General features: G+C 36.0%; 1 protein-coding gene across 1 annotated transcript; it reads left to right on the top strand.

Moving 5' to 3' along the window:
- Positions 1-24,579: 24,579 nt before the first annotated feature.
- Positions 24,580-69,900, top strand: IGF1 (insulin like growth factor 1; the record flags this gene model as incomplete). The annotated part of the gene is made up of 4 exons (XM_083860701.1): positions 24,580-24,699; positions 28,901-29,057; positions 63,376-63,557; positions 69,841-69,900. The coding sequence occupies exons 1-4, from the start codon at positions 24,637-24,639 to the stop codon at positions 69,898-69,900; spliced, it is 462 nt and encodes a 153-aa protein (XP_083716827.1). The 5' UTR covers positions 24,580-24,636.
- Between the last annotated feature and the right edge of the window lie 2,189 nt (positions 69,901-72,089).

Below are 72,089 nucleotides of genomic sequence, written 5' to 3'. Positions count from 1 at the left end.
ACAAATTGTATGAAACTTCATATATTAAATGGAAGAACTATACTGTTAACAGAACTTCTCTCTTTTTTTCATAACTTCTTTACTTTTCTGAACACCATAATCAAAGACTGATTAATCTATTCCAGCACTCACTGAATCCATTAATCACCCAGACTGCTTAATTCACTGTCCAAGATAGTCTTTGGAATACAGTGTACAAGTGTTTTTCACTTAGGGGAACACTTTCTGGTGGAATAACATCACTGACAATCTAACCATGTTAGTGATTAAGTGATTCAGGGTTATATCATCTAGCTGCTTGTCAGCCCTCCATATTTCACAATTAAGTGCAAATTCTGAATTTCTAGCCCGCATGAATTAGGCACATTCTATGCAAACTTCTCCAAAAGTTTGTGTATTCTTAAAAATTCTAAATAACAAGAAAAAATTGCCAATGGAAAACTACTCAAAGACATCTGTTCTCCCATCGATTTATTCAACAATCTCCTGTTAGTATGTACACCAAAGGGAAAATAGACTCTGCAAAATGCAAGAAAAATGTGTTTCACTAACTAAATAAATTCCTTTATATATTGTGGCAAGACAAATAAATAAACCCAGGGATTTACACACAGCAACCTTGGCTGACATTTCAGAGAGCTGGAGCCTTTAGCAATATTTTTTGCTTAACTCCATCCTAACAAAGCCCTATCTCTTCCCCCAAAACCTCATTTCTCAATTCTCTCCTGCTCTGCTCTTTCAGGCTCACTTCCCAATTTCTTTCTCTTTTTCCTTCCAAGGTGTGATTGCTCTCTTTGCTCCCCAAAGTCTCCTTCTTGATTGTTTTTCTTTGCTTTAATGAGTCCAAGGCTTTGCTCTACTCCAGAAATTGCGTTTACCCTTTTTGTTCCCAAGCACATCTGTCTCCTCCCAGCTTTCTCTCCTGTTCTGACCTTCCTGTGCTTCAAGACTTTTTTTGCCAAGTTTATTTCCCCTCTGTCTCTCTAGCCTCTTTTTACTTTTCTCTTTTTTTTTTCTACTGTTAGTGCACTAAAACCATGCCACTATTTCTTCTTTTATTTTCCCTTTAGCAGTGACAAACTAAAACTTGAGAATTCAGATTAGTAAGAGTAATAAAATAGCAGTCATTGTCCTATTGTTTCAGCCTAATATGTAGAGCAAAGAGAGAGGCTTTTAACAACTGATCCAATCTGGACATGGCTAAAAACAATAGCAACTTTCAATACTCATCTGTGATATTTTATGCATATGGAAATGCCATTTGGTATTAAACTTACATTTTCCAATCCAATAATGAAATAGTCAATGCTGAATGTAGAAATACCTCTTTAAACAATTCAGATTTGATAATGTAGTATTATTTACATGCCAATTCTTGAAAGTCTCTTGTCCTAGAGGTTTGCTATTTCTTTCATGTATACTCTGGCATATGATAAAAATTTAAATTTCTACTGACTCTAAAATGAACAGCATTTCTGTCTTGTCCTTCATTGATGGACATTACTAGAAAGATTTTACTGTTAAGATTTTACTATTTTGATCAGAATCAACATTTTATAGGCTATTTGCAGATTACTTTAAATTTTGCTTTCCATCTAAGAAAGAAATTAATTTGTACCAGAGGAGAGGGGATCCTTCCCTGTTCTCAATGCACTAATTAACATTTATCTAGTAGTTTCACTGGAGACAGGACTAGAATATAGGCCAACACAACAGATATTTCATATTTAAATTCATTACTTGGTGCTCTATGCTACATTCCTTAGCCAAGAAAAACTCCTACTGACTTCCTGTATCAGGTCCATCTTTATTGTTTAGCAGAATGACAGAACCAGAGTGGGACCATCTATTACTACTGGCAAAAAACATTTGAATTCATCTTCCTCTTATTCATGGGATGACTCATTTTCTGTCGTATACACTTCATTTTTGATTTATGAAAGACTTACATTTTAACATCCTTTCTGAAACTCAGTTATTTAATCTATTTTTGTCATTCTATTAATTTGCTTATTCAAACCATTTTGCATTAATAATCAGTCTCCATTCTTCTTCATTATTTAGTATTATTTGGTATAATGGAGTGTGTGCCAACTACGACTTTTGGATAAAGCTTCTGGATGTACTGCTGAAAGTCGAAAATATAAAACCTCAGACAGAAAATAAAAGCAAGGTATTTGTAGAAGTACTGTCTAATTTTGAGCATTGTAATTGTGACTTGAGCCAAATTAGTAATAATAGTATGCTTTACCCAGCTATTTATCTCCATACAAGAAAAAAGGGTTATCCCAAATAAGTTAATACTGAGAACTAGAAATGTACCTCTACTCAATTTCTGAAATACCCTGTAAGGTATTTCACAGGGCGTGGGAGGTGTTACTTTAGCAGAAATCTTATTTATTTTATTAAGAGACAAAATATTCTCAATTTTATTAATAAGTCAATTTCTGTGGTCTACTTTTTCTGTAGGAATATAGTCTCATGAAAAGTGAAGAATATTCAACTGTTTGAGACTTCAGCTTTGCATGTCCCATATATGGTTTCCTGTAAACAACTGAATGCCAAGACAACTGTCAAAATTTTCTCACGGGCTCTATAGAAGTGGAAACAAAATGGGCTTCTTTCAAATAACTGCCCTGGCCATACTTCTTGGCTACCTGTGTACACAACCAATTTGTCACAACCTCAGGAAAAAGGTCAAGGTTAAATTCTTGTGCACTCTGGCCCACAAAACAACATTTTTGCTTAATCAGAGAGATTTTCTGACTGTTTTGGTCATGCAAGTCATGACATGTTAGACTTCATAGTTTCTGAAGAGTGCCATGGAAAGGGTAGCTCTTGAAAGTAATTTCAGGGAATGATAGAATCATTGGAACTGGAAGCAACCTCTGGATATTGTGTATCAAACCTCTAAAAACATCAGCTGTTCTCCCCTCACACACCACCCTTTTGGTTTGAGTAGGGGCAACTAAAGATCCTTGTTTGGTACTCTGTCCATGAGGTGGGGTTTGAATGTCTGCAAGAACAGAGACTCTGCCATCTCTGTGTAACTTTGTCCAGCCTTTGAACACTCTCACACTGAAAACCTTTATCTTATGTTTTACCTAAATACATTGTGTTTCAGTTTGTTTCCATTGCTTCCTATCTTTTAATAGGGTATCAGTAGGAAGAATCCTACTTCACTCTTGCTCCTTCTCCCCCTTTTCCACTTTGAAAATATCCCTCTAAGGCTTCTCTAGGTTTAACAATTCTAATTCTCTGTCTCTCATTCACATGTCAGATGCTCCAATCCCTAAATAATCTTCATGTCCTTTACTGGCATGTACAACAGTATATGCCAGATTATAGGGCAGTTGTATATAGGGGAGTTCAGGACTGGAGTGGAAAACAGGAAAGGGACACTTCCCACCATCCTCTGGAAATTATTTGGCTAATATAGCCCAGAACTTGACAGGCCTTCTTTGCCACAAGGTCACAGTCTTAGCCCACAGTCCATTTGCCCACCAGACTCCTCAGGGCACAAAGTTCTTTTCTGGAATGCTGATTTCCAGCTGGTTGGTCTCCTGCCTATGTTGCTGAATGCAGTTATTCCTTTGTTCTGGTTCTGGCCAAGACAAGGTTGTATTTTCCAGTAGCCAGGAGGGGGAATGGCCTGGCCAGTGGTTATTCCAAACCACCCCAGGTGGGGAAGGGAATCTCTTCTGGGGAGAAGGGGCTCCTTCCAGGGGAGTAAAGCATGGCAGAGGGAGTTGTGTGGTAGGCCTGTTAGAGCCAGAGAGAGCAGTGGGGGAGTGTGGCAGCAGGAGCCATCTGGTGTTGCTGCAATGAGCAATAATGTTTTCTTTTCTTCTACCCTCTGTCATTAGCATTGTTGCTGTTACTATTTGTTTACTAATTTCATTGATGCTTCCAGTAAATTGTTCTTACCTCAGCCCGTGATTTTTACCTTTTGTGCCTACCATTCTCCTCTAAAGCCCCTTGCAAGGAGCAAATGAGAGGTAGAGTGCTTTCAGTGGGAAGAATTAAGTTGGAGAACACCATTTCTAAACCACGAAGCATCAAAGGTACAGGACTTTACATTTCTCTTTGTTAGAACTCATGAGATTTCTGTTGACTCATTTCTCCAGCCTGTAAAAGTCTCTCTAAAAGGCAGCACAACAATCTAGTGTGCTAATCATTCTTATTTTGCATCATCCACAAACTTGCTCTGTGCGCACTCTGCACCTTTATCCAGATCATAAGTGAAGATGTTAAACAGTTTTAGCTCCAGTATCCCAGTCTTGGAGAACTTGTCCTCCAGTACAACTTCATACTGCTTCCCTTTGATCCCAGCAGTTCAGCCAGTCTGCAATCCACCTCACTGTGTTCTCCAAACTTCGCCAGTTTGTCTATGCAGATATTATAGGAGTGCTGAAAGCCTTATAAAAGTCAAGATAAACAATACCAGGTACTTTGTTTTCATCCTTTTTGAAAACAGGAGTGTTCTTGCTGTCTGCCAGTCCTTGAGAATTTTACCCAAGTGCCATGACTTTTCAAAGATTGTTTTAGAGCAGCCTTGCAATGACATTAGATGTCTACCTCAGTACTCTTAAATGACTTTTTCCTCAGCAGTGTTACATCACACTTAGAAAACACTATCAAAGCATTCCTGTAGCTAATTTATATGTATATGTGGAAAACAAACCTTGAATTTTGTGACAGCTGTGTTTTCTGATTTATGTTGCACGGGTAAAGAATTTAAATCTACTTCCGATTCTTGCACTAGCTACTCTTTGCAAAACCAGTAATTGCTTATTCTCTCTATTCTTCCCAAGATGATAAAAGCATCACCTGAGTTTAAATAAATCATGAAACAAAAGCAGAATAAAGTTTATTTCACTGAATAGGTGTCATTTATCTTAAACTGTCCATGGGGGGAAACTATTAGCTATGTAAACAGTCAGTGAGAAGAGAGCTACTTGGCTGCCACAGGTTTAAGAAGGAAAGGAAAATATTGAATATCATGTCAGCAGACTCTCTCTTCTCCTACAAAAGAGTATACTTGGAAGGAATAGCTACTCAAATCTGTGATGCTTATTATAGTATTGCTGGCCATTATTGAAGATTTCTGTTTAACATCAGAAAGATACACTCGTATCCTCTTTTTACACAAACACATATGAATTAGCTGCCTAATTTAGTACCTAATCCTTCATCATTAGCTTAATACATACATCTCAAAGGTATATGTTCTGAAACAGTAATATCTTCAGCATAACTGATTTCCAATTCTTGTTTCTTTAGTCCACATCACTGTTTCACATACCTGTATATGCATTCATTTTCTGGCTGCTTTGGCAACTGGAGTTCAAAAACTATTAACCACTCTGGTCACACCAAAGAAATTATCCAGTGATACAGTCTTTTAGGGAAATATATGTTATTTTCCCTGTTTTAATTCTGTTATTGAAGTAATCCAACGCATTGTCCCACCATTAAGAAAATGGGCCTACATTTGTTAATCATTACTTCTGCATATAAATCAGCTTGCTCTATAAGTTTTACCAAGCATACTTTTTTTAGAATATCTCAGATAGCTCTCAATAAAGACTCAGACACACCATCAAATTGCTAGACCAATTATTGTACAACACACGATCTTTGTTTGCCAGTTCACTTTGCCAGAAACAATGGGAAATTATTGTGACTTAGATCAGTCCACATGAAAACAACTAAAACTGATACTCATTTCTGCTCATGCTAGAGGTTAAGAAAACCCACTTAGATTTGCAATATTTCAGCTGACAGAAGACAACATGTTAACACACCATAACTTGATTTGAAATCCAGGTTGATAGCATACTACTGACTACAGTGGACCTTCAGCTGTGCACTGGACATACAGGTCTTACATGTCTGTTTGAAAGCCCTGCTTATTTTCATGTCTTCTGGAATATTTTCTGGAGAAGAAGATTTCATCCAAAGTCTTAAGCTGAAAGCCAGTAACTAAACTAGTAACCTGGAGTGACTTCTGAAACACAGAAGAGTAAGATTGACAATATTAATCATATATAGAGACACACATATATGATTAGACATGTACTGATGCCATTAGGATTTTGCCTTTTTTCTTTGCTGTGTTCTCTATGTTCTTCACACATATATTTGTAATTCTGTCACCCATTGTATTAGTAGCTAGTTTTCCCAGTACTTTTCCATGGCCTTTCCCTAAGCAGAGAGACAAAACAAATTCCAGAGCTCCAAGCCCCAAGAGGTAGAAGGCCCCTCTGCTATCTTGGTTCTTCCTGGGAATCAAGGCTGAAAAAAACTCTTCAAGATACATTCTCATGGACAAAATTTCTAGTGCTGGAAAGGGGCTCCAGAGAAGGGGCTTGACCTGGGGTAAATTTGCATCACTACTTGTCCTCCTAATTGGTGCTTTTTATCAATTATGCTAATTTCCTAAAACCTATTAATGTGTACTCATCCCTGTAGGGGTAGGCTTTTGTGGACATCTTTCCATAACTGCCCCTGAAGATCTTCATTAAAGATCCTCTTTTAATATTATCTCCTTGCTAAAATTATCTCAAGTTTCATTTCCAGGTTGGGCAGAAAGACAACAGTACAGTAGCTATTTATTTATTAGAGCTTCCCAAAACATTTGCTGTCTTTCTCCCAGTCCCTTTTTCTCCATCTATTCAATGCAAGTCTTTATGTCAACAAATTTTGACTTGACAGTGGGTTAATGGTTGGACTCAATGATCTTAAAGATCTTTTCCAACCTAAAAGATTCTATGGTTGTTGAATTTTATTATCTCTGGGGTCTTTCTGCATAAGAGTATGTGTAAAGAGCTCCCCCACAGTGAAACATATTCCATGCATGATCAAGGTGTTACTAGCGCAATGTAAGCTAACCAAACACATATAATATATTGAAATGTTTGAAAGTGAGAAATTATTAGAAGTTTCAAGATCACTGTTTCCAGTTCAATTAATTTTGAATATTATTTTACTAATTTGAGGCGATTCTAAAGTATTAGAGCTCTTAACTTCTGTTTGGCTAGAATTTCATGCAGTGGTACGTTAAACCTTTTCAATGATCTCAGGATTAGCCTTAGCTTTCAAAGCTCATACAAAGGAAAGTTCTATAGTCCTTTCATCTAACATGTTATTTTCTTTAGGATTATGAGATAATGCATCTGGAACAACATTCATCCATCCAGGTTTGTGGTTTAGCTGAAAGTCAGTCCAAATTCCTGTAATCACTAGTGACATCTGGCTAAACACGCACTTGGGTCAAGTTTAGACGTCAGCCACTATAAAGGGCTATGGTTAAGATAGCATGCTCAACTTGACACCTCCCAAACAGTGGAATACATTCTCAGTCCACACCAACATAACAAGTTAATGTTACATCTTTTTTTTTTTTTTTTTTCTCATAACTCAACATTTTCTTTCAACAGCCTTCATGATTTTTTTTGTCTAAAGATTTTCTGGTGTTTGTATGGTGCTTCCTACAAGAACTTAGGCTTAAAAATGCTCAAAACCTACACATGGTGCACCTGATGGCTCCTAGTGTCAATCAAATTATAAACCAGAATTTCAGAGTGTTAACCAGTAGGTACAAAGACAAGAAGCAAGTTACAAAATCTGAACAGGAAATTTGTGAAATGGGAAAAAAATTAACTAGTCTGAAGGTAGAACACTCAACAGAAAGTCTGTAATTCAAAATCAACCAAAAAGACAGCTGTACTTTAATCAAGTTGTAACAAAAGTAAGGATCTACTTATCTTCTTGCACCAGGCATTTCAGATGAGACTTGGTGACGGGACTTAGCTTATTTGATTCTCATTACCTATTTTTTGCATGAATGCTTACTGACCTTCTCTCACAATTATTTTCCTTGGCTTTGAATGAGAGACTGAATTTCATCTCATAGTTCCTCCAGAGCCTGAAACTGGTCAGTCTTGCTTACATTTTTCAGAAAGAAAAATTACTCTTTCTGGATCAACAACACTGATAAATCCCTTTCTGAATCTTACATCACTGTAGAACTGACAATTCCAGTCCTCTCAGCTATTTAGAAATATTGAATATAACACTGTTCTATTGAGTAAAGGCCATGAGAAAAGTAAAGTAGATTACTGTATCTATCCAAAATAGATATCTGTCCACAATGTTAGACTTCCAGTCTATTCATGTTATATGGCAGAAGATACATCCATGGCATTCAATGATTGGACAACCCTCATAGAAAAAAAAAAAAAAAAAAAAAAGACAGAGAGAAAAAGAGAAAAAAAAGGTTTCATTAGAAGCAAAGCTCTTCTTAAGAAAAGTCTATAGTATATTTAGTATATTCATTCCATCTGAAGTTCATTGTCCCAAATCCTCAGTATGGTAGAGTTAGTAAATAGCAGTGAAAATAAGAATTAATGCTAAAGGATGCAGACAATCCAAGAAAGTGCACATTAATAAAAGTGAAGAATAGCATATAACACAGGGGAAACACAGAACTTGTGGTGCACTGGAAAATATATAGGAGAAAAAATTATAGGGCAAGAGAAAAAAGTGTCACAAACCCACTCTAGGAAGAGTAGAAAAGAAAATTAGATACATATATTATTTTGGTTTTGGTGGGGGGTGGAGAGGGTAACATCTGATTCGGCTTGACTTTGGACAACTCCTAAGCCATTTCTCCACTTTCCTGCTTCTAAAACTCTGTTTTTCTTTTGAACATGTATATTTTTTATTCTTTGTATGCTCTCTACTGCTACTACTATTTTTTAAGGTGGCCCCTCTCTGTTATTGTATTTATGGCTTCACCCTACTCCTCCCAAGAACACTTTTTTAACTGCCTCCTTTTCTTTTTGGCTCCAAACTGAAAGTAACACCTACACTGTTGATGGCTTGGTCACGGTGTCATAATTACCCCCAGATGTTTGTCCAGGAGGTTTTCTTTCTGGAATTATAATTTGTTTGTACATTTTTCTATTAGTCACATGTGGAAAAGCCTGTAATCTGAAGTAACTGCATTGTAATTAATGTATTAACCACATCATCTTCTGTTTACATATAATTTCCACTTAGCAATCTTTTACTTTCTCAAAGAAAAGCCTCAAGTTCAACACATTTTTTCATTAAGCATTTCCTAAAGGTTTTTCTGGGATTTGGTCCAGCACCCATTTATAACAGCTTTCAGTATATTAATATTTGGTAATACTACAAATAGAGTTTCACAGGGAATAAAGACTGCTCAGGCAGTGTCATTGAGAATCACAACATTTTTTTTCCCTCCTAAACTGCTGCTCAAGTTCCTTGTATTGCTGGATGCAAACCAAACAGGTTTGTGAATGAAGCATTTCCAGAATTTTATCTAATAGTCTTCGGAGTGATCCAGTCCACCATAGGGGATAAATGTATACAGTGATATGGGGTAGAATACTTTAAACAGAAACGATACAGAAATACATAACTTGGGTGAGTTAAAACTCTTCCCAGTAAAGTCGGTATTTACACAGAGTTAAATATCAACTATCCAACATTAAGGCTATGAACACATTCTTTAGTTCAAATTCTCTATCTTTTCTTGTCAGTGTGATTAAAGGCTCAGATTCACTGTAACTGATGTCTAAGGAACTTTAATTTTCCTTTGATAAACTGACAAAAAATAATTTCTTTAATCTTAATCCGAAGGGCACAACATTACAATGTGAGTTTCACCAAAACATGTGAAAATCTGTTCTTATCTCCAGAGCCCTTTACTAGAAGCTGCTACAACACTCTGCCAGATACAGGAGCACAGGCAGTGGATTAGTCTGGAGCAATTAGCTGTCAACACTTGCTAGTTGTTTTTATGGTGGGAGAGAGGTATATGTATAACTTCCCATGAAGGTCACGTAAAGTAATAATTGGTTCAGAATCAATCTAGGTGGAACAGAGAGAATATTACAATAAGTAGGAGAGCTGAAAGCCCTGCACATTAAAGATGTGTTCACCTAACTGGTGTTGGGAGAGTGTGAGAGAGTGGGGGAAGTGTTTGAATTTTGGATTTTACTATTGCACTGTTTTCCTCTAAGTCCTATTACAATTGTCTGGACAGACACACAGATAGTCTTAAAATATTTTGTGTAGAGTAGGGCTATACTGCTGCAACCATTATAACTGAATTACAGGATCTGAAGTCTAATCAGCAGTGGAAAAATGGAGTTTACAGTGTGCAAGTGCTATAATGTAGAATCACCTTTTTACCCCTGTTCTCTTTCTTCTCCATAAATGCGTGCATACTCCTGAAATGTTCATACCCACATTTTCTGTGGATAGTACATGGTACATGCAAAGTTTATATGTATTTTAATTTGTTGCCTCTTAAATTTTGTGCATTGCTCCATTTAAGAAGAAATGTAACATGACAGAATTTGGGCTCAAAGGAATTCATCATGTCTGCAACCATCACTGGAATGAAATGTCTCTTTCTCCTATCCCTTGTTCCCATTTTCATTCAAATTGGATGGAAGGAACACTCCCAGGAGATTCAGCTTGTCAGCTATATTACTGGTAAAAATCTGTTTGGAAACCAGATTCCTCCACATGAAAATGTGTGTGTTAATTAGCCCCTTTTGTGTCAGCCTGTTTCTGAGCCAAGTCTGAAGAGTCATTCAAGGGCACCGAATGTCTGTTCTGAAGAGAGACTTACACGACTGAGAGTGTCATGACCACTTGAAAAACTTTCTTCAAGGATGAGAACTTTTCTATTGGCAACGTGCTATCAGGAACATCTAGTCCAGCACCATCAAGGATTTTTCTGTTTATTTTAAAAACATGCAGACACTACAAATCCCTTTGGTTGTAGCGATACAGGGAATTGAGTGCAGAAGAAAAAATGCTCAGAAGATTGATCTAATGAACGAAATGCAATTTATCATTAATAAATGCCTGGATTTAAGTGCCACAAGTTTACCTATCCACTCCTGCTCCATCTGCAGTGATTTTAAGGACAGACCAAAGCCAAGAAATACAGCTATGACTTATGAATTTCAGTCACTATTAAGAAAACTGGAAAGGATAAACTGAGGGGTGTTGGTCAACCTATTACCAGCAGAAAGAGTAAAGTACAAGTGTATCTGCATGACATGTGCCCATTTTTATTAAAAGTCTGTGCTTATATACATTGTCTTTTTGGCTTCTGTGGAAAATAAGAAGAAATGTGTTCCAAACCCTCCTGACTTCACTGGCTGATAAATGGTCCCAGTCCTCCAGACTGAACTGGAGTGAAGAAGGCAAAACGAACCAATTTCCTAACAAATCCAGCAAGTTTCTTCATTCCTTCCCCCACAATGAGTCCATGTACTCACTTTATCTTTCCCACAACTCTTGTCTCAAAGAAGCTCAAGGGTTATTTTTTCTCATAACCACCCTAAAATGCATTTCTGAGAGGACACTACTTCCTTCCATTCTTAGCAATTTCAGAGGCTGCCAGAGGCTGCCCCTCTTCCCAGAAGTCACTCAAAGTCAACAAGAAGTTTACCCTCTAACTGTTTTGATGTTGGCCTGCCTTCCAGCAATTCTCAGTTGGCACATAGTCTCCTGCAGACTATAATCAGCTTGGCACATGTTAAAACACCCATGCCAGGGCTATGGCCAGAACGAGTCAAGTCAACTGCTGTGTTGCAGTTACAGTTTGCCTTGTTACAGTTTCAGCAACACACTCAAGACCAGACTCTCTGACTGCCCACATTGTCTAGCACTTCACATCTCCTTTATGTGAAACTGAGAGCACTGCAGTTTTAATGTCAAGAAATAAACCTTAAGAGAATTTTCCTCCAGCATGCTCTGAATTCCTTACACAGCTTAGATGATCTGTATTCCTGCCAGCCTATCCCAGTATTTCAAAACATCACGCCTAACACAGCACAGCCCATCCTGCCCCCATATCATATCAGACTCCTTAACCCCTGCAGCTCTATGTAAGATAGGTCCTTTCCAAAACCCTGCTGAATGGACCAAACTCACTGCAGGCATTTTTTCCCTTTGGAGAAAAGGTGTGATCATGATACCTGGGACAAGCAAGAGGAAGTAGAGTACATAATTTCCTGGGAGGCGAAATTCAGTGAATCAGAAATCCAGGTCTACAGTTACAAGGATGCAGTTAAAGGCAGTGGAACATCTCTTATGTCTACATGACCACTGCTCCCGATGCAGGGCATTCTGTTCACAGTCATATACAGAAAATGTGATAACAGATATTTTTTAATGAACACTCAGTGGAGAATTCAACAGCCTAACACAGAAGGTTGTAGCACTCACTCTTTGCCCATTGTTCTTTCACAAACACATACAACTGTTAGAGGACGATTTTTTTTCTTAAATACTTTGGAAAAAACAATCTTGTTGTTGCATGACTGGTATTTCAATTTTCTGGTTTTCCCTGAACTGCAAAATTTGCTAACAGTATAAAAACATCAAAATAAGGCTCCCCATCAAGGGCATAAACATCCTTATAGAACATGTTATAGTGCTTCTAAAAAAAGTCCGTGCTTAATCTGTGATAAATACATGTAGCCTTTTTATATAGATTCTGTCTGTATTGCCAAAAATAATTTTATGCCTTTTGGGGAAGAGCGTTTATATTTAACAAATGAGAAAAAAAAAAGGCTTGTCTTTCAGATTTTACTATATTTTCCAACTCTTTTCTCCATATAAGGCTAATAAAATAATCTTAAATTGTAAAGCAAAAGAGGAATTGCAAAATAGAAGTGACTTTAACACTTGACCAAAAAAAAAAAAAAAAAGTTTTGCTGTTTACAAAGAGACTATTACTTTGGCCTAATGCCCAATATATGTTGATACAGATGGTATATTTCCCTTACCTTGCAAGAGCAGTATCCACCAAGGTCAAGGTCTTCCCTGTATTCATATAAATAGTGACAATCTATACTCTCCCCACAGGCATTTTGAAGAGCTCTATAGTCCTGAGTGATCCTTATAGCACTCTCCACACTGCCAGTCCACCTGCTTCACAGGGAATGCCTTTGTTCTTTGACTAAATTATAGGAAATCCCAGCAAATGTGGCACCTAAATTAGCTAAATTTAGCAAAATTCCATGTAGCTAAATTCTTTGTAGTCACCTCATTGGGTAGGACCAGGGATACTGACGAAGATGGCCCAGAATGACTAGTGCCAGGGAAGAACACTGCTTTCCTTCTGGGCAGCAGGTTCAGCTCCTTCCTTGGAGCCTCCTGCTTCCTTCCTGTCTCCTCTTCAATGCCATGACCAGTAACACACAGCCACAGAAGGGCCAATGGCAATGTTGAAGGGTAGCAATGAGAAGGTTCATTTATAAAAAGCAGCGTGATGGGTGACAGAGTGTTTATGGCATAGAGCAAAGAAAGGAGGAAGTATCCTTACAAGAGGTGACTGCATGCCTAGGACATTCTGTGAGCATGAATGGCACTGCTGAAAGTCATGTGGTCGTCTCATGTGGTCACCTTATGCAGTCACACATTCATGTGATCTTGTATGTGTCCTATGCCTGAGATATCTAAATTGTGGAGATCCTCTGGAGCAATACAGAGAAGTACATAACTGTAGGAATCTAGAACCCATAATAAACTTCCTTCCTTTCTTTGTGCAAGAGAGTTTCTGGGCCATCATACCTATTCCTATTTTTATACAGGAATGAAACATCATAGAAGAAGGTATTTCTTGCAGTCTACTGTAATGACTAAGGATATTTTCCAGCTACTACTGCAGCACAGAGTTACATGCATAATGTTTTCCCACCTCCAAAGTTCCAGATTCTTTTCTTTCCTGAAGATATATTCTTTAAGATAAATGTTTATTTAACATTAGTAACAAGCCTGAAAATGTCTATTTATTATAAGTCTACTAAAATGTACCCTTCTTATTGATGAGGCATTAAATGTCAAGTTATCTTGGATGACCCTTTGAAATGTAAGCAACTAATAAATAAATGTTTCTTTTTTTGTTAATTTAGGTCACTTAATAGTACAGTTCATCAAAAGTCAGTCATATAATGGTATGCTTGAATCTGTGTGTGGTTTGCTTTCTTTATTCTCTTTTGATACTTCCAGTATTAGCTTAATTTCAGAGTTCCTACAAATTTACTGTAAAAGATCTGTTTGACAATGAGAGAAGAAGTTGCCAGCCATGCCAATTACAGTGATTTGTGGTGTGGGACTTCAGGCCACTGGGAACTGAAGATCCATGCCAGAAAAAAAAAAAAAAAAAAAAAAAAAAAAAAAAAAAAAAAAAAAAAGCTTTTCAAGCTATGGTTCAGTAGTATGTTATCTAAAGAAAGAGATTAGGTTCACATTAGGACTTTTCTGACTACCTGATACTAAGCAGGGATATAGAAGAATTTTTTTTTTTTTTTTTTTTTTTTTTTTTGCCTAGAAAAGTAACATCTGGAACAAATAGAGTCTTTAACTGATTATCATTAACACAATTGTGTTGTGTTCTCAAAAAGCTATTAAAAAGTGTTAACATGGTTACATCATGAACTTCAGCTGGTTCTTATAATACACAATCAACTCAAGCCAGATGTGTACACATATGCATATTTAAAATACTGTATTGTTAAGACAAGATTCTGAGAACATTTTCATTAATATTAGGATTACTTACCAGTTCCAGCAGTTGTTTTGAGGACAGATTTCACAACTCATAACAATGAACGGTATTTAAGCTCACATATAAACATGTTTACAAATCTGTAGGTAGTAAGGAAGCCAGCAACCACTTTGAATGAAGAGAAAATACTATGTTTCTTTTTGTCAAACCATTCTATCTCACCTGTTATTCGAATAATGCCTTTTAAAAAGAGGCATACATGATAAAAAATAAAATACAGACGTCATTAGATTTGATTACATCAGAATGTTAAAAATATCTTCCTGTATAAAACCCAAATGGAACATGACAGCTCTTTTTTCACTATGCACAGCTTGATGTACCAGTGAAAGACAGGAAGGAAAATAAAAAACAGCCATCTGCAACTACAAGGATAGTATGGAGGACCTAGTACCTGTCATTAGCACCTGCTTTTGGCATCAGCATATGCCTTCACACCTTTATGGAGAATAAAATTGTTGGTTAAGCCATTTGTTTTTAAGAGACAAACCTCCTTAACAGAGCTTCCCAGCTGTATGATGAGAGCACTTTGATTAATTTGTCACATATAGTAGTGAGATAGCCAAAGGCCATGTGCTTGCTGACCTATGAAAGCATTCCATGTGTTTGGAATGAAGATTGCTCTAGACTTCTCAGCTCACCTAAGAGCCAACAAAACCCAGTAGTAGTTAGCAAATAGAAGTACACAATGCATCTGGATCACATTGAATTTTTTGATGTGCAAGGTCACGAAATGGTTGCCTCCAGGAAAACTCAGACTCATTAAAATTATAGGAGGCTGTTTCTCAAGCAATCTTTAGTCAGTGAGTTTCCTGTGACTACATAAGGACAGCAAAACTGAGAAGGACTTCTGAGTTCCCCAGATGAGATGTGCATTTTGAGCCTTGAGTCAATACCTGAGCCCACTGTGACACCTTCTCTGGTGTGATTTCCAAAAAAAGGTGGTGCCTGGGTTGTCTGCCCAGTGAAGTTTAGGCACAAACCCCAAACCTAATATTCTTGGTAAGTATGGCACTGAACAAAACAATACAGGATGGCTTTCCAGTCTTTGGGCATTACATGCCATGTGCACCCCCAGAGAAGTAATAGTAATTTTACTAAATAGTAATGAGATACCATTTTTTTTGGCAGCAGGAGTAAACTGTGAAGAAAAAGAGTGAGTTCCATGCTCAAAGCCAAAGAGATCACATGCATGTTATTCAGAAGGATGTTTTGCAAGCCTGGAAAGTGGTCTTGGAGATGCCAAACATGTGCTCACTCAGGTAGCTTTGAGTCTGTACTTTTTATCCTATTACCTAGCCACAGAGTATTTCCCCAAAAACATTCAATTTTCCTTCAGGAAAGAAGCTGAATACATAGTGGGGACTGATGAAAGTGCTCGGGTGCAACAGTATCTTACTCTTATCATAACCTGCGGTTGATTTTTCAACCATAAAATCCCATTACTTAATTTGGAGTGAAAGGGATGTTATTTTTATGCAGTGGCAATGTTATGGATTCTCATGATGGAAGAAATACCGGCAAAATAGACAAATGTTTTTCCAGTAATGAACATTAAGGTTACACGTATTGCAATACGACTAGGATCATATATAGCTATCACAACAAAAAGTAGGCAGAAAAGCACCTAGCATACTCTTTGTTTCCCTGTAAACAATGTTTCTGGAATAAGAGTAGAATAAAATAATATAAATTATCAGTAAATATTAGAATAAAAGAAACAAACATAATGCGCCTATCAGAATAATGTAATCTTCTGTAAAGAGTATCAAATATATTTCTAGAATTTTAAAAACCCAACTGATTCCAAGCCAATATGTTTCAATCTTCCTAGAGTCCACAGTTAAATTATTAGTACTGAATTTTAGGACTCTTAATTCTGGATAAAATTATTTCAAGAATACATGACACAAAGCTTCAAACAAAGCTCAGTGTGCTGGTTAAAAATTGGTGGAGTTTTGACAGGTTAATTCTGTACCTGCAGTCTTTATGCCAGCTCACATAACATTTGCCTTCACCCCAAAATTGTTATGAAGAATGAAATACTATTTCTCTTCCTGCAACCAGCACAAAACCACATCAATGCTGAATTCTGCTCTGCCTTATTAGCTGAAATGTGATCTTGTGTCCACAGCTGATCCAGCTCAGATTTGTGATTCTGAATGACCTTGTTCCATACAGATCCACTACAATGACTATAGCAACATAAAAAAGGTCTGTTAAAACATGAATCATTCATCAAAAGAGAGAAAAGTATAAAAAAATTCCAAATAAATACAAGCATTGCAAAATACAGTTAAATACTGTGCTTGCATGTATACTTTCTTTTATTTCAAAAAGAAAAAGGATAGAAATAGACATTTATGAAGAATGAGAAACCTTTAAAATCAAATACTAAGCAAAGATTTTTGCTTCACTGATAAAATCTGCTACACAGCCTGCTAGACTTTTCAAATCTCAGAGTGTTTTGAAACATTGATGATATGTGATGATCTCAAAACTGCATGAATATTCAGTTCTTTACTATAAGGCTGATGCTCTTGCCCATTAAAAAAATTTCTCAAAATGTAAGTTTTTTTAAAGAAGCAATAATAATTAATAATCCTTTATATGTAACAAAAAAAACCCCAAACAAACAAACAAACAAACAAACCAAAAACAACCAACCCCCCCCCCCCCCGGAAAAAAAAAAAGAAAAAAAAAAGAAAAAAAAAAAAAGAAAAAAAAAAAAAAAAAAAAAAGATTTAGGAAACTGAAATATGAGAGCTGTAAAGTAGACATAGAAACAGGAAACCCCTGCTTAAACAGATAACACAGAATACAAAGTAAATGTGCTCTCTTTCCCTTAATCTTTTGTGAGAAAAACTAAAATTCCAAACAATGAAAGAAAATAGCTTATGATTTATTGTTCTTCATAATTTAAACTTCTAGCCCATCATACTCCTCACAGGACTTGCCCTTCTTTAACAAAGTTAAAACATGTTTTCTTACTTTCTTCTTTCTTTTTTCATATAACAAAACATATAATATTTTTGATTTTTTTTCATCTAAAATTCTACATAACACTGAAGGAAAAGAGGCTGAACTATCACAAGAAAGCGTGCAGAGGATTCAAAATTATCTTGCTAATCTTAAAGGGCAGTTACCACCTATTAGCACTGCAGGCGCTCATTACCACTGAAAAGCATCCCAGCCAGTAACCTTGCCAGAAAGGGTTTTTTTTTCTGTACAGGGGCATGGTTCAACTCATAGGCAGGTTCAGAGACTGGAAAAAATATCAGGCTCATGAGTCTGCTTGTAGAATCAGGACCTTCTTCTATAAACCAGTTATGTGTCCATATTTAGACTGGGGATTAGTTAATAAATTTTTCTTTACATCCTATGTAATACATAAGCTAGGCATTGGTGTCTGTCACTTCATGGGATGCAGTCCCCTTTCCAGTTACATTTCACTGTTTTTAGAGCTGTTACGCCTCTCTTACTCAAGTTTAAATAAAAGCCTTGTTTTTTTAAACAGCATAGTAATGAAGCATAAACATTTATTATACCTGATTGTACTTGTATCATACAACGATTCCAGAAAAAGTTTTGTGAAGTAGGTCTTTGAAAAGAACACTTGTGAATGGTGTAATAGAAAAAATAAGAAAATAAGTAATAGGAAGCATCTGTTGGGAATTCTTCCAGCTGTGCTTAACACATATGGAAGATGACAGAGACATAAAATGTGCAAGGCTAACACAGTAGCTTGTCACTTCCTATAAACATACAGAGGTGTTCTTTCAGCCATGATACCATTTTCCAAAAAATACATAGTATGACTTGCTCTGCTTTCCCTCTTGAGTCTCAAAGTACCTAAAGTAACTATTAATCCTATCTCACAGACAGTAAAACATGGAACTGGTTGGAGAAATTACTCAAGTGACTCAAGTAATTCTAAAGTAGAAATTGTAATAAGAGCCAAGTTCAGTGTAACCATACTTAAGATCTATTAGATCATCATGGTGCAGCAAAGGTGTATTTTTGTTTGTTTTAATTCATTTACATATAAGATGCAAACCCAGAACCACAGGTTTGCAAACTTGGTCTCAATGGCCTAAGCTGCCACTGCCTTTCAGAAAACCTAAAACCACTTCAAATGACAAAATAATATAATCAAAGCAAAGCAGATAAAAATAAAGGGTGTAAAATGCATCATCCTTACTAAGCAGATATTGCTCAGAACCACAAAATCCATACATAGGTTAAAAACATTCTGCTATAGTTCAACGTACTTCATATTTTAAGATAAAATAAGGAAAGGAAATCAGAATTGGTCATTTGATTAGACAATTCTGTTCAAAATGACAATGAAGTCTGTTACAGAGAAGCACTCATGGATCAGAGTCAATATAGCTTTTATTTGGAGCAACTTTGTCATTGCATGGGTTCTTTTTAGTACTTAAATTATTCAGTAGTTTCTTGATGAAAGCATAGTTGACCAAAATCAAAGAATCAAAATTAGATGAGGCTGTTTAGGGGTTTGGGTTAATTTTTTTTTCATTAGGTTTTAATGTTTTGTTCAAAATAAAACAGAGTATCACTGTATCAATAAGCCAAACTAAAGGTGAGTGATTTATCTGTAACTTCTATTTGGAGAAAATGTACAGAAAAATGTCAGTGACGGAGCTCAGTATTTGAACATGCAGTATATATTGGCTTCAGTCCTCAAAACACTGTATAAATTTAATGGGATAAGCCCCTTCTGAGTAGTAAATCATGAAAGTGAAGAGAAATGAACTCAGAAGAAATAATCCTAACACATACAATAAGAGCCAGATTAATTGTAAATTAAATAAAATTTAAATTATCAAAGCAGATGGGTATTTCATCTCCAAAGAGAGTTGGCTTATAAGTTAAAAAAAGGAGTTGTTTCTGAAGTGTCTAACTCATCCAAGAACTCTTCAGGCCAAGATAAAATAAATAGGTAATTTTGCCATTTTCTTACACTGTTTGCTTTGTGTGGACATACAAAACCTGCTTGTAATAAAATTTACAGTAGTCAGTTCTCTTTACAGTTTTTTTCTATGTCAGCAAATAAAAAAATCACACATAGGCATAGACATTCATATGTCTAACTTGTAGAAAAACATATGTGCTAGACCCTCTTTTATAAAAAATTCTGAGCACAGATTTAGCCTTGATGCTAATGATGACTCAGGAAAAAAATAATATGTCTCTACATTTCACCTAAATGTGGAAGAAACAGTCTAGGAAATCAAGGGAATATCTAAGGTTATGCGTTTTTCTTTCTGTGACAGAGGACTTAAATGACTCATAGAAATCATGGTCCATACACATATATGTTAATGATAGCCCATCCCAATTCCCACTTATTTTACCCTCTTTCAATGCATGCAAGGATAGAGCTTATGCAGTCATATCTCCTAAATTTATTTCTTTCCTAATTCTGACTTTTTGCTGCTTTTAGGAATAATAAAGTAAGCAACTTTTTTGAGCAAAGATGACCTATTCAGGATTAAATATTGGGAAAGTGAGAGCAAAACTACAAACAGCTAAAACTGGGAATATCCAGTTCAATGGAAAATGCTGGTGTTTTGATTAGTCTGAATCAGAACAAACTATTTCAAAATTTCCCACAAAGCAGAAATTAAAAAAAAAACACCTAAAAAATGTTTTCCAAAATGTTGAAACACGTTTTGTTTGAGCTGTTTTGTTTTGTTTATTTAATATTAATTTTCATATTTTGGGGTTTTTACAGTCATAACTATAGCTCATCTCATGCCACTTATTTAATTTTTAACTTCCATAATATATTATAATTTTTAAAAATATAATTGTTCAGATTGTGAACAATTATATCCAATAGTTGATATATATTTCATTTGAGTAGGAAAATAAGATCAATATTTGCTTTTGTATTACTGTCAGCACATTTGTTTCAAAAACCAAGGAAACCCTCATGTTAATATAAAGATATTCAAAACAGTAGCTACTTTAATGAATGCTATACATTAAAATTTTGATGTAATTTTGTATTATTCATCACAGCATTTTCACCATGCACCATCAGTTTACAAGTCCATGGATTAATTCTGAGCAGTTACTAACATCAATTTTTTCTACCACTGCTACCTATGAGCCATAATTCTAGACATTCTCACACCTCCAACCTGCTCTTGAAATGTGTTTTTCTTGATCAGCAAATACAAAGGATTTCAAGTTATGTGATTCTCTCTAAAACGTAATCATGAAACTTGTACTCTCCCTGTTTTGCCCAAATGAGAAACTCTTTTTCGTGGCACTGCTTTCTCCTTGGTGTCTCTACAATACTGACAAAATAATGACAGCTCAGACTACATGCCCTCATCCTTCCCATCAAATTTGTTACTTGTATTTCGTCTAGTGATGATGCTGCTTAGGTCACCATTGCAAAAGGTGTTTGAGGCTTTTTTCTTTTTTTTTTTTTTAATTTTCTTTAGCTCAAATCAATTAGCAAAATGATTTTTTTTCTTGACTTCCCAACTTGTAATTTGATGAAGGAATTTTCCACCAGATACTTGACTAATCACCAACTTCTACACAAAATTCCACTTTAATAAAATACTCCCCTTCATCTCTTCCTCCAAACACAAACTTGTCTCTGCTATTTTATATAATGAAGAACAGCTATTTGCCAGCCACTGTATTTACTGCCTTCTTCCATCCTCTCCTAAACCATGCTCTCTGCCCTATCACCCTCTCTAACAGTGATATCTGTTAGAGTGGTGATATCTATTGCAGTGTTTATTAGAGTGGTTCTGTCTTGGTTTGCTATCAGAAAACTTGTAATTCCAGTGTAAAAAACACTAAACAACAGCGACAAATAATTGCATTTGGTAAGAGCGATCTAACAGAGAAGAATGCAACACAAAGGCATGCTGGTTCAGCCACTTTCAGGCATTGTGGCAATGCTCCTACCTTTTAAGAAAGGATTTAAGTAGACACAATGTATTAATTAGGATAATTGCATATTTGTGTATTTTCTATCTTCTATAAAACAGACTTACCTCTGGAAAAACTGACACATGAGGTCCATAACATTAGAGCATGTTAGTAAAATCATTAAAGTACAAAAGATGAGGATCAGGACACATAAATTCCTAAATATCTGATTCCATCTCTCACACATTTCATGTGCCTGTGTGGCTACTATAATACTGAAGTTTACACTTAAGAAGCCAAACAAGAATATATATGCTATTGCCTTTTCAGGTAGAATAGCTGCACACATTGCATTTAGCAAACTTTTCTGATCTGTATATCTCTTGTAAATACTTTGAAAACTACCAAAAACTCTGTAGTTTACAGGTGCATTTTATTTAAGGGAATGTAAACAACTGCATAATTATGTGGTCATACAGTACTTTATTCTAAGTGGTTTAAAAAGTTATTACATTTAACAAGGGAAAAATGAACCAATTTCCAATAGTTAACTTAATGCTATACTGGCTAGAATATTAACACTAGTATAGAAGCTATATTTTAGGAAACTAGACATCCCCAGATCAGTATGACCTAAGGGATTTTTAATTTTCTGTTAAAAAAAAATTAATAACTTCTTAGTGAAGAAAAGCACTGCACTGAGACTAAAAATGCCTAATGGAACCCTTTTTTTTACTCTCTTCTGTTTTCCTGCCTTTTCACAATCGCACTTTAAAACAAGATCCAAAAGAAAGAACTAAAGTGCAACAGAACCTTAGGCTGGCCAGGTGCATTGAGGAAAGTCATTAAGAATGGCTCTGCAGAAAGAACCAGAATTAGCAGGTGTTTAGAGACACTATGATTCTCTGATTACCCTGGCAGCCCAAAGCTGAATCTTCTACTGCATGCTGCTCTCATGACCAAGAGAGGCCTGGTGAAACCTAGGAGAAAGCAAGCAATGAGGAATGAGAAGAGCATTTGGAGCCTGGGCAGCAGGAAGGTTATGAAGGAGTATATTCCTTCTCTTATTTCAGAAGAAAAAGGCAAAAGTGTGTGCGCCCATCTGTAGTACTGTAAAGGGAAAAGGAAAAAAAATTATTATCAGAGCTTTCTAATTTGTCTTCCCACATTCTTCTCTAAGCCTTGTGGAATAAGTGATACATGTCCTACATGTTGCAGCAGGCTTTATCAAGGTGTGTGCAGAATGGTGCCACCATTCAGAGGCCTCAGAAATGCAGAGGGGAGAATAAAACAGACCAGAACGCTAAAATACAGCACCTGTGGTACGAATGTGTATCAGAATACTTGAAATACTAATATTATCTGAACTAAGCAAACTTACCTTAAGGTGCCCTGTGCTTCTACCATTATGGTACATTAGAAGGAATCCCTTCCAAAGATTAATCAGCTTAGCTAACCAAACACTGTTTAAAATGCCACTGCACAGAGGTATTCATAGATGATACAAATAACTAAATGTGTCCTTTCTGCCTGTGGCAAGCACCCTACAGTTCAAGATGGATCTGAAAACTGAGAACAGATCTGGGCCAACATGATCTCAATTGTTATTTTCAATAATATAGTACAGCTAGCACCTCAGCATGCAACTCTCACTTAGTGGAAGTGGACAGGGACAAAATGAAACGTTCTGAAACAGCTTTTATGGAAATCATACACTGCTTGTGATGTGTTTGGCCTCTGGAGCTGCAGCCTTGTTTAATCCCCTATGTTTAAATGCCATCTTCCAAACCCAAAGGGCAACAAGTATAAACTGCATCTATAAAACAACATCACAACTTTATCCTCAATAGCTAAGTATTGAAATGCAACCATACATTATAAATAGAAAAACAGCTGGCCTGGAGCACATTGCAAGCCACTAACACAGTTGAGGGATTTGAATGACATCATAACCCATGAGAGCATGTTGCTGGCCAGCTGGTGTTATTTATAATATACTCATAATTGAGGAAAAATAAAAAGGCAGAAGTTAGGTATTGCAGAACTAATAAAGTTGAATTCTCTCTTTCCCAGTGTCATTTAAATTGTTATCAAAAGAAATTTGAAGATTACTACTAAAAGAGGGGAGGGCAATCACTTTATAATTACAACAGCAGATTTAAGATAAATGGCATGGAAGCCCCCCAAACTGGGCTACTTGTGTTACTATATTCATAGTACTGTAAGTTCTAGGAAATTACATGATTTTTTCTGTGTGGTTGTTGAAAGATCACAAAGCTATTTTGTCCTATTTACAAGTAGTTCTCAACTAGGGTTAATCTCAGAGAGAGTTGGAGGTTTTAATTGGTACTCAGCATATAGGCTTGCCAAGTTTAATAACGTAAAGACACATTAAGGAAAAAGTAGATAACTGCCTGCCTGCCTTTCCATACTATATAAATAAAATATCTATGCTGCTATGCATAAATAAAATGTATATATATATATATATATATATACACAAAGGTATGCATATATATATATATACAATCATTGCCCATGCATATTTAAGTTTTTATATATTTGAAATGCAGACACGCACACATAAATACAAATGCACACACAGCTACCTGGAAGTTAACCAGAACCATTTTCTTATTTTTCATGGCAGCACAAGCTCTTTTTGTCTGCTAACCCCTCAGTCACTAATTCACATTACTTTAAAGGGAAAAAAAAAATATGCTTCTGTGCTCCAGTTTTAAAATGCAAAGGTATGATGTTATTTGTCACCATGCCCAAAAAAGTCCTTACTCGGTAACTTTGCCAGAAGAGGGAGAGAGAGAGAGGCAAATGCTCCCCCAGCTGTTTCCTGTCTACAGTGTCTGTGTAATGTAGATAAATGTGAGGATTTTCTCTAAATCCCTCTTCTGTTTGCTAAATCTCACTGTCACTGCTAAAATCAGAGCAGATAGAGCCTGCGCAATGGAATAAAGTCCTCAATATTGAAATGTGACATTGCTCTCAACATCTCACATCTCTCTGGATTTCTTTTTTCTCATCATTACTGCTAACAAATTCATTTCCAGACTTTGCACTTTCAAGAAGCAATGGAAAAAATCAACAGTCTTTCAACACAATTAGTTAAGTGCTGCTTGTGTGATTTCTTGAAGGTAAATCTTTATTACTATTTCAAATAATTTCTTAGCTTTATTTTGCTGTGTATTGTCTGCTGCTGGCTTGAGGAGTATTGTGCACTTTTCAATTACATTGTTTTAGAACTGGTAATTATTTATAAATTGCTGAACATGCAATTTTATGTGATCTGGAAAATGGCTGTATGTAATAGTTGCAATTACATACATAACTATGAGGGAAAACTATTGCAAATACATGTCTTAAATTTCACTTCTATTCAGAGAACTTTGTTATATTTCAGTTATGTCATTATTAAAAGGTCCACTTACATCATTGTCTATATTGTTAATGAATGCTTCTGAATACAAGAACTTTTAGCTGTTTTTTGCAGGTGTAGGGTTTTATAGAAAAAAAAGGTATTATTCACATGTTAAGTTTCTGCAGATTTATTATACACAATTATAGAGAAAATGTTCATGCTTTCACAAGGAAACTTTTAAGGGATGTTGTCACTGCAGCAATTTTCTGGCAACATCGTGGCATTTACTTGGTTCTTGCTTTCATAAATTAAAAGTAAATGAGAAGTTCAGTTTGTTTTCTACATTAGAAACCAGCTGCGACTCTTGCTGACCTTGCATATTTGTACAGCTTAAGCAATTGTACATAAAGAAAATGGAAATTCCCTTACATGTTCATCTCCAGGTTTTCCCTTCTAGAGAGGGTTTTTCAGGAAAGTTTGAATGTGAAGTTTGATGTTATGACCCTAAAATTTCTGCACAATAATATAAATTGTCTTAAAGTAAATTTGACTTCAGTAGGTGCTTTGACCTCTGTTTCTGTCAATTGGCTCCAGTCCAACTTTCCATTATCAGCATATTTATATCCTTCAAGAACTCTTTTCCCCCTTAATATTTTGCAAAGACTTTTATGTAGCTGAAAGAATAATGTTAGTTTAATTGTTTAGGACCTAATTATTTTTTAGTTGGTCTTACACTTAAAACACACTTATCTCATTCCTTAATGACCTAATTACAAGTCTATAATTGCAAGGGATGGAATCATTCCCTTAATGTATAAATGGGCATCCTTTCCAATATACTTGAGAGATGAAGGGTTTGGTTTTTTTAAGTATTGAGCAAGGCACTAAAAGACATAAAAGTAATGTGCTAGTTCCTCAGCTGCAGATCCTGCCAAGCTTCCTTGGAATCAATGGAACATATTGATTTAGGTTAGCATGTAGCCCAGATTCTCTGCTCAAAGTTAGCAGTATTTAAACCTTGATGTACTCTAGAGTATATATGCTTTATTTATATAACGATTACTAGTGAATACTGATATTTCATAATAATTGCAAATTTCTACTATGGCTTAATAATCAGGCCAAACCCCTCTGGAATAAAATGTAATTTTCAATATATAACTCTTGATTTCTTGCTGTAGCATATACTTTCTAAAAAAATATTGCCTCCTTCAAGACATTTATAATTCTTGCAGATGTTTCTACATGTTACTAAAATGACCAAGCATGTGAAGGATTCTTATGCACAACTTAGTGATAGTTTATTAAATGAAGGGGACTTACATAGAAGAATTACGAAGTAAATGAGATGTAGAGTGTTCAAATATGGCATTCCTTTGTGGTGCTACTTTTCTGGAGCTACTAAAAGAGGAATGTAGCAAAAGCTGGCTATTTTACTGAAAAAAGAGGAAATTCCAGCTGTAAAAATATGGTCAGTCATTCTATGCAACTAAAAGAAGTGCTTAACCAGGCTCATCTTGAACCTGCATTCAATTTCCTAATGTAATTAGATGCTTCAATAAACCCCACCCACAAGCCAATGCGTTTTAAGCTCACAACTTTCTAGTTAAATTGGGGATAATGTAAGTACTCTGCTTGATTGTAGAGAACCTGAAGCAATTTTGGATTACAACTTTGTATTTTCTTAAGAATATTCCCCTTAGATATAAAGGAGTACTTTGATTTTATCACAAACATATTGGATCAATGAATGCTGTGTTTCATTAAAATAATGAAGTAAAGTTAAAGTTTTAAACTATGTTTTGGAATTTACCTTGATGAAAAAGTATTTAATTTAACAAATAACTGATTGAATCCTAGACACATTTGAGCCTTTTTTTTTTTTTCTGCAAAGTTTTCACTTGTTTGAAAGTTCTTGACTGTTGTTAATTTTGGAGATAAAGTTAGAAATTCTCTGTGCAGCCTTTTTTGGCATCCACTAAAGTAAAAACAGTAGATAATCTGTTTTTTTGTAGTTCAGTGCTGATATTTATCTGAAAATGCAAGCCAGCTGAGAAGTCTTGAAAAATAAAAAATTGTTGAATGTCTAAAATTTATGTTTATTTCTGGACCACGTGTTATACAAGAACAAATTGTTAAATACATAATGTTCTTGTATTTGTAATGTCTTTCAGCTTTCTGAGGCAGTGTGCTAAACAGCTTTCTGCTTTACCTCCTCAGAACTGGGAACCATCTTAAACTGCAGGTGAATCACATTTATCTTATAAATTCAAAAACATGGCACAAGAAGAAAGAAATTGTTATTAAGATAAGGAATCATTACAGGAAATAATACCTCAGGTTATCATCATTCATTTATAATCTGATTTTTTTTTCATCTGCCACTGAAGTTTTGCCCATGCTTTTGAGCTCGTTGGGGTTTGCATGGCAAAGTTGGCTAAAGACATTTGTGAGTGGGAAAATAATTTTTCTTTTTTTATGATACATCATGGGATTTAAATCATTCATTATTTTCACGGTGGAAATAAGGGACTCATCCAGCAAGGCACTAAGATCTCTTGCCAAGAAAACAAGGATTGTTAAAAATTATTGACTAAAAAGGCTCAATACCCCATTGGATCAGATCCCAATTGATTAGAAAATAGATAACTTCATCTTTTTTCAAAAGTTCGGTGAAGAAATATTAAAGATTAAACAGTCCCTGAAACACTGAAAGAAACTTTAGGGAAGATTAATCGTTTTACTTCAATTACTTTGCACTAAACTGCTAACACAAAGCAGTTTTAAGCCAAGTTTAACTGTATGTGGAAGACAGATTTGTAACTTCTTACCTGACTGCAATGTTAATGTTAACCTCTAAAGAGAATGAAATTAAATGCAGATTTACACCTTTCAGAACTATAATTTTTGGCAAGTGATCTAAAGTTCAGAATGTGCATTAAGCACATTACTTGGTGTCCTGCTACTATACGTATATATCTTTTCCTGGTATTAAAAGAAAAAGCTATCTTCTTTGCATGTTGGGCAAAAAATTAAGTGAATATAAAAGGATACAGAAAGAAGCAGATAAATGGATTGGTGCAATTTTACACCCATGGAGGACTGACCTTTCTTCAAAGTAAAGGAAAAATATAGTTTGTAACCAATGGTAAATGAGAAAATAATTATCACCTCTGTGTAAATCTCATAGCCACAGCTGCCTAAGAGGGTACAATGAAGGTCAATGAAGTATAGCTCCTTGCAATAAGTAAAAATACAAATCTTTAATGGATTAAAACTCACGCTCCTGTTAACCTGTCAAATATTTCCATGATGTTTACCTGCTAGTAACAGGGGACTGTAAGACTCACTGAATGTGGTCCTCTGCTACAGAAGATCCCACATCAACTCCTGTAATTTTGGCAAGTTGAACCTTTTTGGTTTGTCCTGGTATTCCTTTCTAAAGTGGCTGGAGAACTGTGGAGTACTAATAATGAGCTATTTTTCTATTGGGCCAAATTTTCTTACAGCAAGTTTAGAGCCATTTATTCTTGTGACAATGTTGGGTTTAGTTTAAATAGCTCTTCTCCATTATATGCCACCCCTATTTCCCACAGTACATTGGCAGGCACCTGTCATATTCCCTCTTAGCTTTTCTGGTCCGAGACAAACCTATTCAAGGTTGTTTTCCTTATTCCTATTATTTCTGGCTTCCTTTTGCCTGTCTATTCCACTCTTCCATATTTTGCTTTCCAAAAGCAAATATATGTCATAGTTATTACAGGATTCCCTAAGTAGATGTGATTATATTCAACAGAATAAATGATCAGTTTCCAAAATACATGGATTAGAACATGTAGGCAGTTGCAAAATTATGGTGAGACATTTCCTGATACCATGTTTATTGTCCAAGAAATCACAGTACATATTCATTCTCATTCACAAGGGTGCAGGAGTAATTTGGGGAAATTCTGACACAGCTTTTGCTTCCTTGGCAGGTAAAGATGCACACTGTGTCCTACACGCATTTCTTCTACCTTGGCCTGTGTTTGCTTACCTTAACCAGTTCTGTTGCTGCTGGCCCAGAAACACTCTGTGGTGCTGAGCTGGTTGATGCTCTTCAGTTCGTGTGTGGAGACAGAGGCTTTTACTTCAGTAAGTCCACCCTTTCTTTCATTTAACTGCTGAACACTTTCATGTACTCCACCAGAGTCTGCAACTGCTGTGAATGAGCTTAGCTATGATCATCCAGGCTGCCAAATAGGACTGGTATCTTATAGCTGGAAGATGCTGAAGCCTTCAGTTACCATGAAGCCTCAGTAAAGAATAAAGTTGTGCCTGTATTCAACTTCTGAGTTTCTGACAAACTTTCATTTTCAGACTTTTATTGTTTTTCACCACTTTCCAGCTGTTGCTCTTCCACCTGCTGTATTACTGCTTTCCACTGACTTGTCACTGAAGAGCACATACTAAACGCAACACACTCATGAGGCAGAGCTACACGTACCTGTTATGTCAGACTACAATAAACACTTAAAGTACACACTGTATCATATTAAAAGCACACTAAGCTTCAACATCTGGTTTGAAAAAAAAAAAAAGAAGAGCTGGAAGGCAGCAAGTAGAAAGTTACTACATCCAGGTATCCACATCTTTTATCATTTAAATAATGATGGAGGAAAACTCATGCATGATGAGATCATAAAGACTAACACTAGAAGAGGCAACAGATGAAATTAGCTCTGCAATAGTGAGGATCAATAAATACTCAACTATTATGTAATAGAAATCTATTTCTGATTTTCAGCTATTTGCCACTTAACAAAATTAATGAAACTTTTAGCTATGAATATATTCATTCTAAATACATTCATTAATACATTTTTTTCAAAACATGAAGGAATTGGTGGTCCTATGGCCTCTGAAGCTAGGATTTAACAACATGCTTTTAATAGCAATATGTGCTTTTCTGACATTCTTGATATTCCTTCATGACTGAGGTTTCTTGTCTTTTAACCATTTTTTGGTTTTCGGATCATGCCCACCCTAGTGCCATTTATTTCTATTCATGGAGTAATTTCTTTCAATGTTTTCACCTTGCTTCCTTGCTTGCAATAAAAACAGAAATTCAGACTCTTGCACTTCTAAATTAAAGAAAATCCTAATTTCCTCAACATATAAAATTGCAGAGATTTTCAATAACTTCTTGGCACACTTTATTAAAATTCATTTTGGAAACCTTAGTTTTATGTATGCAAAGTATTCACTATTCACAAAAGAACTCTTTTTTTTCTTTATTTAACACCTCAACACTTGTTAATAAGCACCGACTTCAGGGTGCTGTTTAGCTTAGTATGCTGGTGTTAAACACAGTATTAAAATTACTGGAATCTCTCATACTGGAATTTACATTATTCTATGAGCTTGTCAGGTGTTTATTTATACACAAAAGTCTGTTGCATTTATTAGCAGCGGAGTTAGAGATTATCTGAGTGTCCTACAAATGTTTTGTTGCTGGAATGCATGTAAAGACTGTCACCTCCCACTCTTGTTTTCACACTAAAAAACCATGAGACAGTATATCCTTAGAACAGCAGAGCAATTGTTCTTTTACTGTGTCTATATCTCAGGTGTTTCTCTCCCAGCAAAATGTTTGCTGCTGTTTCAGAGACCTCTTCTGCTTGTTTTCCATAAGAACAGCTGTTACTACACAGCTATCAGACCTACTGTTAGGTGTATTTTGTGATCCTCAAGGTAAGAGGTCATGTGAAATGCTAATCATTGGCAGTAACACTCTTTGGTTTCAATCTCAATAATTCTAAGGTTTCACAATCAGTTTCAAATCTCTACCCTAAGCTAGGTCATCTTTAATTTAAAATATTAGGATGGGCTTCCAAAGTTTTGAAGGAGATCATTACCTTTGCAATCTTGACCTTTATCTGCTGTCAGTTTAGACTTTCTCTCTAATCTTTGTTGTTTTCTGATATTCTGAGTTTTCACTTGAAATAATGTAACACCATCATAAACGTCGACCTTGTTTTATATGGAAAACTATTGAAGGTTTTACTTATAAGTGACCATCCTGTTTTAGGAAAGTCTTGCGCAGTTGTAATCAATAATCTGCAGCTGCATCATTCAACAGGAATGTTTTGAAGTTGATATGTATGCGGCCTCTTGGATGCCATGTAATGTGTGTGCTCTACCTGGCTACTTCTTGCTCATGAGAAAGAAATTTAATCTGTTTTAACCTTCTCCCTCTTATTTGTTAGAGTTCAATCTAAAATACAAAACTAGAGAAAAGTAAGCCCAGTAACACTGGTAAAACAAATTGAGATCCTCGTATCAAATGTACTACAGAATGCAGCATACTCTTAAAGATTAAAAATGTTGCTTAAAGGTTAAAAATGTTGCTTGATTTCTTAGGACTTTTTAAGAATGCCATATCATTTGCAGAGGTAAAAAGAAATTTTACCCAATGAAAGTTTTCTTTTGTTCTAAATAATATGTCAATAAAAGTAGTATTTTAAGCCTTCTATTCTCACACTCTTGTTCCCTTAAATAAAGTTTAATCAATGGTAGAATTTGCCTTTAAATTGCACAGGAAATAGCTGTGAGGAAAATTTTTTTCTTCCATCATTCTGCATTTCACTAGAGACTCCAAATATAAAGAATACCTTTTGGCTGAGCTGGAATTCCTGGTTCAGAGTCAAGGTCAAAGCTTCTGACTACTCCTTGGGAGTTGTGGGTGGAAGTGAAGATAGAAATAATTATATTACTTTCTGTTGAAATTCTGTACTTCCCAACCACAAGGATATATTTATGGCTAGGACTGGAGGACAAAAAATTTTCTTATGTAGCCTACTCTGCCCAACTTTCTAACTATAAAAGGAAACTCTACAGCTTCTGAGGAGATGCCTCAGCTGCTTACCACACACGAAGAGAGGTACAGACTTCAAGAGAAAGTCAAATGCAGTTTCTACCACTCTCTTTTGTCTTGAGACAGACTGACAAGGAGCATTTTTCAAATTTTTTTAGGGGAAAACACAGCACAAATCCCCAAGCTGAGCATCTACTTTTTTCCTTGTTCACATTTAGCTCCAATCAGCACTGGCTATTCTTCAGACACCTTTTTGTCTTCTGTGATTTACCAGAGAAAAGCTGATTGTTGCCACTTTTTATCTAGGGACATCTCTCTAGGAGAACTTCTGCCCCTCAAGTTCCTGTGTGTTAGGCCTTGTTAGGAGAAGGTGACAGAGGACCTTGCCACAGCTACAAAAGTGGCTACAATTAAATGCAGCTTTTCTCAATGTTTCTCCAATCTCAAAACCTCTGGATCCAACAGTCATGAAGCCAAGTGGGATGGCTTCAACATTCATTTAAAATTTAATGTCCAGAAAGGTCTATCATGGTATGCTTATTACAAAATAACACTGAGAACAGAGAATGATGGGAAAACTTAAAGGAGAAATTACAGGAAAATTACAAAAGTGAAAGCCTAAGAGGGAGAAAATTTTCCTTGGAATAGCCTAGTCTTATCAGAGGAATTTACTCTGTAGATTGGTCAAACAAAAACAAACAAACAAGATTATTTCTTCATAAATGTTGAATTCGCTGAACAATCATTCATTCTTGCTCATGCTGTTTTCTGAGGGCTATTACTACCATGAGAAGCTACTACCAGTAGCTTGCTCTAAGGAGAAAATGATATATTCTTTTTTATCTCGTTTCTTCTCCTTTGAACAGATACCTTTTCCTTTTACAATAAATACATAGCAGTCTTGCTAAATACACAAGTGCCAATAAAGAAACAGATTTCTTAATTCCTTAGAAATTTTCAGTCTTCTAATTTCTAAAGTCCAAGTTAGATGGTAACACTTAGTTGAAACTATGACAATCATCTTCATTAATTAAAACTCCACCCTTTTTTTCTGCTAAAAAAATTGCTTTAGTCTTGTGGTGAGTCTTCCGAACCATCACTTGCATAAAAAAGAAGAGCTTAATTGAGATACCTGAGACACTGGAGTTCCTCTGATATTCTTCAGAGAATGGAGAATGACCTAGCACATGCTTCCATGTGTAAAGCAGTGAATCCCATAAAAGATGGGTTTTTCTGGCATCCAGCTTAATGTTCCGTGTGTCAACTGCTTTGTGGAGAATTACTGAAGATTTTTACTACATCTTTTGTCCACTGAGACAATCAAAATTGTGTGTTGCCCCAGCTGTGCACAATGTAAGACTATTAGTTTATAATCATCAGAAAATCAGGATAAGCCCTTGAACATAATTTTAGGTAATGAGAGCTGTCATGAGATGTCATTGCTTTGTAGAACTAAGGTATATGTAGAGAAATTGCAGCCTTAGCAAAGAGGAAACAAGCAGCAGAGCAGTAGGCAATTACATTTTGCTTCTCCCGTTTCCCTCCATTTAGGAGCTTCTTGTTTACTTCAGGAAGTCTGCTTTTAAGATGTTATTAAAGTTTCTAGGCCTGTCAGCATAATTACAAGAGATGGCATGGCACTTATTTCTTTAAGTACTCCATACCTGTACGAGCTATGAGTCATTAGCTCCTCTCTACATCCCTGATTGAAAGAAATGTTAATGTTAGAAGCCCAGCAGAGGCACGCTGAAAAGCTGCCATGGACACACACAGACACTAGTGGCACTGACAGTCTTACAAATCTTTGCAAACAAATGCTGGTCACCTTGGCTGTGTTCACACAGCAAGATGTAAGAGTGTTTTTAAGTTCCTTGGTCTGGCTACATGTCCCATTCATGTCCAAATACTGTACCTGTGGAAGATTTGAGTACATTCCTCTATCTATTCCTAAGTTCCTCACTTCTTACAAGAAAGCTAACTTGGAAAGGAGTTCAGACGTGCTTTAGCCACATCTGCAGGGTCAGTGCTCAGGGAAGCAGAACTATAGGCACAGCTACTGATATATCTGTATAAGAAAGAAAACAGCTCCGATTTCTGAAATTATATCACTGCATAGTCAAACAGCTGACACAAGTTTGAAGTGTGCTTTGTTGCCACTGCTAGTAAAGAACACTGAGGAAGTTCTCTGAAAATAAGCCAGTCTTTTAAAGAATTTTCTCATATTTTATCACATTAATTAAGGGTAAGAAGTTGTTCATAAAGGCTAACCTTGGTCCAGTGAGGTTAATCTTCTCAAGTTACCTCTTCAATAATGGAGAGAGAGGTTCTGTCTTCTTTTTCCATGGATTGCAGAGTAAGTCTAGGAGGATTTAGCCTCTGATATACACCAAATTTAGTCCCTGCAAACAGGTCTCCTCTACAGCTAGTTTCTCAGGTCACCAAGGATTTTATAATTTTCCAAGCTTTTTAGAGGGACAGCAGTAGTCATGATAATTTTAATGAAGTGACTGGGAACAAATGGTTGATCAAAATATCAAGAAGAAACATCTCTGCAAAAAGTGCCTACTATCAAAACCAAGTAAGTACATTTTCTTCAGAAGTTCAATTATATATGTCCTTATTAGCTGGTAGATATTAGAGATGCTTTTTGTGATGTTCACCTTCTTTTTATGCACTAGACCAAGCTTCAAATTTGGTCTCAAATACAGAAAGCTGTTACTTGACATTTGATTTCATAACTGATATATGTATATTTAGTACATTGTTTAGTCTCATGTTGGATAAAGTCACTCAAAGAAGCTCTTGGCAAGATCAACATTAATTCTCAGCATAGCTGCCCCTCTTACTTTTCCGCTGAATCTTAAATACCAAGAAAAACCCTTCCCTGATTTCAACTCTGGCATATGCTCTAAGCAATCAGCCAAAAACTTTGCGTATGAACCTCTCTGTCTGTTCTGGTATCAATAAAGTGTTTGTGATTCTTAATCAACAGCAGCAGGAGTCACAAAGCAAATCATTCAGTTTGGGAAACCACATGCTCTGTTAATGAAAACCTTTTGCATTTTCTACCTGTGCATGAAGGGCATTCTATACACAGTGCGCATTCAAAGGCAGAAATTCACAAGAGCCAAAACTCTAGGGCTTATTCAGCAGTTTAGCTTTTTGGCATGTTTCAAACCCTTTCACATCACTGAAAGTCAGAGACTTAAAGCCACCTCAGAGCTTTGTTAAAAAAGGATGGATATGGACTTTTTTATTGAAGCATATCCTAATGTCAATATTTCCCTGTGACAAAAGCTTAATTGTTCAAAAATATGACAACAAATGCAAGGGATAACCAACAGTTAAGTAATTCCTCCATCTCAAAATCAAGACAAAAGAAATACCACAAATGTATACTTATTGAAGAAATTATGTTAAATTTATCTCTGGTAATAACCATAGGAACTTCAATGCCAAGAGGAAGGAAAAGAGATTAATTCCTACTTTCTATGTGGTGCATTTCGTGCAAAACCATCACAAAAGATAAAGCCCAAATACTGGGTCTAACTTTCAAGTAATGCCAGGTATATTTCATGCTTGCATCAGTAAATGAGGTTCTGAGAACAAAAATTCTAACACATCTATAGTCTTTGGAGACATTATTCCATATAATGACCAGTGGGTGAATCCAGCTTGTGGAAAGTTACTTAAAATCCTACAAAAATCCAGCCCTGGTCTGAGATATTTGCTGCATTTCCTGATTGAATCCCGTACGCAGAGAAATTTTATGTTTTGAATGTCCTTACTTTTACTAGGCAGAGCATAATGTGCTTGCTTACGTCATGCTTAATCCTTTGCTAGTGAAAACTGGAATAACTTCCTTTTATCAAAGAAAGTTTCTAGGGCTCATTTATCTCTTGCCTTTTTTTTTTCCCTTGAGTCTACAGCATATTTAAATATTTCCGATCTTATTTTTAAATTCAGCTGTGATCCCAGTCTTCCTATTTATGTAATATATCTCTAAAATAAGAGGATGCTTCCAGACAGCAGGCCCTTCTGCTTCCTTATGTGCCCATAAAAGTGTGGAAGTAGGGAAAGGGTGTCCTGTTAAAGCAGTGTATACTGAAGGTTTCTTTTAACTCAGCTGCATCAAAATGACTGGATATGAACTTCTACTCTTATAATGAAGGTTTTACAGCTTCTTTTTCTAAGTCATCATAGATTACTTCAGATTACATGAAAACTAATAAAGATATCTATTTTGGGGTAACATAGGAGGTTTAAATTGAATACACTTCTTACCTTGAAACTTCTGTGGACAAACAATAATATTGTTGCAATATTTCATTTCTACATCCCCCAAATTCCTGAATTATTAGTCAACAGGTCTTCCATTAAAAAAATCTTCGTTTTTTCTACGTATTTCAAGTTTTATGTTTCTTTCCATTAAAGTTTCCAGCCTTTCACAGACATATTTAGTTTGGCAGGAAGAATCTGGTGACTCATAGACTGTAGAAATTTGAGAGCAAGCTACTGAAAATGTATCTAATTTCTTCTTGTGTAATTTGGGAGAAGCTACTGATAGTACGTCTAATTTTCCTAGTTTAATCAAATGTATTATTGGCAAATACATGTCCTGAATAAAAACCATGTTTATTTCTGAAATACATAGCTAAGATCAAGTGCAAAAACACCATATATATTTGCTTTTAGAACACTTCTGGGATTTTTTCTTAATTGTGTCTGGCATCTTACTCTAAATCAATGGGCACTGAATGAAAAACAGAGGCACTAGTTGAAACAATTTGCATCACAATTCTACTTATATTTTGGAACTCAGTAATATAAAAGCATTCCTTATGATTTTTTTGGTGGGGCTTTTTTGGGTTTTTTTCATTCTCTTCAAGAGAAGATAAAGGCGTATGAATAAGTGATGTTATTATACCTCCATGATTTATATAGACAAGGATAGATATATTAAAAAAAATCTCATTTGTATTTTATTATTGACTATACTGTTCCTTTCCTGTCTTTTCAGACAAAAGACTTGTAAATTCAGGCCTTTCTAGACATACATAATTTTAATTTGTCCCCATACAGAATGAACTTGCTGAATGATTAACACTGAACAGAGTGTGACCTGAAATAAGGAGATGCCTGTTCAGATTCAGTGCATCTACTTTTAGGCACTTAAATGAGGATTCTGAGTTAGGAGTCTACTCAAGCTCATTCTGGAGTCAGTGAAAGGACTAAAAATTTTCAAGGCTCTCATTAAGTTATGAATTTTCCCTAGGACATACTTTTCCTTCTCCACTAAATCAAGCAAGGAAGCTGTAGCAATTGTATTCTTATGCTCATTAAGTCAGTTAGGTAAGGACCCTCCATTAGGAGCCTAAATTTTGGTGGAATGAATATGTTTAAAACCACACAATGAACTTCCATGTAGAGGTAAGGATGCACTCATACAGACCCCATTTTAGATCAAAGCAAATCCAAGCTTATTTCAGCTGCTATGGTATAATACAGTTAAGCAAAGACACAGAAAAATGCCTTATGCGGGTAACACCAGTTAGAGCTGCTCCTCCAGCTCTTAAAAACTCCCAGGCTTTAGTCTAAGTGTGAATCTTGTTGGAGAAAGCACTCCAGTTGGACACAGTGAAAGTGCAAGGCAAAAGCTTATCTATCTTTTCTTTCTTGATATAATATGAAGGATGTACCCTTATATGTTATAGCAAGTAAAACTCCTTTATGTTTTATTCTTGCAAAATAAGATGCACTTTTCATGCATAAGTAATGAAGCAGGTTTTTTAAACTGCTATTCACACAAGACCACTTCTATTCCCATGAATATTTATTTCCCAGCCGTTTTTTAAGGAATTGCCACAATGATAATGTTTATAACCTACAGAGACAGCTAAATATCAGATGTCATTAAAGAAGGATTTTCTCTGTTAGTGGGCTGTGCCTTCTATCATGGTATTGTCATGGAGAAAGAACACAGAATGATGCTCAGGTACAGTTTTGAGATACTTTCAGTCAATGAAACATTCAAAGTCAGGTTGAATGGAGCTCTGAGAAACCTGATCTAGTTGAAGATGTTCTTGCTAATTGCAGGGGGTTGGATTGTGATCTTTAACAGTCTCTTCCAACCCAAACAATTCTATCAGTTGGAATATTTAAAATATAGCTACTGCTTACCCAATGAGCTCACTTAGAAAAGCAGTTATGTGACTGAGAAAAGAATCCCACCTGAGGCTGTAAGCCATTCAGTAAGTTGAAACAATACCACAAAGCATCTCTACCTTCCTCACTCCAGCACCCCTCTTCATCAAAGGCAATATAGAAAAGCAGAGAACCACTTCAAAGAACCACATTCACATTTCATGATCTTCTCTAAAGTGATCCCTTTGCAGGGAATAGTAATCACAGTAGTTAAAATTTCCAAACCATCTATGAGGATAGAAACTGTTCTTTATGTTGTTCAGACATTGTTATCCTTTTTCAGTAAATGTACTGTTTTGAAGCAAAGTAAAAACAAGCACTAAAACCAAGAAAGAATTATTTTTACTTCCTATGAATAAATACGTATATGACTTAGCTTATTTCAAGGTGCTCTTAGTATTGTGCATTTCTACCCCATTTTCCTCAAGCCAAACCAGCTGGGTTGGCTTGAGGAAAATGGGGTAGAAATGAGGCTCTCACTTCACATTTGCTTCTGCATTTAAAGGGTATTCTCATATAAGACATGAAAATTATTTCATATGCTTAAGGAGTTCCACCACTATTTCAGGAATTACATACACAAGATCTAATATAGATATTACAAGATACAAACATTTTAATAAGTGGAATGGTCAAGAAAATGTGTTCTTAAAAAAAAAAAAAAAAAAAGGAAGATATTTTGTAGAATTTCACCCTTGTCTTTTTTTTGCAAAAAAATGGAATGAAATTCTACAACTGCAGCTACAATGGCATTAAGTCAACTCCCCTAATTTTTCCCTCCTAGTCATTCCATTTTAGTTTTTGAGAGCAGTAGGACTTGATGCAATAAAGTGCAACTATTTCCTGTTATCACTAAGATGAAGATTAATAAAATGAGCAGAATTTGTAAGTGGTGATATTCTTACTGTCTGCTGTTCTTTTCAAATAGAAGTTTATACTCTGATATGAAACAGATGAAATTCAGATCTGTGAAAAAAAGAGCAAACCTTTTTTAATAAATAAGGCTTTCCCTGCCCCCATCAAGAATCAAACAATCTGCAACAGATTTTGAATGCAAAATTATTACATTTGAATTATGAAATGGGTGGAAGTGCTTTGTTTATTTTTCTTTTTTTTTTAGGATGTAATATTTTAAGGTGTATTTCTACTTTTTTCATGTGGCAAAGTTAAGGAAAATTTGATATGTACTATAATAAAGCAACAAAGCCAACACCAGAGAAAATAGTAACGTTAATAATCCAGGCTGGCCCTGCCAAGAAGTTCCTTCATAATCCTAAATTATGAGCCCATGGATACTCACTCAAAGTTATCTGTTAACTTCATATGGCTTTATCTCAGTTAGCTGAGGATAGTGGGAGTTAGTTTGAGGAAATCTATTTCATAAGTTCTCTGTGCTATGCTCACTAAAGAAAACACTGATCATCAATTTTCCGAGGTCTTTCGGCCATAAGTGTCATTACAACACAAATATTTTCCCTTGACTAGATTCTCATTGCTTTCTTACTAGTCACCTATTTTTCCTAAGAACAACTCACTGAACTTCTGATATTGTTATTTCAATGTATAAATATAGCAAATAAAGTGTCTTTTTAACAATCATTAGATACTACTTGCTCCTGATTTGAAAAGGGTACAAGCACATCAAAAAACTCCTAATTTTTAACATTATCCAGACCAACCTGAAAGGTTTGTAGTGTAATTTTAAAGATCTACCATTCAAGTTCTTCATAGACTCATAGAATGTGCTGAGTTGCTGATCCATCAGGATCATGGAATCCAACTCCAGGCCCTGTAGAGGACACTCCAAGAGTCACATCATGTGCCTGAGAGCACTGCCCAAATACTACTTGAACTCTGTCAGGCTTGCTCCTGTGACCACTTCTCTTGAGAGCCTGTTTTAATGCACAACCACCCTCTGGGTGAAGAACCTTTTCCAAATATCCCACATAAACCCCCCCTTAACTCAGCTTCATGTGGTTTCCTCAAGTCCTGTCACTGTCACCACAGAGAAGAGATCAGTGCCTGTCCCTCCTCTTCCCCTCACAAGGACATTGTAGGCCGCAATGAGGTTTCCCCTCAGTCTCCTCTTCTCCAGGCTGAACAGACCAAGTGCTCTCAGCCACTTTTCATACAGTTTCCCCTTAAGGCCCTTCCCCATCCCCATGGCCTCCTCTGAACACTCTCTAACAGCTTAATACCTGTTTTATATTCTGCCACCCAGCACTGGAGGTGAGGCTGCCCCAGTGCAGAGCAGGACAACCTCCTCTCTTTCCTAAGCGATGCTGTGCCTGATGTCCCCCAGGACATGGGTGGCTCTCTGGCTGCCAGGGCACTGCTGATTCATATTCAATATGACATTGACCAGGACCCCCAGGTCCCTTTCTGCTCTACAGCCTCTTGTTCCCCAGTCCATTCACACGACCAGGGTTGCCCCATCCCAGGTACAGAGTCCAGCACTTACCCTTGTTAAACTTCATGTAGCTGGTGATTGGCAATCTCTCTAATTTGTCAAAGTTTGTACATAATTGTTTGCTAAAGTGCTTAAATTAGTCTCAATTTTTGCCAGGTAGATGGCTACATGTAAAAGATTGAAAACTACCTTTTGAGAAGTGTTACTGTATTTTCAAAAATCAGCATGAGCCTCATGAATAGCCAGTGAGACCTTTGAAGCTCCTAAAGGCATATGAGTCAAGTTTTTAGGCACTGAAGAGGCAGATGGACACTCAAGAGATTTTTTCCAAAGCAGCCATTTATCTAATATCTGCTAAAATCAATGATAGATGAACCTAGGCAGGTTTTTTGCTTTGTTGCGTGGTTTTTTTGTTGTTTTTTTTTTTTTTTTTTTTTTTTTTTTAATCCTTCTAGGTATATACCTGAGTTTTTAGTTGCCTCAGCATCTTTGGAAATACAAGTCAGGGTCCTTAGCTACTTGTCTAAATTTTGCTTATGGACCTTATCGACTACTTGTGAAAAAGCTATCACTATTAAAAGCTCTTCAAAATAAGAATTGGCATAATGACTTGGCTTCCTCTCTGACGTTAAACACACTAATACACTTAGTATGAAATCTTCTTACTTCTAGCATAAATATCTGAGGCATCAGATGAAAGCTAGTAATTTCCCAAGCAGGCTAAAAATAATGATGGCTGAATTTGAATAAATATTCTAAGAGGTATTCTGGAACAGACAGTGGTTAATAAGTGCTGCAAATACTACCTTTCTACTAACCTCATTTGCAAGATGCCGAAGACTAAACATGCACCCCAAACAATACTGTATGAAAACCAAACATGAGAAAAAATTATAATCACTGCAGAAAGTTGGAGGCAATGCCTATCTTATCATTTCCTTTGCCTTCTAACCAGGAAAATTGAATTTAAATTCTACAAAATTCTTTGGGATGTCTTATTTAGGAATCTCATACTTGTGGCTTAGACCTTGTCTCCCCTGTAATGTGACTATGTGACAGGGCCTAAATTGACTGCAATAATTCAAAGTACATTGTAATATAAGGAATAAGTATTATTAAAAACTATTATTTTGTATAACAACAAATACAGGAATATATAAATTAAGCTCGCTCATTGCATGCTGCAACATAAACAGAAGAGTTTAATGGAAGAACCAGTAACTGATGCATCATTAGGAATTCCTTAAAACAATGGAATATTAGCCTTAATTTTGGTCACAGGCCTATGAATTTTACATTATGATACATAGCCCATCGCTAAATGATTAAAGCCTTTAACAAAAAAATTGTATCCATAGTTACACAGAATACACACTTCTTGGGAGAAGGAAAAGAATCAGTGTCTTCAACACATAATGCGTGGTCTCATGCCTTATTGACTTCCAAGATCAAAACACTGCAGACAATAGGAAATAATATTTTCCTCATAAAGTCCTCTAAAGTGCTTATCATAGAAATATGTGATTGCAGCCTTCAGACAGATACATTATACGCTACAATATCCCAGGAAATCATCTATTCCTCTGAACATTTGTTAGGTTTTTTTGCCCTAGTGATTGCATATCCAATGGGAGATGGCAAGAACTTCTATTTCCTAAATGATTTTTATATTTCTGCTAGAATTTTGCATGTTCAAAGTGGAATACAAATGTCAATGAATTTAACACAGCCATAGAGTGAAGTAATACTTTCCTTTTATACAGGGAACAATGAAAGATAAAGACAAAACCAATGCTGCAAGTGTGGCCCTTCCTCAAAAGCAGCTTCAGCATATACCCTATCCTACCTGAACTAACAAAGCACTTTTGCCAAAAAAGCTGGGAAAAAAGCGACATGATCCTCCTCTGTTTTTGTTCAAATCCAAACACCTTTCCAAAAGCTCATTAGCTTCTTTCTACTTTCATTGGAGTGACAGAAATTGCTTCATTCTGGTGAGCTGTAGAAGTTCCAGAGCACCTCCAATGCAGGACAGCAGCCAAGCCCTACCAAGAACAAGATTTGCTGCCAAGTGATTGTTGATAAATAGAAGTCAATGGAAATAATATTTTAAGTTTTAAATTATTGAAATCTCTTGGTCAAGAGATCTAATTTTAGATGAACAGGTTAAAAGCAATGAAGAGAGAACATAAAATAATTAAATTTTCTTTTCAGCTAATGAAGAACCCCATGAAAGGTGGTACAGAAAACCCCTAAATCTGTTCACTAAAAGTTCATCAAGTTCTTTAGTTGTGTTAACACTTATCAGAGTTCACAGAACCACAGAACTGTAAGGGTTGGATGGGACCTCTAGAAATGATGTAGTCCAAGCCCCCTGCCAAGGCAAGGTCACCTACATAAGGTGACACAGGAACAAGTCCAGATATGTTTGGAATGTCTCCAAAGAGGGAGATTCCACGACCTCCCTGGGCAGACTGTTCCAGTTCTCTGCCAGCCTCAATAGAAAAAAGTTCTTCCTCACATTGAGGTGAAACTTCTTGTGTTTCAGTTTGTGGCCTTTGCTCCTCATCCTGTCGCTGGGCACCACTGAAAAGAGTCTGGCACCTTCTTGGCACCCACATCTGAGGTATTCATAAGCATTAATGAGATCCCCTCTCAGTTTTCTCTAGAATAAACAGACTCAGTTCCCAAAGTGTCTCAAGAGAGCTGCTCCAGACTCTGCATCATCTTTGTCACCCTCCACTCCACCCTCTCCAGCAGCTCCTCCTCTCATTTGTGCTGAGGAGCCCAGAACTGGACACAGCACTCCAGATGTGCCTCACCACGGCCAAGTAGAGCGGGAAGATCTGCTCCCTCAACCTGCTAGCTACACTCTTCCCAACGTACCCCAGGATACTCTTGGCCCTTCTGGCTGCAAGGGCAAACTGCCAGCTCAGAGTTTCCTTCTAAACATTCAGCAATTTCTTGTCTTCCATACTGACATGAATTAGGCTTATCCACACGGGTAGTCAGTTGAAAGTACCAACTAGATGAGCATCCATTCAAGTGATTTTATGATGTGAATGTTTAGCAGAGACCACCAGTGCATTTCTCCACAATCACCATAAAAATTCAGTGTTTTTCACACACCAAACCTTGTTTGCAATGAACAGTAATCTACTAAATAAAAAGCCACTTGGTATGTCACCTAGTTTCCTTCCTCCTTTTTCCATTCTGCATCACTATATTGTACACAAGACTTGGAAACCCAGTGGTTTTGAACAACCTAAACAGATAAATATGTTGTGTGTTTTTTTTTTTTTTTTTTTGTTTGTTTGTTTGTTTGTTTTTGTTTTTGTTTTTGGTTTTTTTGTTTTGTTTTTGTTTTTGTTTTTGTTTTTGTTTGTCAAGTCTGTCTTAACTGGCCTCAATTTGTTTGGGGTTTTTTTCCCAGACAAATGAATTGATAATCTACCATCGTCAAAATGCCAGTATAGAGTGATATCTTGCAAAAAATTTCATTTTTGTGTTTCCCTATAGTCTCAGGAGATGGAGAGATGGCTTGGAAAACTAAAACTTAGTTTATACCAAAAGTAGATTTTTTTTCTTGCTGGAACAACTAGAATCACAGAAAACTGAAGCATGCAGCTGAAATCTGAAAGTCCCATCATTTCTTATTTTGAATCTGTACTAAAAATCCACTTTCCTTTGAACCGCCACTACCTCTAAAGTTTGTATTATATCCTCATACTAAGTTAAAAGTACAGTCCTAACACTATCTTAAAGGTCTGCTTCAAATTCTTTCTAGACACATTCAAGCTATAGTAATTTAGCTGATGGCTGCTTGATTTCAGTGCAACCAGTGAGAAAGCAAACAATCCAATGACCCCAAGTTCACTGAGTTTGCTGGAAAATGAAAACAAGGGTTTTGGAAGGCCAGTGCTTGAACACATAAAGAAATATATTGAATACTTCAAAAGATATAAAATTCTTAGAACTGTTGGACAGGCTTCTGTGTGTGAACTTTCCTGTCCAAGTGGCATTGCTAAATACCATGGCACCAATCAAAGAGCTGACATCATATTGTTGTGTAAGTCATAATCATAGCAATGTCACTTCTTAAAACACATTATATGTGCATTCAGCTGCTTAAAATCTCAGCTGTGTGAGCTGTTAAAGTACAGTTCAGGAGATTTATTTTGAAATATGAGCTCTTTGTATTTTTTTATAAAGGAAAGAGAAAATATAAAGCTTGTTAAGGTAATGTTAACACTGGAAGTCTGGATTCAGACAACAGACACAGTAAGAACATGTTTCATCACCAATCTAATTCACAATGATATAGTCTATTAAGAGAGCTAATCGTGGTCATTTTAATGGACAACAATACACTTGGGCTTTTACATTAAAAATGGACCAAAATGCACCAAAATGTATGCAGTCAATAGAAAGAAAAAAAAAAAAAAAGCCTCAAGCACATCTGAATGGCTGAATAAATGGTGCAGGTATCAGCCTGAGTGAAATTAATACAGGTTTGACCTAACAACAAGCAACGGAGAATAACATGTAGCAGAAATTGGCAATGTAATCCTGCTCTCCTTTATTTCAACCTTAAGTGCCCTTCCAGAGAATCATTAGCCTATTCCTGCTCTCACTCAAACAACAGAAATTGCCTCGTTCCCGTTAGCTGCAGAAATTACAGAGTAGCTGCTCTGCAGGGCAACAGCAAAGCCCTGACCAAGAATAGTCCCTGTTGCCAAGTGGCTGGTGATAAACAGAGCTCAGCATTGCTGGGTAGTAGTAAAGGGAATGACACCTTTTGCCTCTGGTGACATGTGGTGCGGAGTAGCTGGTGTTATCTATTATCTGTCCTTTTAGAATGTCAGCATGTTGGAGCTATAAGCCAGAGGAGCTAATGTCAGTCTGATTTTGCCTTTCTGTGATCACAGTCAGCAGCAGTGGTGTAATGTAGCCTTTGCCCTCCCGATAATCCATCAAGAAGAACATTAGCACTGTCTTTATGATGTATAAAAATATGAAATAAAAGCTCACTGTGCCCCTTAGGCTGCCCTGTATTCAGTGAGATTTGAACCTACGCTTTCAGAAGATAAGAGATGATATGTTCCATGCAATATCATCATCTGGGGTAGACAGCTTCTTTGGCAAAAATAAAAATACTGAATTTCTCTGGTAACCAGACCACCATCTTGCCCTTCAACACCAGGCAATTATAAATGCTACTTAAAGTGCACAAGAACTTCTGGACACAGATCACTTACAGAATTAAACCCATTGTCACTTGATTGATATGCTGCATAAGATGATCTTGTTGCTAGCCAATTTCTCACATGTATAGACAATTTAATTATAAATTTTGCAACCATAAAAAAGAAATTATGAGATGCTGAAATGTAAGAATCCAGTAGTATGCAATTATGACTAGAACAGTCCTAATCTGTGCATTCCAAGAATCCAGAAATTAGACTTTCTGATATGAGAAGCCCATCTCTGACCTTCTATATTTCAGAGAAGAGACAAAGTATTTCTTTAGATAGAAAATAGATAAAGAGTAAGCAGATGGGAGGGCTAGGACTATTTCTGGCTATGGGACTAACTGGTTTATATAACCTTGAACCAACTAATTTTATCTGTATTTGTCTTACTTTCACCATGTGTGAAAATGAGGCAATTATGTTTATTCACCTTTTAAAACTGCTTTTGAAATCCCTTGAGTCAGATAACAATTCAGGTCCAACAAAATACTACTTTTTAGAACCTCATCCACATATAACCCAAATACTGCAAGTGTTAAGGTTTTAAGCAAAGTGTCACACTAGAGCACTGATGATAAATTATAGGTAATAGTCTATCAAACTTAGGAAGACAGTTCGGTAAATACAAAAAAAAGATCCGTTTACATAAGGGATACAAATTGGCTACTACTTTCAGTCTAGAAGTTAATATATGCCATATTACTGCAGAGAATCCTGTAAACCAGTTTTAAACAACGTTATAACAGTTTACATAAAACTTAATGGCAAGTTAAGTAGATCACCCCAGCAGGCGCTCTGCTTACTGCAGGAATATGGCACAGAGTTCATAGGTTACTTGAGACTCATTCTCCCAGCCAAACGAGTCAAACAATAACACTTTTAGGCACTGAAACACTTTTCCTCACTTTTCAGCAGAAGTAGATGTGGGGCTGACTGCACAATGAACAAAAAGGATATTTTGAAAAGAGAATGACAGCAAATACAGCAAATAAGCCTAGTTTGCAGTTTATCTGTAATCATCCTTGTCATTCACCTTGATGCTAACTTTCTAATATTACCCTCCTCATGTGAAGATCAGTGCAAAACTTCAATAACTTGAAGGAAGCTCATTTTTTCACGTTTGCATCAGATTTTTCTTCTAAACAAATTGGTGCAGTGTTTCAATTTCATTTTACTTTAGGGTGTAATTCTGAGTCATCATCATTTAATTCTCTCCAAGCCTCCAGCTCGTGTTTTCTGTTTTTCTTCCTGGATGTGTCATAACAACTAAATTGTACCACCCCAGTAAAATGGTGAAGCCTAGCACACATCTGCCAGCAGCAAAATACTGTGCTCTCACTCTAATTCCCCACATTCTACTTTTCACACTTCCTTTGCATCCTCTCAGTAGAGCGGTAAAGCCTAGTAAGCAATTTCTTTTATATTCCACAACATTCTGCCAATAAATCAAAAGAACTACCTCAGAGAAGAGCACACTTGCCTTGCATGCTCTTTTCCTAGCCCCATTTCTATCAATATTCCCATGAGGTTAATTTTCTGAACTCAGTGACTTCCCTGTGGTTAGGACATCTGTCAGTTCTGGGTCAATACTGTGCTGATGAGCTGTGAAGGCATTATTTTTCAGAATTGCTAAGTAATTTTGACTTGGAAAAAATCACTTGAGGATAATTTTACTCTTTCAAATATAATAGGAATTCTGGTCAAAAGTTTCCAGCATTCTTAATGTAGAAACAATAGGAAAAAAAAAGCCTTCATCTGAGCTTTGAGATATTCATCATGAATTTAAAGGAGCCAATACTCCAGTAAATTTCTTTTAAAAACATTCATTATACAACATGATTGCATCAAGGAGAAAAAAAAAGTGAGAATTAGCAATAAGAGAAAGGTGTTACAGAAAAGGTGGAAAAACTTCATCTAGAATGACGTGAAAATGATGAATCAGAAGAAAATATAATTTAAGACAGAGGAGCCTTTAAAAGTTGCTAACAAAGTTCTGTGTTTGGCAGCTACCTTACCTGAACTAGGACTTTGACTCCTTTGAGGGTGAATCGTGTTTGAACCAGGTTTCAAGGACAGTTCTCCTCTCACAAACACGCAGCACATGCAACCTTGTCACATTTTTCTTACCAGATCTGGATTGGGCAGTGACTGCCCCGTGTAGTAGCCATTGCATGTTAGTGGACAGATACATAAATATCAATATTGAAGTCCTGGTTATTGCAGACTGTGAAGAACTTCAGAAACACCCACACCAACCCATCTGACCACAAAGCAGCCAGCCTTGTTTAACTTCAATACCAGTAGATTCCAAGAAAAATGTCTTTAAAAGAAACCTCACGTCAATGTTCAGATGGGGAAATGTCAATATCACACAGCAGTTTCACCTATGGCAGCAGTAACAAATGATAGCAGCCATGCTAAATAGTAGGAAAATTGCTAGATGACAACTCCTTGACATTATCATGAGGGGAATATAACAACAAAAACATCTGAACCAAAGTAATCTCCAGGGCAGTTGGAACTAGATGATCTTTAAGGTCCCTTCCAACCCAAACCATTATTCCTTTTTGCCTCTTCCCCAAATTCCACCTCCACTGAGTGGAAGCACAAAGGTTATTCAGTAAAACAGGCCTACACATCAGGGAAGAGTGGGTTACATTTTAACAAGGGTAAAATCATATAGCTTCCAATCTTACTGTCAGAAATTACTCAGTAGTTTTAGCTGCACCTTTTTCTTTCCAACTCCTCCACAAGAAGAAAACAAAACGCCTCATGAACCTATAGAATATGCACAATTCACAAAATCTGAACCCAGACAGTTAAGGTTTGGTTGAGTTATACAGCAGTAAGGCAGAGATTAAAATTAGAAAATGTCAGGCAATCTGAAGATTAAGTGTCATTACTTGCTCCAACAATTAGTGGCAATATTACCATGCCAAACAATCTGAATTTATATGTATGATTACCAAACTTTGTGTTCTGTTGCTCAGTGGATGATACTGGATATTTAGTTTGCTTTTGCAGAAGTATTTAATTCTCAAACACTTATATGCACTTTGTACAATAACTCAGGATGAATTGTTCTTTAGGGACTGGGCTGCCCCCCCGCCACTGACTCTAGTCTGAGCTATAGCAGATGCCATATAGCCCATCCAGAAGAGCTAACTCCTCATCTTTCTTTTTATTCATCCACTAAATACAACTTAATATAATTGTGCCAGAGCAATGAGCCAATAATGAATTAATTGTCCATGAATAACTCTGGAGAGTTTTCAGCAATTTCTATAAGGAAATGAGTCAAAATGAACCTTAGCAAGATCCATGATATGGTAAAATAATACCTATTTTCTTTTGATTAAAAGAAAAGAACAAGTGTCCTGTCACTGATACTTTCTCCTGATACAGTATGGTGTCTAATGTGAAAGATTAATATGTGAAACAATAAAATAAATGTCTGTCCTATTAGAAAATGAGTACTCAATAACTACTACCAACTTCAACACAAAAATGTAACAATATTTTGAGTTTTTAAAGAGTGCATTTTTATCGATTTTACAGCATCTCAGTTTGAAAGACCACATGGATACTTGCCAGATGTGATACAGTGGTAAAGGAACTCTACAGCAGGGAGCTTATTTATCCTTAGATCACCCCACTCTCTTCCTTTCCAACCAGAGAAATGATTTTTGAATTTCCTAACGATCTTGCAAGATAAACATTAAAAATTAGTAGAGCTAGAAATTACTATATTAAAAGGAGCATTATATTCTTTAAATCTAGTGCTAAGAAGATAAACCTTCTCTAAGTCCTACTTATCAGTGCAGTGACGTCATCCTGGAGTAGGAGAAAGATAATCTTCCTAGTTGCTGCATTATTGAAGAATAGCAAGGAGTCCTGACAAACGTGATGCATGGATGTTTAAATGCAACCAGGACTGAACAGTCTTTTACATAGCATGGAACACGTTGTGCATATTAAAACCCATGTGCTGTTTTCTTTATTTCTGGCATGCTTTCTCCCTACAACACAGGGACATGTTCCAAGCATTTTTTCAGTGCTTTGTCTCCGCTCTTTGCCTTTTTCCGTGCTTCTTCTCTACTCTTTGCCTTCAGTCCACCAGCTGTCACTCCAGTGACATTTCCCAAGCAAGAAGCTGACAAAGAGCAGGGCAGAGCTTAAGTGCTGAAGCTGTAGAAAACAGTAGCAATGTTTTAAAATACCAACAGAATTCAGTGTTTTGGGAACAATTTCCAATAGTGTTACTTGAATAGACGTTGTTTACTACATAGCCTCTCACACTGAAGAGAATTCAGTTATTTTAGAAAATTAAAAGGTTACTGAACTATAGCACACAACTATTTTGTCAGTAAATTTCAGGTTTTTCTGCCGTGATACTCCATTTAAATTAGACATTAACAAAGCCCAATCTGATTAATACTAAGAAATTTCTGTATAGAAAATTAATAAAACTATTACTATTGTGAAAAAGAGGACAGATAACAGGACAGTTATTTGAGAAGTGTTTTGCTTCCTGATTTACACATCTTCTCTACCAAATAGTTTTCGAATTTTAGAACTGTATTTACAGGACAAAATGATCTAAAATTCTAGTCTAAAAAAAGGTCAAGAGTAGCCATCACATGGGGGTGCCTTTTTCCAACAGTTAAGCTTTCTTCTAATTTTCTAGTTTTTTCTGTTATCTGACCTACTGTAGTCCAAGATACAAATACTGACAGTAAAGACCACTGCTACATGCAGAGTTAGCACAAGCATTTTCCTCAACCTGTAAAAACACTGGTCCCTAGTACTGAAATTAATTCAACTTCTCCATCTCAAAGGCAGAAGGACAAGTCCACGTGATTTTCAACAGTCTCCAACAATCTTACCTAATTTTGGGAAACATTCAAGGTAAGATTTTCAGTTGATCAGCTGGCTTGATAGTGACATTTATTACTCTCATGAGTACCTTTAGGCTCAATAGGGAGCAAACCTCAACTTCTCTTTGTACAGGAATAGTTCTGTAGTGTTTCTGTTCTTCCCAAGTTATGTGGTAAGGAGAGAAAATTATCACAGGCCATTCTGACACTGCTCATGAGGCGACAGTGTTGCAATATGCAGAAGCAATTTCTTGAGAAAGACACAGGAGCCTGTTATGTCCGAAATGCAGGCAAACCCTTGCACTGCAGTGTGTTTCCTCTGCTCTGACTTGTAGGTGTTGCCAAACTGGTAAGCAAGTGTGAAGGAGCCCTCTAGTGTGAATAATAAATGGACCTACAGCCCATAATTTGCATGCAAATAACACAGGAGAACAATGACTACAAACAATGTCACTGCCAGTCTTCAGTCGTTTCAACAGCACACACTGCCCAGGAGATTCAACAATTACAAAGTCTCCTGGATCTCAACCCTGGAGTCAAACAAACAAACAAACAAACAAACAAACAAACAAACAATGTCATAATGTGATTTCAGGGCTAATGTATGACTGACCATAAAGACAGTCTTAATTGAAAAAATGATCCAGAAACTTGAGAATACTGTAGAAATAAACTTCAGCTCTTGTCAGATAAATATTTTGTTTAAATATTTCGATAGACCATGACCTTAAGAACAATTGATACAAATGATTTAAAGGACAGAAAGCCTTTTCTTAAACCTTATGTACTAGGATAAAATTTATCAGTTATCATAGAATCATTCAAATCTTCCAGAGACATAGCCAGTTTGCACTATAATATAACCATATCCAGGAGATTCCAGTGCTCAGATCTATTTGCAAGTGGTATTATGGCAAAATATCATAGCCATGCAAGTAGAGAGAGACAGACAAAGAGAGAAACATATTCAGTTCCATACAGGTCTATAATATGCAGCTATTTCTGCATAAAAACCTTTTTGTTTATGCTTTGTATCGCTAAGATTAGAAAAAAAAAAAAGCAAGGATGTTGTTTATTTTATTGTCAGCAATTCTAAATGATTCTAAATGTATCTGGTTTAAAGCAATTCTGTTCTGGAGCTGTGTGGAGAAAACCATATGCAATAATTTATTTTTTGTGGGTTTTGTCTTTGGAGTATTCACAGTTGATTGCATAGCAGTTTTATGATGCTGAATGGAAAGTCAAAACCACTATGAAGTTTAAATTGGCAGCAATGTATTTAATGCCCTGCTGTCTAACTGCTAGAGGGATAAACAAAGAACACCTAGAATGCTGGAATGAGTTTAGGAAATTCACTAGAAAAGCTATGAAGTAGTATCAGAAGAAGTCAAGAAGGAACACATGAGAGACATAAGCAACTAAGAGATGATGAGAAATTGCAAATAATTAAGCCAAATCACAGGAGATTAAGTTTAGGTAATCATTTAGAAAAAAAGAAGGGAAAACTCAGACCCATTTTAGACAAGAAGAATAGTGAAAGTGACTTCATTTTACTTCCATTTAGGATTTTATCCTGGATGCAGACATGAAACTTTTCTAAATTTCACAAATGGGATAAAAGAGTGAACAGCCACTCTCATTAAACTTGCTGTACTTCTCACTTCTGGAGAGGCTGCACAGCCTCCTTGGGTTATTTTTGCACCTCCTTTTCTGGCAAACAACGAGGAGTTTAGAGGAATTTAAAAGAAAAAAACAAGGGAAAAAATTAATCCAACTTTCCCAAACCACAAAAAATTCAATTTAATTTGGGATACATTTTGCCCAAAATTTCAGTGAAAGCACTGGTCATATTTTATCCAAAAAATCACACTTAATGGAAAGAACTCTAAAAGGTTTTGCTAGAGAAGACCTAAAAGAAAGAAACATTATACTGCTGGCATCTATATCTCCACTAAAACTGTATAAATACTAATAGTGCAGGAGGTTACAAGCATTATTTTTTTTTTAATGACATTTGAGTGAATAATGACAAAGTTGATTTGGATATGTCATTAAATGAAAATCCTTAAACTGCACATTTAAAATATCTGAAAAATTATTTAACCTCACCTAGACATCCTACAATTCCTTTGGTCATACCAAATCTGATAGAACAAGCAAAGATGAAAAATTACAAGGATTTTGTTGTTTAGGTGACTTTCTTGTGTGGAAACTTTGCTTTCTATACTATTTGATTCAGTTTCTACATATCAGTACCAGATATAATTGTAGGATTAGCTACAATTAACTACAATTAACTAAGTTATTTGAAAATATTTATGATCTTATTAAGTCAAATTCTGGGTACCAACAAGATATGTCTGAACATAACTTTCCTTTGTACGTCTTAACTCTTAATTGGAATACTAGGTTCTTAATCTGAAATAAGCTAAGTAACTTGTAACCACAGAACTAAATATCTAAAGACTCACACCAAAGATATTCATACTGATGCCTATGTCCAAGACAAAACCAAGAATCTCTGCTTTCAGATGATCAAAACACTTCTTCAAAGTCCTCCAGGTTTTGAGATTTATTAGTGCATAAAAGATTAAAAAATGAGTGATAGGAGTTAAAGACCTGAGAATTAAAAAGGGTTATGATATTTTTATAACCAACATGGCAATAAAAAGAGTTCCTTTAGAAATGCATTTTATAGGAATTACTTGGTTCTACTTTCTCATTTGCTCTGATACCATGCAAGTCCTCCACTGGACAATGATGTCTAAGAAAAGTATTTTTTCTACTTTTTTTTTTTTTTTTTTTTTTTTTTTTTTTTTTTTTTTTTAATAACCACCACAGATCGTAACAGGGCTAGGCTCAAACTGATGAAATAGATGACATGATGTGAAAACCCAGGACAGGGAAGAATGATTTTGCAAAGTGCATTTAACACTTAGCATTTATACAGTCACAATTAAGCTTACACATTATAGCACCTATGAAAAAAATTTAAAACTCTACACAATTTTAAGAATACTTATCCTACTGTTTTTCTGCTAAACTGAATTTATAGTATTCCCATATGACCCAGAGAAGCAGCCTGATGAAGCAAAAGGACAGGACGGCAAAGTAAGAGAAGCCATTCAAAAACATCTTTAACTGATGCAAAAGTTTCAATCATTAATCAAACTTAAACAGGTGGGAAAGGAAATAATAAAAGAAAGGAATAATTTTGATTACTTAGAAAAAATTCTCTTTTAATGGAAATTAACTTTTAAAACCCTTGAACTTCCCTGAAAAGGCCACTGAACTTAGCAAGTGAGAACTGAAAAAAAATGTACTCAAACTACATTCCCTTTTAAAATCCGTGACCACAGAGGGCATTGTCAGCCTCATAAAAGAAGGATTGCATCCTCTTTGTTTCATAAAACAGCTTCACTGCTTACAAGCACTTCCATTTGGAAGGATTCTACAGAAACTCTAGTTTGATAGTTAAGGTGTTATATTGGAAATAATTTCTCCCTGCACTCTACCAGTGCTCCCTTATAATCGCCCTGCATGTCTTCAGCAATAACAGGGTGAGCTGGAAGGACAAAGAAAGCAACCATAGTTTCATCTGTTATTCAGCACTGACTTTTTTCTTTATGTTCCTTTCACTAGAATCAATTCTCCTAGCTCCTAACTGCAAAACTAAATCACTAAAGGATGGAGCTACAACTGGTAGAAAACCAGTGTGAGTGAAAGATGAATCAAACATAACCATATTTTAGCTAGTTTTAGTTCTGGTTTTGTTTCCAGCCACAATGCACTGTCCCTTTCTCATCCCAGTGACCTCATCTTCACTCCCTAATGACTTTGTACTCCTCTGGAAAGTTTCACTTTTCTTTTATCTCCTTTGACAAATTTAATAGGAGCATCATGAACTCAAATGAATGTTCATTTCAAGATTATATTTTTGCACATCCTACTGACTCAAAGATACAGTTAAAGAAAGACAGGTATATAGTTAAGCCTGGTGCTTCTGTTGATGTAGGTTAAGATCCTGGCACTGACACAGCCTTCTTCTGTGCTAATAATTGATAATTAGATTCCATAAATGTTACTCAAATTAAGTTCTTATCTTTCTCTGCAAAGAGCTCTCATAATTTAGTATACAGTACTGTTTAACATCAGAGAAGATAAAAGAATCTGTCTCCTAATCTTTCTGTCTTAATTTCCCTTCTTAATGTAGCAGTTAATTTGTACTTTCTAATCAGATATCTTGCAGGTCAATCTTCACAAGTAAAATCATCCCAATATGGCAAAAGTAGCAGACAATAAAAAATATTTTTTCTGGGAAATGATTCACATCTAAAGTGTTGGCTATAAGGAAAACTACATGCTGGACTTTCACCAAAAGCATTATGTCATCTGACCATGCTTAAAGTAACTTTTGAAATATTTAATGTCATTGTACAGAAAGGTTCAATAACTGAAAGACTAAAGAAGATTCAGAACTTCATAGGTACAAAACTGAATCTTGTTTATTCCTTGTACAATGCTGCATCGTTGTACAAGGTTATATGCTTTTCACTGGCAAAGCCCTTGGCAATGATAAGAGATTTTACTAGACAGAGTTTAGAGCAAACCCACTAAAGTTATTAGTGTCAGTGAGAAGTGAGCCAGGCCCTTACTCGCCTTACCTTCTTTCCCCCTCCTACTTTCTCTTCCATTGTCACACCTACAGAACCATTAAGGTTGGAAAACTTCAAGATCATTGAGTCCAGCCTTTGACTGAATACCACCTTGCCCACTAAACCACATCACAAAGTGCCAACAGGTTTTCAGGTTTTTCGAGCACTTCCAGAGGTGGTGACTCCATCACTCCCCTTACCAGCCTGTTCCAACACTTGACCACCCTTTTAGTGAAGAAATTTTTCCTGATATCTCACCTGAACGTCCCTTGGCACTAACTTGAGGCCATTTCCGCTTTTCCTACCACTTTTTACTTGGAAGAAGTAAAAATCAACCAACCCTCATCTCACAACAGCCTCCTTTCAGGTGGTTGTAGAGAGTCATAAAGTCTCCCCTGAGCCTCACTTTCTCTAGGCTTCATAAACATTCCCAGCTCCCTCAGCTGCTTGTCATCAGACTTGTGCTCCAGACCCTTCACCAGCTCCTTCTCTGGGCACCACCTCAATGTCAGTTTTGTAGTGAGGGGCCCCAAACTGAACACAGCACTCAAAGAGTGACCTCATCAGAACCAAGAACAGAGGGACCATCACTGCCCTGCTCCTGCTGGCCACACTGCTGCTGAAGCAAACCAGGACGTCACTGGCCCTCTTGGCTACCTGGTCCCACTGCTGGCATATGTTCAGCTGCTGTCAATCAGTACTTGTTTCTAATAAGGGAATGAAAATTGTCTACTTCTCTGGTAGGTGACATTGGCCTGTGCCCACGTACTTATACTCCTATAAGGACTATTTTGTAGAAATAAAAATTAAAATTGTAATGTGTGTCAACATGTGCACTCCTGGACAATGGCAAATATATTAGATGGGACTTGGAACAGTCATTCCCACCTTCTGCCTCTAATCAGATGATATCAAAAAATGCAAGAGCACCATCTTTGTCATTTGCTATTTGCTTTCATTTCTCAGTGTACAGCTGAAATTTCTGATTACAAGGTGCAAAGCAATGTACTGCTTGTTATGTGGTCAGTGGCATTAACCACAAAACAGTGATTCTGCTTCACGCTGTACATCAGTATCCTCTTCTTATCTCCATCAAGGAATCTCATCACATACATTCCCTGCAATCGCTTTAGACTTCTCTAAGACAATATTTACTTATTGAAAGGTAAGGTTGGAAGAAAAAGCAGGTGTTCAACACCAGCATTTTAGTAGACCTTGGATCAGATTATATGTATGTAACTTCTGGCATCTGATTCATCAAGACATAATCCTGACTGCACTAAAATATTTACCAGTGACTTCAGCAATACTACAATTTCACCCAGTTATAGGATTTAATTGTTACTAGTTTGGTAATCCAAATAAAATGTAGTTTTACATTGGCTTGGGATAAGAAGGATATGAAAGGTTCTATCATGATTGTGCCTACTTCCATCATACACAAGGGTAAGCAGTAATTATTTCCTGTGAGAGCATGTGTAAGAAGGGGAGAGGATGTATTTTCACTAAGGATGGATATCTGTATTATCATTGCCCTACTCAATGGACTTTAAGAGGCAATATTCAGATGTAACAATGACCTACTGGCTTCTAATAATCTTGTCCTAAACCCTGATCAATTTAGCTATTCTTGCAATAGTAAATTTCTCTTCAGCAAAGCATTTCCCTTGCCAAAGTATATATTTTTTGGCAGCATCTGGCACTTTCCAGTCCTGGAATCTGATTTAGGGTTGCAAATTGTGCTAGGTCGGCAAGGTTTTCACCCTCCAGAGCACTGAATTGGTGTGAAAATAAGACATATTGTTTCCCGTTCTTTTTCCAGTTCCCTTTTTTCCTCAAAAAATATCTAAACACTGAAATTCCCACTTCATATCCCAGCACAGCAGTCAAAACTATAGTGCTTTCTCTTCACGCATTGCAAATGGCTTGGAAATTACTGTGTGAGGCATAATGGCTCTATCACATGCTTAATACACTTGGTGGCCTCCAAAACAGATATTCCATAGCAAGGGCAGAGTACAGCAGTCCTGTATATGAGAGGAAAATGTTACAAGTGCTGTACTTTGGAAATAAGTTTATAGGAAGAAAAGAATTCCTTCCCAATTCTACAATGAAGGAAAAAAAAATGTTTCTGGAAGGATATTTTTAGAAGCGAAGAAAATTATTCTACTATGTGACAAACTAAATGAACACAGTCATACAAATTACAAATTAAGCTCTTCTGGAATAAAGCTACACTTCTCTCACTGACCTTAAAGAAGTGAAATAGATATTTTACTCTACATTTGAAATATCAAAGAGCTATCTTCTTTTCAAAAGGTGAAATTTATAAATCTCACTTATTCAGGCAAGACAGTATGTGAAGTCTTGACAGATTTCTCTTACAGATCAATATTAAGTGTCCATGTTTTTGCAGTCTTACTTGCCTAGGATTTCAGAGCCAAGAGCAAACACCTTCTTGCTTTGGACTCAGTAGTTAATACAATCTAGTATTCCACAAAGCAGTAACTGTAGTGCAATATCTCAATATTAACAAATGCAGATGCTTTCACAAAGATTTTACTTGTGCATATTGATAAAGCTTATCCTCCATTCTCATGCATATTAAATTAGATTTCAGAGCTACAGCATCCATTCATTGAGCACTTATGAATGCTAATATATGCTCATTTTGATGAATACAAACAAAAATCAGTCTAAGCATAATAATTTTTTGCATTAACAAAACATTGAAGGAAAATGGAAACTAAATATTAAATATTGTCACTTCAAAATGCATGCAATTTATTTACATGAAAATCAGATTGCCTACTTTGCACATTTAAACCTTGAGGTACTTCTGGTAAGGGACTTAACAACAATCTCCAGGACTTGTTTGCTTGTTTGTTTATTTGCTTGCTTGTTTGTTTGTTTTAACACTTCATAGTAGTATCAAAACCCAGGCATTTCCTGCTGATAGAACATTGAGTCATAATTTTTCAAATACAGATGAGAAATTCCAGAGCAACCTCACAAAGTATTATCAATATAACACTAATCCATTTCTTCAATTATAAGGAGATGAAAAGTGATATCAATAGTCTTTTATTTTGCATATGCAGGCATTTACAATGCAATACCAGACAGTACTAGAGTAACAAACAGAATGCGGTCGGAGGTACAAAGATACATAATTAAACAGCACAGTGGCTGGCATGTTCTTTAGAACAATTTGTCATTATATTTAATTGTTAAATTGGAAATGAAAGAGAATGGCTTTGTACTCCACCAGAGGCATACATTCTGTAATTTAGGACAAATAATTTTTAATTTAATTCATTTGCTTGAGTTCAGTTTCCTAGGAGCAGCTGTGCCTATATGCTAAGACTACATCAATTAGTTTTATCTGTACTAGATGAAAGAACACTGTTTTCTTCAGAGGACAAGAATAAATTTATTTTTAAGCAAAAGATTATCAGAGACCAAGATGAATCTCAAATTCATCATCCCTAGCCTTCTGTGCCACCATAAGACACACAGCACATGCAACTCAAAACCTCTCCAACCATGAACTCCCAGTCTGGATCTAGCATACAGGATGTGCTTGTTCAATTACTGTCCTGTAATATTGCAGCACAAACTCTCAACCTGTTGTGCAGGCCACAGGAAAATCCTGTCTGATTGACCTGCTGCTTTACAGTATGTTCCCATACATCCTGATACTGCAAGCTGCTATTAATGCTTCCAAATTGTACATTACCCCAGTGTTTTGATGGAAAGATTTTGTGGTTCTTGCTACAAGACTACAGCACTCTAATAGGTCAATGGCCTTTCACCATACTTTAAAAGCTGCAGTTGCAGCTGAAGATTGACTCTGATACTAGATTAGGATCAAGTCCACTGTTTTTCAGATTTATGATGTATTTCTGAATTCGAGTCTACATGGCACTCTTGAGTTGTACTGCTTAATTAAAAAAAGACACAACAGCAAATACAAAAAGCCATATTAAAGTCCCAGGACACATAATCCCAGTCCTTTCATAGAGTCCTAGAGTAGATTAGCTTTGCATTTATCCTGGGCTATTTCTCATGTAATTTCTAATATTAATACTACAACAGTAGGTTATGATTCTACACAGTAGGCCTAGATAACATGACATCTGAAACTTCTGTAGTCCACTTACACCTGTTCTTCTCACACTGAAACCACTGGTAGAGCAGAACCAGTGGCAGTAGCAGTAGGATATTTTGGAGGCATGAGGAAGAACAGAAAGAAACCAAATACAAACGAGTCCTTCCTGGTGAATTACTCCACTGACTTTGCATCATTTAAGGGGAAGTGCTGTTAGTACAGAATCCACCTGTTTAACTATTAGAATCCCATACCTTGGCCTGCTTCTAGGGGACATCACTGTGACTAGACTTTATACCTGCTTGTCTCACACTGAAAGAAACATCCACAGATTTGATAGATTAAATAAGTGTGAAATATTAAGTAAACTTTGACCTACATGATATGAAATTCTTTTGAGATAGCAGCTGACAAAAAAAGGAAAGAAACCTCCAAGGAATTCAGTGTACATCAGCAAAAAGGAATGCTTTGGACCATTCTATGTCCATAGGCAGCACTTTGAAGGTTGAGTAAATATAAGAAACTTTTGATAGCAGCTGGAAGGCAGCACTCAAATTATGTCAGAAAGATGAGAAAGAACTATATGGGTTCCCAGTATAGAGACACAGAAGGTGCAGTCCATACTGAAGGCAATATTATTTAAAAAAAAATAAGGACAAATTATATTAAAAATGCAGAACCATCAGACATGAATTTACCACTATGTATTTTTGTCTAGAAAGTAACTGAAGTGCTTCGTATATCAGCCACTATGTAGGAGAGCACTCAGGCATGTGCTCACTGTTTAATATGTGATTTAATCCAACACATCACATAGGAGCTTGAACATTTGCCTAGATCTAAGTGCATACTTGGTAACTTGATGAACTAGGACCATCTGATCCTGCAATCCTGGCCAAAACAGATGGGACAAACAGTGATAACATCAGTAGAAGTGGCAATATCTCCTTGTAATTCTTTATCTCATCTTTCTCTGTAATAGCATCTTTGTATACTGCAGCACTTAAGGGATCAGCAGCAATTTAAAATTTATTGCTTTAAAATTACTTCAGTCATCAGATACTTCTCAATCATGATTGTGGATCATGATTACTGAAAAGGAATATTTCTTATGTTAATTTGCTCTCTCTGTTGTACAGCACTTTAGGCAATATCACTTTCTACATCACACAAATTTTTAGTACACTTGATTGCTTAGGTCTTCTTGAAAGCCTTAGGAAAACATTTCTTGAAAGAAAAAATTCTGACTTCTCAATACTAATGTTATCTTTTTATAAAGGATGAGCATTTATTATGCCACATGAAGCATGAATGTTTAAGCCTACAAGTAAGTTAATGTCACATTTCATAGCTAACATCATCACTGATGGTGTCATGTAACATCTTGTTTCATGTACCATGAAGGCTTTTTAAAGAGCTATTAGGCATTATCTAATCCTTCATAAAATTATTATTATGTAAGAAAGAAAAATAACACATAGATATCTTTGGTTTGGCTACACTAAAAATTATTTTGAAGATTTTCACCAGAAAGATTCCAGGATTCAGGATTGTATTATTTATTTAGGCATATTTATGACAATGTGGAAGAATGCTGCTTCTGATTACTAAATAAAGAAGGCAGCAGACATAGGTTAAGTAAAGCTATTTTATCAACTTTATAAATGATTAAGTTTGGACACTGAAGCATAAAATGAACAAAAGCTTTTAGGGTATGCTAGCTTACAAAAAATTGACAGACTGATAAAAGAAAGGGAAGGTTAACTAATCAGTTCTGGTACCTATAGGTCAGCTGAATCTTTTAGGAAGAGTTACACCTGCATACCCAGGAATAGAATTTGCCCTTCAATGCTTTAAATGGGAGCAAGACAAAATGTGGCACAGCTGTGGGTATACTGCAAAGTAATGACACTCCACACTTTATCAGGAATGCTAAATTTTAAAAGTATTAGGCTAAAACAACCAGATTAACAGATTTCAGGAAAAATATCCAAGGAAAAGCTTGCACTTCATATTATAGCTCAATGAAGGAAAATTATCTGGGAAAAAAAAAAAAAAAAAACAAACAAAATAAAACAAAACAAAACAAAAGAAAAAAAAAACCAAAAAAAAAAAAACCAACCAAAAAAAACCAAAAACCAACCAAACAAAAAACATAAAAAACCCCAAAAAACCCTCAAAAAGCCAAACAAAACCCACACGCCACATCTTAGTAGTTGTAGTACTTTTCAGTGATACACATAAAACAACACACACACACACACTAAAATACTACTGTAATCTACTCCTGCCTTGCTGTACTGCTTAGTCTTATGCAACAAATAATTTACTAGGCAATGCACAATATAGAGGCCCCAAGTGGATTGCAATATACTAAGTAAGCATTTTTTTCTTTTAGTTTAATTTATAGTCCCTGGAAAAAAAAAAAGAAAGACATTTAAAAAACCTGTTTTCTGATTTTACAAAGCTCATAGGGATAGTTAGTTCTTAACTGGCTGAATTGCTGGCTAAAATATGAGACATACTGTACCACTAGGGGTCTTTTAATTTACTAATGTTCTAAGGCCTCAAGGGTTCTTCATCAGTTGATACATGTTTTAATCACAGGGAACAGTAAATTGTAGTGCTGTCTTTTCAAATTGACAACTGCAGAACAAACACATGGATATATCAACCTAGACTTGCTGTAAAAACATTAGGGGTAATAATTTCCCAAAGAGAAACTGAATATTAATCTTTTTTTTATATTCTTGTCCTTTATTTAACTTGATTAATTCTTTAAAAACTCTATGAATAACAGATTTTTGGTTTCAGTGATAAAACTGAGAAGGAGAAAAGAAAAAAAAAGGCAGGAAAAGAAATTGGTAGAGCTGATTGAATTGAGTTACTTCATTTTTTTGGCTCTTGGCACACTTTTTTATTTTTTTTTCCATATTTTTCAGTTCTTAACCAGTGTGGATCATTCTGTAAATGGAAACATTTAATGCTGAAAATGTCAAAACAAAACACTTAATCTTTTCAGAATTTTACTGTCTAAAATAAAATTTGACCAGAATTTTAAAATAGATGTAGTAAGTAACAACTAACTTACCTTTTGTGAATTTACTCTTCCTTCATTTCTAGTTAGTCATAACAGGGCAACTGCACATCTGACTTGGTTGTGTACAGACAATCCCAGGAAATAATGACCCTTTAATCTCTGTGTAGGACAACAGAGAATTCAGCAGTTACTAAGGAAGTAATAAACTACAGGGGGAAAAAAAGACAAAAAAGTAAGTGCGTAAGAGTTGTATGAATGAAAATATTGGCCTTTACTGGAGCTGAGTGAAAATTGCAAAATATTTGTCAATTGAGTATTTTCCATAGATGCCTGGTGCAAATGCAAAGCACAGGAAAGTCATGCTATATCAGACCCATTTCTTATCTTGTGCAAATCTATGGAATACAGAAATCATCCACTTTTATCTGTTCCATCAACCTTCCTATCAGTACAGTTACTTGCTTACTTTGATTCCTGCTTCCCACTTTTGAGCTTGCAGATCTTACAGCCTGTGCAGTGGTATACAGTATTTATTTCTCCTTTGGAACACACTCTGAGGTACTTCACACAGTACCTCAGTGTAGCCTTTTTTATTAGGAAATACTTGTCTACAATACAGTTGTGATCTATGGTTTTTACACACTAGCCACCTCAGTTGGATCAACAATCAGCTTTTGTACAAAAGCTAAAAGGTAAATTTCCTTTGTAAGGTATCTACATGTCAGATTTCAGCTTCCACTCTCTCTCCATTTTGAAGCTAATACAGTTCAAGAAAATATTTTAATAATTTTTTTCTAAGAAGGCATATATTTGCTCAAATGCTTAAATACCAACCACACAGAGACCAAAGCTGTCCATTTCCAGGAATATCTGGAAAGGACTATTCAAAGGTATATCTGAGAACAGGGTCTTAGAATAGATACACACAGGCAGCCTCTACAATGGTCATTGGTGATTCAGTTAACATAATTCATCTTAATAATATGACTGCTACTGAGATATTTGCATTTCCTTTCTAACATAAAATCTTACCCTTTGTGTTTTGAATAGGTAAGCCCACGGGGTATGGATCCAGCAGTAGACGCTTACACCACAAGGGAATAGTGGATGAATGCTGCTTTCAGAGTTGCGACCTGAGGAGGCTGGAGATGTATTGTGCTCCAATAAAACCGCCTAAATCTGCACGGTCTGTACGTGCCCAGCGCCACACTGACATGCCAAAAGCACAAAAGGTAGGCCAGGCTGGGAAAAATTCACAATGACCAACAAATAACCAAACCAGACCCATAAAAAAGAACCAATCAAACCAACCCTACGTATTTCAAGGAAGGAAAACTCTATCAAGGCTGGTAACTTAGAAAACAATTGATGTGTTCTGCCTACTAGATTTAGCGGAACTTTGGAAAATAGTTGCCAAGGTGGAAAATAAGTGGGAAGTGGTGTCTTCCATCTCTTCTCTTAAAACACTGAATAAAAACATGGAATTACTTAACTAGTAATTGCGAGGTCTTATCCTGCCATAGGGTTGTAAGTGACAAGTACTCACATCATCCAATCATAAATACCATCTAAGACTTCTTTCAAAAGAGAAACTAAACATTGAATGTTTAACAAGTCATCTATCCAGTATCCCTTTACTCATCCTCCCCTTATAGGTAGAGATAGAGTGAGTGCTCAAGAAGGAAATCAGACATTCTGCTATTCATTTTACATTTAAATGAACATTTAAATTTACATTTAAATTATTTTTCTTCATTATTTTTGCCTTTTTAAAATCAGAACTAAATTAAATGGATAGTCACTGCAATCATTGCATACTTCATTTCAACTATTTAAAGTTCAATATGTTTATTCTCCAAGCCACTTCCAATACTGATTGATAATATTTATATAGTTGTGGAGTTCTGAGTGTCCAGATTTTTGTTCCTCTGATACCAGATATACTGTACATAAATGTATCAACAGAGCCTATAGTTCAGAAAAACCATTTTAGACTAGGCTACAATTAAGCTCATGTTTAACTGTCTCTGCCTTTTGAGGTTTGAACATCTGTTCTACATATTATCTGTCTTCTGCTGTAAGTCTCCCATGATTTATTTTATTGCTGTTGACTCTGTCTGCCCTACACACATATTGGCACCACTCCTGCAGTTATCTGAAAATTTTTGCTTACAAGACCTGGAACCTAGGATTTCATAGGAAGTCAGGAAACCAGCACTGTATATTAAAATATCATCTTTATGAAAAGAACTATTGTAATCATTCCAGCATCCATTCTTTTCCATAAGTCAATCCACAGAATGGAATCCTTTTCCCCTTCTTCCTCAAGAGTTTTCCAAAAATCAGTGTCTATATGATCCTTCCTGAGAAGTACCACCTTAAGACCACAAAGGGCACACAGGGCGGTAAGCAAAGACTTTTTCAGGTGGAGCTCAACTACAGACAAGGAATCCCAGCTTTGGGTTTATTCCTATCTGGGCACACAAACTTAAGGCTTGCTGGAAAAGAAGAAAACAGGCTTGGCCAGGAATCCATGTGCTCCTTCCCATGCTTGTTGCTAAGGCGATGGATAAAACATTGGAGTAAAGGAGACAAGATACCTGCCAGCTCTTTGATGGATCTCCACACCACTTTCCTTGGAGGACTAAGGAATGATGCAATCTTTAGGCAGCTGTCCTCTTCCCCGTTCAAAACATAGGCAAGAGAGCACTGTTTTTTGCAGACAGGAAAGACCTCGTATCTTTCTGCAGCGTCAGGGGAGGTAGCACCCAGGAGGCATACTGGAAGAAGGAAAAAAATAGAGTATGTAACTGAGTAATTGAGAGACCATAGCTGCTGAAGAAATCATCCCAGGAATCAAAAAGGGAAAAAATCAAGAGGTGAAAAGGGCAGTAAAAAGACAATGAGAAGCACAAGAAAAAAAAAAAAAAAAAAAAGGGGTGAGGCAATCAGATCAAAGAGGTCAAGAAGACATAAAATATTGCAAAACAGAATGAAACAACACGCATCACAAATAAATGATGGAATTTTTAGAAAATGGAAGAAAATATTAAACTAGTGACAAATTAATATTAAACACCTTTAAAGAAATCCAAAAATGAGCATGTTGAACAGACTAAAAGAATAAATGCTTCTCAATAGGACCTTGGCAATAAAAGAACAAATCTGATGGGAAATACAAACAAATTTTCATTTTTATCTGTGGATGGAGAAAATTAGATTGAGAAAAGAAAATACAGAATGGGTAGGAGAAACTATTATTCAGATTTATGACAGAGAAAAAGAAAGTACACTGAAGGGAAGAGAAGTGGAATTCAGTAAGAAAAACTGGTACATATTCTCATTTAAGTTTTTTCTTTCTCTTCTTTTTGCAGTCAGTTGTACATGCCACCATTAAGGAAGGCAGCTATGTTCAAACTTTTTTGGTCAAACTCTCCCAAGATGAATGCATTTAGATAGTTCATAGTGCTGATATGCCACTGATTTTAACTAAAATAATAGATATACTTAAGTCAAATTATTTTTGTTTAACAATTTTCTCTTCTGAAAAATGCTAAAAGTTTAGTCAATTACCCTTAAGTGAGCTGAATTTTAATGGCAATTTGGAAAACTCTTAAGTAGCTCTTTGAAAAACAACTGCCTTATCAAAGGAAACAACTAAGCAATGCCCAAAACTGTACACATGAGGGAAGATTATGGCCTTTTGAAATGAAGCAGTGTCACAAACAATGTCACAATGTTCTTATAAGTTCAAGATTACAAGGTACCTTGAAAATTACTACTGAATGTGAAGGCTGGTAAGGCTGATTATGAAATCCAGTAAAAAAGAATCATACAATCACTTAGGTTGGAAAAGAACACTAAGAACATTGAGTCCAGCCATTAACTCAGCACTGCCAAGTCCAACAGCAAACCCTGTCATAAGTCCCACATCTACATATATTTTAAACAACTCCAGGGATAATGACTCCACAACTTCTTTAGGAAGCCTTTTTCAGTGCTTGACAATGTTTTCTGTGAAAAGTTTTCTTGCCATCCAATCTACACCAACCTTTGCACAACTTGAACTCACTCACGAACATAGTGCCATGCCATGCCCTTGCAACCTAAGCAAAAGGGCAAGAGAGGTGCGTACCCAGATATAATTTCGCTCTTCCTCAGATTTACAGTCCTTTTTCTTCTTTAGCTCTCATATGTGAAAAAAAACACATACATTATGTATACCAAAGTATGAATACGAAGTGGATTTTCCCAAAAATACTGTTCATATTTTATCTAATCTTCAAAATTTAAATAAATACTGAGTGGGACTAAGAGAGAAAGGGAAAAGACATAAGTATTTTTAGTTTAAGAAAATGCCATTAAGAAAACAGAAAAGATATTGCATTATTTCTCATTAATTTTTCTAAGACTGGCAGATTCTTTTGCAATTGGCTCAGTATCAACTCAGATACATTCATAGGCTAAAATATGCACCACGGCACCAATCCTAATTTCTGTTGAAGCCATGCCACATTACCAAGCCAATGAGCGAACTTTTAGGTGTAACAGATAGAAGGACTTGTCCTTTTCAGAGAATTAGTTTCTCCAACTCCTTGCTTTGAAAGCCCTGTTTTTATGTCAGTGATCACACTGCCCACAGAACTAGAAAGCTTTCAAAGAGACCCCAGAGAATTCATAGCTAAGGTATCCTGCCTGTTACTACAAACATTAGAATTTCCATTTATTACCAGTAGACCAAGGGAACTTTCAATGCCAATATGAGGTTTGAATGTCTGCCCTAACAGGATAAGAATCCTGCTGCATGCTTCCCAATACCCTTCCAGCTCAGTCAAATGGCCATCACCATCACCGAGGCAGTTGTTATCCTACTGGTAATGATGCCTTTTCTCCAAAGATCCATGCTGAAGGTGATGGGCTAGAAGTCTTCCTGTTCTTTAGCTGACATATACATTGCACATGTCTAATCTTAAAATTGTCTTTTTCTGGGTCTGAATATCAGCTCAGAGCAGTTTTATTTCTAATTATCTTTTCTTCAAAGAATTGAGAAACAAACCAAACTTTTCTTTACCAGCACAAATGCAGATCTGAGAATTTAATTCAGGCATTCACACGTGGTTTTGGGGGCTGTGATTTTTCCCCCACTGGTCTCAGCATTTCATACTTGAAAAAAATCTGTTATGTGGGTCAAAGCATTTTCTCGCATGTATGCTACTACCAGTACACTTATTGTTATTTATTATTATTATTTATTTATCAGAATGCTGATTCTGGAGAAGGAAGTGTTTTAAAAGCAACCTGCTATCTTCCTTCAATTTCAAAGCTAATCTATATAATGACAACTCTTTTTCCACCTACATGTCAGTATTAAAATCTGTAAATGAAACACTCCTGCATCTTAGTACCTGCTTTTTTTGAATCATAAAGCCATTTTAAAGTCAGACAACAACAATAGCAGAGAGAATTTATACTATCATTTGGGAAACATACAGTTAATTTTCAAGCTAAATATACTTTGAAAGTCACTGCAATGCAAAATGGCTGTTTCATTTTTAGGCTCTCACTGTCCATTTTAGAGATCAAGAGTTTGTAATCTTTAATATATGACTTTTGGCAAATAAAATGAAGCACGTAGCTTTTGTATATGCTGGTAAACTCTTTTCAAAGAGAAACACCTAGGGTGACCACTGAGGAGAATATTTTGTTTTGTTGCTGTGTAGAAAAAAACCTGGGCAAATGAGTAAAGAAATTCCCGTTTTCTTAGCTCATTGTAACCAATATAAGCACTTGTAGAATAAGGCAGGATCCTTAGTGTTGGCAGACTCCTGTGAAATGCTGCAATGATGATTTTAATGAAAATCAGTGAAAATTTAAGCATTCACTCAGAATGAACTCTTCAGGGTGAAAACTAAGGTATAACTTAGGAAAAAGTAAAGACAGCAAAGGTCATTTTGCAAAGGCTGGAAGCAAAACAGGCAATGAAAACCAAAATATATTTTAATTTAAAGATAAGCAGAATTCTGTTGACATTTCTGATTCTGTATTTGATTGATGGTATTCTACAGCAATATTAGCAAAACCGGATTAGGACAAGCCAGTTCCTTTTGAACTGTTCACAAGAACAGTGACTTGATGTTTAATCTAGTCTATAATGGCATGTTCCTAACAAAAATAATTTCATCATTATGACTATGTTGCTGTAAACAACTTTGGCTTATCAGTGATGATAAATCCTAGTTTGGCTCAATGTTTTATACTTGGTGGTGGTATAATTAATTTAAAAATTACTGCCTATTTTTTTTTTACATATTAAATAATGATTCCTCTCATACCCATCAGAAGCAAATAAAAAGCCAGGGAAAATTAATTATCTCTCTATGAGTTCAAGTTTTGTGATCCTTTGAAAGTTTCTGATTCATTTTCTTTTTAATTTAATTTCTAACTTTATTTTTAATAGTTACTGGGAGGGAAATGGAAAGGTTATCTGTAGAATAATACTTTCTATGGGAAATCACTAAAAAAATCCACAAAACCAATGCACCAAATCAGTTTCCATTTTATTTCTGTCCATTAGAAAAGCAAGAAATATTAATACTTTTTAAATTTTTGAGGCTACTTATTCTTAGGGCTTAAATAACAGGTAATGCAGTGGTAGAGCTTTGCACACATGGCTTCATCCTTTACAGAGATTTTTAAAATTTTATTTCTTTCCTTTCTTGGAAAAAAACCCATAATTTCACTTAACTAAGAATTTGCCTTCTGATGAGTATTATAAACACAAAGAGTCAACTTAAAAATTCTGGCTTTAGTCTGATACAGAATATGCAGTCTTGGGCCTGGCTAATATTTACTAGAGTGGCAAACAAGGAAATCAAACTGAAATGTATATATCACCCCCATCACTGCTCCTGAAGAAGACTGGCCTGTGCCTGAGATGACAGGGAACTGAGGGCATTATTCATTCCAAAGCTCTCTTGATTTGCCTGGTACACTACCTTGTCTGTTTTGAAAATACAAATTATATGGCTGCAGCTCCTACAGTGAGCCCACAATTTTTTCCTCCCCAAGGCCTTATCCAACACATCTAATATACCATCTGTGCAATATGCAGTTAGCAGAGCAATTTTGAAAATACCTGGTACCAAAGCCCAAGAGATTCCATAAATCCTGTGGTTACAACTTGAAAGTTCCCTAGCCCCCTATACAACCTGCTTGTGCAAATGTCTTCAGCCAAGAAAGGAAATCTTTGGTACCTAAGCCCATCTGGATTCCAGAAGCATTCATTTCTGCCAAGATCAAGAATGACAACAATCCAAGTGTTTATGTCTAGGAGAACAGGGAATTTCAGGTACAGGAGTTAGTTAAGTTCTCTGTAGATAACTGAATTATTGATTAAAACACAATTATCTAGCAGTTCCAGCACTCTGGACAACAGTTTTCCCACTCTTCTAAATTTTGTGATCATACAATGTATCTAAACCAACCTGTAATAAATGTTTCTTTCTAAACTTTCAGGAAGTGCACTTGAAGAACACAAGTAGAGGGAACACAGGAAATAGAAACTACAGAATGTAAGAACATGCCATCAACAAGAACGAAGAATGAATGTGCCATCTGCAGGATACTTTGCTGTAAATAAATTATTTGTTAAACATTGGAAGACTTAAAAAACCCCTTTGTTTTAAAAAGCTTGGTGCAATTTCAACCAATGGGCATTCTCCCAGTGAACAATGCAACTAAACATTCCAATATTAAGTCTTTAGAGAACAGAACATTTTAAACAGCCCAGAGCTAAAAAATTCCGTGGTTGATATATTGCTGTTTGTTAACCTGCTTTAAATGTCCTGCACAAAAACCTAAAGTCTTGTGCCCCTCAAAAGCCTACAAATTTACGGGCCTTTGAGGGAACCAATTGCACTAAATTAACCTATGAACATTGGCTGCTGGAGTCATTCATCAGCCTTGTCCAAGTGATGGTTTTTTTTATTTGCACTTCTTTACAAGCAACAGGCTGTTTGTTTTACAGTGTCTGAAAACATTGTTTGCCTACCCCTTCATATTTGCACAGTTTGACATTCCCAGTAACAGCAGCAGTAAGGTAACACATACAGTTTTAAACATTGCTTAATTCCATCTGTGGCATTTTGACAAAATATGAGTTATAGATGCATTTGTTTTAAGACAGTTTTATTCTTCCTTCTCATGCAAACATGCAATTTTTTGCAATTTGTGAGACAAAAGATTTTTAAAAGCAGTTAAAGCATACATAGGCTCTTGAACCAGTAATGACTCTTCCAGGTAATTATTTTGCAACAGTATAGGTAAACTTTTTCTTCCTCCATATAATACAGTATGTAAAATTTAGCATATCAACAATACACATATATCAAACAGTATGTAAAAAAATCTGTTTTGTAGTACAACGGTGCTATTTTATAGTTTGTTATGTGAAAGGGTCTGGCCAAAACAGTAATAGGTAAAAGCAAATATGGAAAGACCAAGCCAAAGATTAAATAACAAAATACTTTCAAAAATATTCAGCTTAAATCAACTAAAATGGCTTCAGAATTCAACACAAAAATAACTTTACCATCTTCAAAAGAAAATTCAGATACTTGTTTCCTTTTAGATATTTGAAGGGTGGCATTTTGACATCTGATTATGTGGAACACAAACTCATAGATGTCTAGGCCCAGAGAAGACAATTTGAAAAATGGCTCTCAAGTGACTTCAAAGAGTAGTCCACCAGGGCCTAAATGTCCCTGAAATATAAGTATTCTGTTCAATCATAAAGGGGTAGTCAAGTTCCCCTTCATTTTAATTCTTCCCACAATGAGATGTGGCTTACCTGACTGTGAGTTGGGCTGCTGCATCTCTCTGTAAATCAGAAAACTTAATCGAATCACCAAATTACTAGTGTAGAATGAGTTCTCCAGAAGAGATTAACCACAACATTCTTACATCCTTACTGATAACAACCGTTCATGCACTCTTGTGGGAGACAGAGATCCCCAGATAATCCCTGCCATGTAACTTTGATAGGCCCTGCAGTGGCTCTACCTTGAGTAACAACACTCCGCTGCATTTTTGTAAATCAGCCCAGTGTAGGTTGACCAAACAGGGAAGGGAGATAAGCAGCCAACAGTATCCCAAGGTGAACATTAAACTTGTCTGTGAGAGAAGAGAAGGCAGAGGAGAATGCACTGTTCCACCATGTTCAAGAACTCCAATGTCGTCCCATTCAACTTCTTCCCCTCACCATGCTGCATGTGGTAGGCTCAGGCAAGGGATGAAGCATCTCTTGCTCAGGTCCAAAGGGGGCCTGGAAAACAGTGTATGAAGGGAGCAGTTAGGGAGGTGGTAGATTATATCTCTAAAGGAAGTATCTCCTTTTGGAGGCTGCTCAAATCTGCCATACTTTCTACTGCAACCAAGGGAGTGGATAATTATTGACTTAAACACAAGAGAATGCTCTCTCCAGACTGCATATGTACAGCTCCTCAATATTCCCTTGAGAAACAATCAGGAAAGGTCATAAAAGTCTAACAAATTATTGTAGTTCCTTTTCTATTCCCATAGAAAATTTGCGGTTTGTATTTTTAACAAGTGCAATGTATTCCTATACAGCTCTTTAAACTCTCTGCTTTCTGTGAGATGGATGTCTATATGCACAATAAGCTGCCATAGCAATGTAAAAGTAGAACAGTAAATGAATAAAAATATGTCACAGCTCTCACTGACTGAGATAGTTATGTTGAAAAAGG

Source organism: Zosterops lateralis (assembly GCF_965231275.1).
Source record: "Zosterops lateralis genome assembly, chromosome: 4".
Lineage (NCBI taxonomy): Eukaryota > Metazoa > Chordata > Aves > Passeriformes > Zosteropidae > Zosterops > Zosterops lateralis.
This window is presented reverse-complemented; position numbering and strand designations above follow the sequence as displayed.